The 72089-nt window shown below is 27.0% G+C and overlaps 1 protein-coding gene across 1 annotated transcript; it reads right to left on the reverse strand.

Moving 5' to 3' along the window:
- Window positions 1–1885: 1885 nt before the first annotated feature.
- Window positions 1886–35601, reverse strand: LOC100212659 (TBC1 domain family member 22B). The gene is made up of 14 exons (XM_065800777.1): window positions 35470–35601; window positions 34781–35012; window positions 31539–31580; window positions 19755–20068; window positions 16003–16170; window positions 15839–15909; window positions 15515–15643; window positions 9371–9436; window positions 8068–8182; window positions 5341–5447; window positions 5139–5214; window positions 2749–2876; window positions 2483–2578; window positions 1886–2166 (listed from the first exon to the last, which is right to left on the reverse strand). Exons 2-14 carry the CDS (start codon window positions 34972–34974, stop codon window positions 2035–2037), a joined length of 1638 nt encoding a protein of 545 aa, XP_065656849.1. The 5' UTR covers window positions 34975–35012; window positions 35470–35601; the 3' UTR covers window positions 1886–2034.
- Window positions 35602–72089: the final 36488 nt, after the last annotated feature.

Consider the following 72089-nt stretch of genomic DNA (forward strand, 5'->3'; position numbering starts at 1 on the left):
GCAGATATTAGGAATGTATTGTATTTAATAAGTAAGGCACTCACTCCTAGAACCCTTTCTAAAATAAATTCATAATTTAAATGCTTTAGTTTATTAAAAGTGACTTGAACATAAAAACGATTTTCAATTTCGAATTCATTTAATTCAAACTCTAGTAAGACATGGCGATCGAAAGGTAAACGAAATAAAACTTTTGGATCTTTTAATTTTGATATGACAATATTAAAGTCTGGCTTGATTGAACCACATGGATCAATTCGAGGTGTTTTTAAAAAAAAATTTCATTAAACTGGCCATTTATAAAAGTGAGATTCTAACTTATATGATTTTATACATTTTACTACTACTACTACTACTACTACTACTACTACTACTACTACTACTACTACTACTACTGCTACTACTACTACTACTACTACTAAGTTTCAGCTAGATAATAAATGCAATTTTACCCAAATAAAATAAATTTTGTCTTAAGACCAAATTTACTACTTAAGCATTATTTGAATTAATTCATAATTAGGCTGAAAAGCATATCGTTACTTAACAAAAACTTTCTCCAAATCTAAGAAGGTAATTTTTAAGAGAATTCGGGTTTTAGAGAAAGTGTAAGCATTAGATAGGTAACTCAACATCTGATAGCGTAATACCGATAAAACACGGCTAATGAAAAAAGATCTGACGTTTTTTGTCGACAAAATAGTTTGATGTGTATCCATCGTTCAATCGATGACTTAAAATACAATAACTTTTTATTTGTTTATTGCAAAAGATAGAACCAACAGAACTTGAACTTTGTCAATTTAAAAAAAATTTATCTCCACCTGTACGTGTCCGAACGAACGTTTCAGATTGAGGATGGAAAACAAACAAACATACTAGATCTTGTAATAACGGACGACAGTGAAAGTGATAAACATGGAAATCGGACCAACTCTAGAATCAAGCAATAAGACACAAAATGTCATTCATTGGAGTCTCATCACAAACGGCACCATTATATAAAGAATCTGCCACAACAAATAATACGACTACAGGAAAGATGATTATACAAGAATGCAGCATTAGAGCGATTGAAAAATCATAAATTTTGTGGTTTAAAAGTTACATAACTTTTCAACTAATAATATAACGATATTTTTAGCATTTTTTAAACATTAATATTTAGCTCCAACTTATAATATTTGTCTTGTTTTCATTTTACATTTAAAAAAAATGTTGAAGTGCCTCCATTAGAATAGTGCAAAATTCATCAAGCCGTGGGAAACTGGTGCTTACAAACTAAATTTGCGTTGTAGCTGAAAATATGTAGGGCTAAATGCATAGTACAGTTATGATGACATAGCAAAAAATAAACATAATGAAACTTATGCAAAAATTTGTATTTAAAAGTAAGTTACTGTATTAGTAACTTGTATTTAAAAAGTAACTAAAAAAGATAAAACGATATTTTAATACGAAACTTTAAAACAAAATTTAGAAATATATTTTTATTATAGTCATTTTTTGATAAAAATTCAAAAAAAAAAAATTTAACCAGACAATATTACATTATTATTATAATGGTTATTACGTTTTAGTTAGCGACAAAATGTTATTAAATCTGTCCAACACTTTAATTTTAATGTTTATATTTTCTTTAAAAACAATCTTATAATAAATTATTCAGCCGACAAACATAAAAACCGCATATATATATATATATATATATATATATATATATATATATATATATATATATATATATATATATATATATATATATATATATATATATATATATATATATATATATATATATATATATATAGTATTACATATTTACATCACCGGAAACCTATTCAAAAATATAAAACTTTTCAAGGGAAATATAAAAACCACGATGCATTATAAGAAAATTTTTTAGAATGGATAATTACAATGATGGAAACACGTTCAAGTCGATACCCACAGTTAATTTTATTGAAATAATTGGGGATTAAAAAATAGTTCCTTTGAGCTGCAGTTTGTTGTAGATAAAGGATTTAATAATATCTATTTTTTACTAAGATGTTTCGGCGCGTCCGCAAACATAAACTGAAGTCTAAAAGCTTCCGCTACTAGACAAGAAATATCATCGTCATTCCAGTCTTTGCAAGGAAGGTTTTGGAGTAGTATCATTACACCCTAGAACAATGTTTTTTATAGATATATTAACAAAGTTTTTTTTAAAGATAAGCTTATTTTTACTATATTATTTAAAATGTTATGAAAAAAAATTAAAATGATTTATATTAACTAAACAATGTAGCCGATAGCTTTGTATAACTAATAAAAATCGATGAAGGTGTATATATTACTTTATATAACCAATAAAAACCGATGACAGTGTATAAATTACTTTATACAAAAGTTTATAAAACCAAAATTTAAATCGATACGATGGCATTTTTAGATAACTAAATACTAAACTAAAATCGAATAACTTTTCAAACTTACAAACCTGAAATTCAGTCTTGCTTTTTATTTCACTTGAAAAACGTTTTAACATAGCAGCACAAACATACAAATGGAACATGGCAAACCCATCTTTCTCCGCCTGATCATAAAATAGTTGTCTGTTTTAATTAAATTTTGTTTACTTTTGTTTTTTTAACTTTACAACACAATCAGATTATAAAAAAAAAAAAGAAAAATGAAAATAAAAACAAACATATTTAATAAAAATATATATAACTTAATACAAATGATATAAGTAAATATAAATACCCAATAAGTATCCCATAAACGTATAGAAGCCTTAAGAGGCAACTCTCGCATAAGCAAGTTATTCATCCAACGGAAAGTGAATTGAAGATAATCAATGTTATGTGAAGATATATGTTGATTGAGGGGAGCTAAAAAAATATAAAAACACCCGTAATGTAATGCGGTTTTTGATAACTAAATACTTTTTAGATTTGATAGAAACAAAATAACTTAAAAGCATTTTACTTTCTTTTTTTACAATTTCTTGTAAAAAAAGTTTCTACGAGTACCCAAAAAACAAATTTGAATACCCAATAATTGGAAAAAAAAATTCTTTAAACTTTTACTAATTCCGACTAATTGTTCTTAATTATTTTAAATTTTAATTTAAAACATTTAATTGAAAGTTTTACAATTACATACTTATTAACTGTAATGCAAAAAGCATTAGTTATTTAATTTTTTGGTCGTCAAATGCTAGTCAAAGTAATAAAACGTCAATCGTGTAAAGATTGATTTCTTATATAAATAAAAATAGAGCTAATGTAAAGAAAAACCTATGCAAAAAATTGTTAACAAGATGTTGAGAGTAATTTTAATAACTATCTCGATAGAATTTTTAACATAAACACAATACTATAATGAAAAAATAGATTTACAAACACAATGTTTTTAGCAAAACAGAACTTAAAAAATACTTTAAAAAGAAAAAAGCAAAAAAAACTTTACAAAACTATAAATCTAATGTTTATAAGTTTATCAAACGGATAATAACTAGAAACAAAAAGTAAACGTAAACGTAAAAAAAGAACAAAAGACTTAAAAAAAACTATTAAAAGCGGTTTATATAAGAGCTTATAAAAAATAGGGTGCTTTAGAAAGGTTATAAAAACATGGTGTTTAATCAAAAAAAGTTTATAAAGAATGAGGGTAACGTTTTGTAGGCATGTCAAGTAGTATAGTTTATTTTAAGGATATAGGTCAATACTGGAGACAGGGGAGACTTTAAACACAGGGAGAGAATGGAAACTTGTACCTAGTAAACATTAGAACAATGTTGTCTATGGTCGATGATACGTTGGTAGACATACGCTTTTAGATTGAAAACAATTAAATTACAGTTTCTCACGATAGATTTTAATAGTGAAAAAGTGTTTTTTTGATTCTTTGATGTACATTTTTTGATACCAAGTGAACGAATCAGATTCTACTTATGAACTAGACATGACATTTTTTGTAGAACAAACGGTTGCTGCAGACGTTTGGTAAAGTAAACATTTATAATACTTAAATGAATTTTTAACAACTATTGTTTATTTTTAATATTATTTGTAGCAAAAATGACAAGTAGTACCATTGTCCAAAAAGGTGGACATGCACCTTTTGTGCTCTAAACCATCGATGTAACCTTGATGACAATCGATTCAATGAGAGAAATTCTTTTCATGTGCTAGAAAGAAGATTTATAACTGTACTATTTATATACGGATATAAAACAATCATGTCATAAGTATACAGCAAAAGTTGTTAAAAAAGTTAAAAAGGTTGCAAAGTGGAATTTAAAAATTCATTCCAATAGATTTATAAAAACTATTGAAGAATCAGCATTCGTCGCTTACACTGACACAGCAGCTGAGCATTAGCTCCTACCAAGAACAAGAGGTCTCATTTTGAAGACATGATATATTTTAAGAGCAATTTGGATGAGAACCAATTGTAATAATTAAAAAATTAAAAAAAAACCAAATATGATTGAAATTGCATGTATACTTACTTAATGTCCCTAATCCCCCTATAGATATTTCCAGTATTCTAAAAATGCTACTCAAGTATCCTAAGACATCAGATACTTGACTAAGATTTTCAAAATAGTTTTTAAACATTGAAAATTAAAAAATAAAAATAAAGTTAATATGTTAAAAGATACTTTAATAATTGTAGTTTAACTAAATGTTACTCTAAAAAAATGCAATAATTATCAAACACGCCCAATTAAAGTAAAAACTGTCTAAAGTCTCTTCGGTCTTCCTTATTAATACATTTTCATACTCAAAAATGTTACTTTGAATCAAAAAAAATAAAAAATTTTTTTTTTGTCTTTGCCATAATAAATGAATATATCATAGCATGCCAAATATATATATATATATATATATATATATATATATATATATATATATATATATATATATATATATATATATATATAGTATATATATATATATATATATATATATATATATATATATATATATGTATATATATATATATAAATGTATATGAATATAAATGTATACAATATAAATATATATATATATATATATATATATATATATATATATATATATATATATATATATATATATATATATATATATATATATATTAAATGTAACATATTAAAATAATACCATCTATTCTATTGACCAGATTTTTTAGAGCATTGACTTTCGTTTGTATTCCAGGTTGTGCAAAAGTATAGTTGTCCTTTACAAAAAATATTTTTTGAAATAACAAGTGACAATATATTAAAATATTCCTAACACATCATTAGCACAAGGTGGTAATGATGATTTTTCATTATCATAACCCAAACATTTATACTTTTCAAACCTGAATTCCATCAAGCAACTTTGAAAAACACCAAAATGTATCAGCTTCCACCATATCTAAAATTTCTTTTTTCACGTTGCTCACATTGTATGTTTGCACCTCTTTGTCTATATGTATGCATGTATATATATATATATATATATATATATATATATATATATATATATATATATATATATATATATATATATATATATATATATAAATATATATATATATAATATATATATACATATAATATATATATCTATAATACATATATATAATATACATTTATATATATATATAATATATAAATATATAATATATATAAACATAAATATATATATTATATATATATATATATATATATATATATATATATATATATATATATATATATATATATATATATATATATATATGTATATATATATATATATATATATAACAACAAATTCTTGTTTAGATAAGCTCTGTGATGTGGTACTGAAAAAGCCTGCAACCTGGGGCTTTAGTACATACATCAATTATCTTAAAGTCAGTGAAGGAGTGCCACTACATCAACATAGGATTTGGCATGGGGCAGCAACCTTTTCTTTCACTAATTTTCATTTTTTTCTGAAAAAGCCATATTTTATAAAGATAAACAAAACTAGTAGGCATATGCTTATCTAAACATATACATATATAAATATATATATATTTATTAATAAATAAATAATACATATATAAATATATTTATAAATAAATAAATATATACATATATACATATATATATATATATATATATATATATATATATATATATATATATAATATATATATATATATATATATATATATATATATATATATAAATGAAAAACAGTTTTATTCTTTTATAAATATTATTTAGAATTAAAGTTAATGATATTCGGACCAACTTGTCATCATGGAAGTTAAACTAAAATTGACTAGTATTAGTTGCTGAAATAATCTCACACTGAAAATATAACTTATAACTATGACAAGTTTTTCTGACATTAGGCTAGTCAGAAGCTAATGTTTGTCAAAGATAGATGCAGCCCTTCAAGATTCTTGCCTACATAAAGTTAGCATGAAAAATGATGTTGATATCAATAACATTTTATTGATATCAATAATATTTTGTTTGCGTCATTTTTAAATTAAATGGAAAAACTGAATTTAATCTGCAAATGGCATCCCATTTATTTATAAAGAAAGAAAATCTACTGGATATCTTCAGGGTATTAGCCATAGCACCATACCACACAATGGCAAATACCACAGAATTTCCAATCGGTTAAGTGTTAAATGTTAAGTGATTTATAATTACAGTTGAACTCTGGAACTTATGGAAGTTAAACTACTATAAATGGAAAACTCTTATAGTTTTAAAGACCAACCAAAGATACAAAATACACGAGTTCACTGAACTTCACCAATATTATTTGATTACCAAAAAATAACTTAAAACTTTGTTTAATAAGCAACAAAAATAATCTTAATCTAGTTTTTACAAAAAAAATTGCATCGCTTTAACAACGCCTTTTAATGAAAAAGATACAAAATGATTATTCAAATATAAAAAATAAAAAACAAAGAAAAAAATAAAGTTAATTAGGAACAATTGTCTTCTTTTTAGATGAAAAAAACAAAGTCATTAGTACAGCAAAGATATTCATTCAAAAGATAAAGAAAACTTTTCTTTAAGTATCATCACAAGTGTCATCATAAGTTCTTTAGTTTCAATTTTTCTGCCCCAAAATGATACTGTTATCAAATTGAAAATCTCTTTTCTATCAATTCTTATTTAAAACTATTTGTTTATATTTTACTGATATTAAAATATCCTATTAAATTGTCCTTAATTATGAATGCTAATTAGAACACATTAATTTAATGTTAAAAAATCTTCATATAACAATGTTATAGTTATAATATCTAAAAAAAATATTTGTGGAGGTAAATGTTGTACTTTAAAATAAGTTAACAAAATTATTTATTAAGGTATTTATTAATGATAATTAAAAAAAAAACATAAATAAAATTTATGTAGATCTTTTTAACTATATTACTTGTAAAATTACACAACTTGCCTACCAAATTTACTTGCCACCAAATTTATGCAACATACTACCACCCCTCTTCTAATTAATGTTGTTGAAATAAATGCTATTTTATTGAAATAATTCTAAAACAGCATTATGCAATGAAAGTTCTTAACTAACTTTCTATTCAATCAGAAATCTGTTGAATTGAAAAAAAAACTTGCATAAATGCATTGTATTTAATTTACTATACTATTCTACTATAATTCCATTCAACTAAAAGAAATTGATTTAGCAAGCTTGCTTTAATTGCAAAGCAAGACTTGCTTTTATTTTTTTTTAAAGTCAACTAAGCTCTGAATTTTTGTTGTTGTTAAATTTGTGATAATACCCTGACCATTTAACTCATAAAACAATACCGACTGACCAATAGTTCCTATTTCTAACTGCTAATTTTTTGAATTTTCATTATTTATGCACAAATTAGCATAATTAATTCTTTTTATGCTTTAAACATATTTATTATGAATTTACAGAAATTTTCATTGATCATATGATCAATAATTGATCATAAGATAATTAATCTATGGTATGTTTTCAAAATATTATTGAACTGAAAAGAATGTAATTAAATTAACCTAATATTTTGTCAAGTCACAAAATTGTCAAAAAAAACTAAAAGATAAAAATTTACCTGTGTGTTCTGCAAGAAATACCATAAAAAATGGAACAACAAGATCGTTAATCCCTTGTACATAACCACTAGCAGGATGGCGAATCGCCCAAATAAACAAAATACGTTCAAAGATCTTAAAATATATTGATTAAAAAAATTGGAGAAACATTCAAAAAGTAAACAAAATTTATAAATACAAAAAATATTTTCGTTCATAAATTACATCTTCAATTTTTGATCATTTTTTATTCATTTTTGATCCCCTCCCCTCTCATCACAACATTGTAATTCTTTAGTAACAAGTCCTGTACGTGTGCTCACAAAAATACTAACCCCTCCCCTTCTAAAGCATGACATAATTTATGGAAGACCCCTATAACATTTTTTTTTTGTTATTTGAAAGTTAAACTCAAACTATTTCTGAATTCTTGAAGCAAAACATTGTCTTTATTAACATTTTCATCAAAATTCACTAAAATTGAATCTTTGATTAATCCAAACATTTACCCAAACCCCTTAACTTAGCAATCCATTTATCATCTGTGATATCTCAAACTTCAGAGGAAAAACAATTTTTATTTAAAAAAAAAATTAAGTTGAAAATAATTCTTTAAAAAATGATATAAAGTTTCTTCAATTAGTAAATTTTATTTACAGGGAACATAAAACCTTTGCCATTATAAATGTTAAATTTTTTTGCAAGTAATTCACTTCAAGGTGATTTTAGTAAAAAATATATAATTTTTCCATAATATTTGCATCAGATTTTCTTATTTTTAAGATGAACTTAAAAAAAATCTTTTTTTTTATTTTCAACTTCTTTTTTATTATATATTTTTGTTCTCAACTTCAATGTGAGAAAAAAAATCTTTTCTTTTAACTTCTAAGTATTTATTTGTACTCTAGCTCTCATGTGTTTTATGTCCTTTAACTTGTACTTTATGGTGAAACTTCAACTGCAATGATGGTAAGCAGTTCATCTTATAATAAAATCCTTTTAATAATACTTGCAGCCAAATAAAATAACTTACACGTGAAGGTTTACTTACACTACAAAATATAAAAAGAACCGAACCACTAGCCACGGCACTGCACATATGTTAATGTAAAACTGATACAAAGTTACACAAGAAAATATTTTCAATATGATATATCTTATTTAACTTTCTACTTGAACAGAGAAGTTTTCTTACTTAAATTATTATCACTTGTCTGGAAAAATTTGAGCTAATCCCGCTTAATCATACTTAAAGTACACAATATAAATATATATCCTTCATATAAACTTCATCTATTGAACTAAAAGAACAAACTTAAATACCTCTTGCACAACTTTTTGCTGAAATATGGGTATTAAAGGATTTGTTCTTGGAATATCGATATGTATCTAAACAACAACAACAACAAAAAACTAAAAAAATTAAAACGATTGTTCAAGACTGGAAATGTGTTTAAATATTTTTTTCAGTCATTTGAAAAATTAAAACAAATATTCTATTTAAATAACCATATCTTTTAAGAAGTATCTTAAAGCAAATCCTGACAACTTGAATTTACAGTAACTCTTAAGTACATTTAAGTTCCTCTAGAACCCTCATTAATGTTTTTAATTTTTAACACAAAGATTTAACAACATAGAAACAAGATTTTTTTCATTGAACTGTTGTCAAAACATTGTGGATTTTGTGGCAATATCGTTAATTAAATTGTTATTGGTAGCTAAGAATGTTGGAAAATGATAAATCAGTCTGAATTATATGTGTGTAAGGAGGATTATGAAAATTGTTAGTTATGTTATCAATTAGAATAGAAGACTTATTTTTAACTATTTTTGATTTTTTTATATGTTTCAACCTTTAATACTGATATATACATATTTATACTATATAATATATATATATATATATATATATTCTATATATGCATATATATATTCTATATATGCGGTAATGGTGTAGTGGTAGAGCGCTTGCTTTATAAGCAAGAGGTACCGAGTTCAATTCCCACCATGTCCCTGGTAGTACCGTGCTCAACTTGTTTTTTTGCGCAGCGGCCTTATTCATCAAGGTTTGTGTTTGGAGTTATAAAGTTGGGAGAGAGTTATAACTACAAGTAGCCTCCTCATCTGCAGTGGCCTTCTTGGCCTTGGGGAGATGAATTAACAACAACAACAAAAAATTCAAAAACTCATTTCTTATTGTTACTATCAGGGAATATTTATTTTCTTTCAACTTTTTTTTATATTAAACTAAATTTAATAGTACATTTATAAAAAATGTTTGATATAAACAAATTTCTTTTTTTTTCTCGACATTTGTATTAATGAATTAAAATATGTTAAATTTTTAAATGATTTTTTATTGCGAGTAACAAATAAAAAATTTTTATTTTTTTATTTGTTACATAAAAAATAAATTTATTTTTAATAAAAAAGTTTATTATTTTATTAGCGATTTTGTTGCGAAAGCAAAGACTATTTTTCTAAACACCATTTATTAAAATTATATTGCTGTATATATAGGGTTGCCAGATGTCTGGCTCTATTGGAGGAGAATACAGTACCAAACCTGTAAAAATAAATTTTTATACGGTGTTCTCCTTTGAAAAAGCCAGACATGGCAACCCAATGTATATATCATTTATTAAAAAATAATCGCTGTGCTTTATAAAAAAAAATTTAACTTATGTTTTGTGCAAATTTTTGATGCAGCCTCGGAACACGTTTACAAGGGATTTAATTTTGAGTGAAAATAAAAAATATTTAGGAAGGAAAACAATTGAGCTAATTAAATAATAATTGAACTAAATAAGCAAATGAGCTAATAACTAATAAGCTAAGAATAAAGTCGCTTAATGGAATATGCTCAAACATTTCTAGGTCAGGAATTAGGTCGGCATTGCCAAATGTAAACCCTAATTCTGAGGATTTTATATATATATATATGCATGTGTGTATATATATATATATATATATATATATATATATATATATATATATATATATATATATATATATATATATATATGTATATATATATAAACATATATATATGTATATATATATATCAGACTGTTACAGGAAGTGCGTGTGGTCGCATGCCTTTGTTGTTTGTCGTGGACAAATGTCCACGCATAAAATAACTTTTTTAGTTTTCAAATTTTGACCCTAAAATGACTTTTTGAAAACACATTTGTTGAAAGCAAATCTTAAGATTCCGATTGTGATGGATAAATTCCGATTGTAACAGATAAATTCTTATTGTGACAGATAAACTTCGATTGTGACGGATAAATTTCGATTGTGACGGATAAGTTCATTATAAATAAAAGTATGAAAGCTACAGATATTTTTAACTAAGATGTAACCACGGTACCATTTCTAAGTTTAACTTTACTCTGAACAAGCTGTTTGATTTAGCCAAGTGCAAGTGTGTTATTTGCTTCTTGTGAGGAGGCAAATTGTAATTCTTGTGTTTTTAAAGCTCATATTTCTTGTCAATGCAAGAAACAAAACAAAATTCTTATAATAGAACTTCAGTTTATAAAATCTCAAAAAAAAAAAAAAGGAACAAAAGTAGTATGCATTGGGTGCTCAAGATTTTAAAGAGGCTAACAGGCAAGAAAAAAATAATAAAAAAGAAGGAACTGGAAAAAAGAAGTCACAAATATATACCTATCATATTTAATCCCCAAGAAAACAAAATCAAAGTACCAATTAATAATATTAAGAATACTGATGATGAAGATGATATTTGCGAAGATAATTCTGAGTACCAAAGCAAACAAGTTTCTAAAAAATTATTTAATATGGAAAAAGTTGTATTGGCATGATTAAGATCCATATCTTAAAAATATACCAATTGATAGAGCAATCGCTGCAATTATAACACTGATACTGAAATTAGTTAAAAAGGCAGCCTTCCTTAAAAAGAATGGGACTGACAGTGAAACAGTGACAGATTATAAGAAAATTGAACACCCTAAATTGGAGGTAATAAAACAACTAAAATCCGAAAACTATAATTTAAAAAAGATGGAGTTCAACATATAATGCTTGATAGGAGAAAGGATCAGACAAAATTTTCTTTGATTGGAAAAGATGGAAAATTTCACCACAGACTTCTTTACCATTTTACAAATAACATTTTTGCTAGCATCGGGAATTAACTGTAAATTAATAGGTATAGATAAGATACTTAAAAAAATTTATCTAGTGGTCAGAGTTAAAAATAAACATATGCTAAACAGTTTTAAAAAAATTAAAGTTGGTCCCTAAAATTATGTATCTGGTTATACTTGGCAAGTAGACTTTGCAGAGCATAGACTAAATGGAAAAAATGTTGAGAATTTAAACACCTTGTACAGTTATGTGTTGGTGCGTATCTGTATTATGGTTTGAAATAAAGGTATGAGATTTTTATATTTAGTTTGATTATCATTTTTATTTGTGGAAAATTTATTTTAAAAAATGTTCAGGTAAAACATAAATGACCAATGGCAGGCCTTGTTTTAAATAAAAAACAGCTTAGCTCATTTGCTCTTCGTGATTTTGACATAAAATTATCTTTATTTTTTTATTATTTAAGGACAACAATTTTTTAAAACTACCGCAATAAAATAGTTTACCGCAAAACAAGTTTATTTTACTAATTAAGGAAAACAAATTTTGTAAATGTATTTATTGTGGAATGTCTATTTTATTTTATTTTATTTTTTTTTAATTTTAAATAATTAAATTTACTTTTTTATTATCATTTAACATAAATTAATTTCTTTCTTTTCTTGTATAAATGAATTAAAATATTATGATTATAAAATGTTTTTTTTTCTTTTTCATTATTTCTTAAAATTGCAACTTTGCAAATAATGATTTTTTTACTTTTAAATTACGACAAAAAGTTAAATGTAAGCTTTATGAATATTTTAAAAACAGTGTTATAAGTTATAACATGTTTACAAGGAATTTAAATTTTTGGAAAAAATAGAAAAGAAGGAAGAAAAACTGAGAAAAAAAAAAAAATTTATAATTTAAATAACTTTTTTAATCAAAATTCTTTCTTAATTATAAGGAAATTTCTTTTTTGATATTGCAGAATCTGTTATTTAAATAAATCTGATGTAACTGTTATAAAATATTATATTTCTTAATTATTATATTTCGAAAAATTAATCTTAAAAATATGAATGAAGACATTGCAAGAGCTATATTGCTTCAAGCAAAAATTCATGCAAAAAAATTATAATAGAGTTATATCCATAAAAGAAATTGTTTTTTTTTTAATTATAAAAAAAATAAACTCTTTATAAGATGACATTTAAAGTTTGTAATAACTAATGTTTTTTCATTTTTTTGATAAATTGAAAAAACATTTTATTATAAAATCATTATAAAAAAACAAACAAACTAAATTTAAAATATCAAAAGTGGCCCTAATATAACAAAAATTGACACAAATGCTGAAAAGATTATGAAACTGATTCATTTGAGGATTCTATGTTTATTTGTTAAAATAGAAAACATGCTGGAAAAAGAAGTAGTTTAGCTATAGGACAATTTCCAAGTCAAAATTTTTATTTGGGCCAATCTGTTTATCGTTGATTGCACTGCGTTGAAATAATTTGCTTGCAAACAGAAATTTTAAAACTGTGCATTTAACTTCAAATAAGTGAGCTCAGAAAACAATGATAAATGTTAACATTATTAGGGGAGAGTGGGGAGAAGTAGGACACAAAATTTCTTTTTAGGTTAATTGCAATATCTTTTTTATTTGCTGTATGAACTGAACCAAACAAGTCTTAACAAATAAAGCAGTATTTAGGGCACCGATTTCACCCCCTTAGATTGATAGCATGTTTTAAAGTATGTACTTTTTTGGTTTTAGTGGACACCTGTTATTGGGGTAAAGTGTGGGTAAAGAGGGATTACAAACTATTGCAAGATTGGACTGCAATAATAATAACAGTCTAAACTCACATTTTTAATTATTGTTTGTTTAAACTCCAGGTAATTTAAGGATTAAGTTAAGTAAATACTTATAGGGAAAAAAAAAATTATTTAAGGTCCAAAAAATTTACGTGATAATTTAAAAATCAGCCAATAAAAAAAATTATGCTAATGCAATTTGCACATTGTATGAAACTTTAAAATCGATTTTTGTTTAGCGAATACTGGAGGAATTATTTATTCAAAAACTTAAATGTCCTAAATTTGAAATTAGTTAACTAGGAAATCTCAAAGAAATAATTTATTTAAGAATTTAAATGTTTTAAATTAGAAACTAGTTAATTAATAACAAAAAAAAAAAAAAAAAAAAAGATTTTAAAATAAGTTATTTTGTTTTGTTTTAAAATAACTATAAAAAGTTTAAATTAATTTTTATATATTTTTCTTTGTCTTTAATTTTTGTACACATATCTGCAAAAGAGTTGCAAGCATTTAATTTATTAGAAAATATTGATTAAGATTTAAATGAAATATAAAAGTATTTCATATTTTATTTCAGTTTCCTTTTATTTAAAATACTTGATCACTGCTGAATTCCTTTAGACTGTTGTGATTAGCAGTTGTTTTTTAATGATTACATAGTAATCATTAAAAAACAACTTTATCGTTCTAGTTTCATCTGATAATTTATAAAATGAATTAAAATATTAAAGTTTTAAACTTTTGATAATAATAAAAATAATAGTAGTAATATGGTTTTATATCACAATTCAAGATCAATACAAATATTTTTTATTAAATTACAGCTATTAAGTTTAGTGATAAAAACAGAGTTTATGGTTTTTAAAAAGATAAAAATTTAAAGACCAGAAGCATTTCCAGATATCACAATTCATTATCACTTAATTCGAGCCTGTAATATATTTTTGTAATATTTCTAATACTTTGTGACATATTACTTTATAATATAATAAAGCAACAAAGGTTTGATTTGCTATTTAGTTGATTGTCCGTCATTTACAACAGAGTAATAAAAAATTCACAAATCCACGGATTCTAATATTGCATAATAAAACAGGTTTTTACATGTTTACACCTCAAGACTAAAGCAAATATTCCACACTAAAAATAATTGATTACTTATGGGCAAAACCTAATATATATTTATACATGTAATAATACTATGCACAAAATTTATTTATATTATACTTTATCAATTACACTATGTAACACATTTTTATCTTTATTTTGTCTTTAAGTTTAAAGTTTGACAGAATGACAATTTAGAGTCAATAAAATTAATATCAGAACGTTGTTGTATAATTGTTGCAAAAAACTGTGTGTTGCTGAGCAACAATAGTCTAAAACTGTTACAAAGTTTGTTACAAAGTTATACCTTAAGATAAGATCTAATAACAGATATAAAATATTAAAGGATATAAGCTATTATAAGCAATTAAACAATTGTACATTCTATGTATAAACTACATAACATGTACACAATTTTTTATATACTTGTACCTGTCTGAATGTTTCTTCATGTAATTGGTCATGACGAGTTGGATAATATTGAAGCACAAAGTTGTGGTACTCGCTTTGCTTGCGCTTAAGTGTTTCTTGTCGACGATCAATATTTGGTGGCAAGTAACCCTAAAATAAATCTAAAAAAATACGTATATTGTCATTACATTTTTCTGAAGAAAGCTTATTTTCTTTGATTAAAGATTTTAAGATTTTCAAAAAAAAAAATTCTCAAACATTTGTTTTATTAAGTCAATGCAAAACACAATTTTATAAGTCTTCTCAATTTCAATTTCACAGTTTTAAATTCAATTTCACAGTTACCGATAACAATCTCCAAGTATTGCCACGCACAACATCAGGTATTCCATTCCAACTCAACTTGCGTAGTTGGTCTGAAAAAAATTATATATTAAAGTGTATATTGTACTAAAAAAAATTTAATAAAGCTTTATAATTATTATAGTTCATAATAGAAGTATATTTACCAATATCTGTTATTGGACCAGCAAGCATTTTGCCAAACTTTTCTAGACGTGAATTCTCTTGATCTTTCATGTCAGCAGAACTTTGGTGAATTGGAGATGGTGGTTGTGGGGGAAAGCTGTATGGAAGTTCATTTTCAGGAGACAAGTTTCTGCTTCCATGAACTTTAGCTGATTAATTAATAAAATTATATATATATATATATATATATATATATATATATATATATATATATATATATATATATATATATATATATATATATATATATTATATATATATATATATATATATATAATATATATATATCAGGGTCATTTCTAGGAATAAAATTTGGGCAGCGGTGTTACCTGTCCTGGTGAAGTTTAGCAGAAATATTGCTGAATATAGGCATTTTTTTGGGTGGCGTTCAAATTGGTAATAGAATTAAAAAAAAAAATGAGCTGGTGAGAATCAAAATGGTGTTAAAGTTAAACAGGTGCTAGTTTCTTTACATAAAATTTCATCACCAGTCTCAAATTAAAAACAATGATGCATTGTAACCATATTGACTTGACTCATTTTTTTTGCTTTGGTTTAAAGGTAACTAAAAGGTCACTGGCTTTAATTATTTTATGAAAAAGGTCACCCGGAATGTCCCTCGAATACACTCTGGGTCTCAGATGTAAGTAAAATTTCCTCCAAAAGTAACAACCTGGGTCTCAAATGAATCAGAATTTTATAGAGAATTAAAGCTTAAAAAGCTGTAATATGAATTTTTTTAAATTTTATTAAAAAAAAAATATAAATATATATTAAAAAAATATATAATAAAATGTAAAATGTAAAATTTATAATAAAAATCTGCCAAAATAACTGCCATTATGCCAGGGTTTTTTACTTCAAGTTTGCTGATATGTTTACCCAACGAATGTAAAATTATAGTCTATATGTATAAACTAAATTGTTGATTATTTCTCAATCTCCTTATTTTTTAACCAACACTGGCAATCTACCATTTTGTCTGTTTTATCACATTGTTATTTTAACACATTGAAGGATAGTGAGATGGTACTGTTTGTTAGTAAGATTTTATTATTAGATGACTAGATTTTAGATTTTATTATTTCATTTTATGATTGGATATTATCTTTAGAACAACAACAAGAAGATATTTATTTTCATTTTTTAAATCATTCAATAATATTATAATAATAATAAATATAATAATAATAATAAAAAACTTTTTTTTTCTTTTTCATAACTTGATTGTAGTAAGTAAAAATAAATGCCTAATAAAAAAATAATATACATATATATATATATATATATATATATATATATATACATATATACATATATATATATATATATATATACATATATATATATATATATATATATATATATATATATATATATATATATATATATATATATATATATATATATATATATATATATATATATATATCAATCTATCTATCTATCTATCTATCTATCTATCTATATATATATATATATATATATATATATATATATATATATATATATATATATATATATATATATATATATATATATATATATATATATATATATATATATATATACAACCCGTAGATGTTGTCCGAAAGTTTTTTCCATATTTTGTTGACAAAAAGTAAAAATTAAAATGCAAGACCGGAATTATTTTTTTGTTTATTATTTGATAGACTGCCTGCCCCAACCAAACCCTCAGTCAATGTAGCAACACTCCCTTGCGGGTCAGGTTAAAAGATAGTAGATGTAGCAGCACTCCCTTGCGGGTCAGGCTATTTGTCAGTTGATGTAGCAGCACTCCCTTTCGAGTCAGGCTATTTGTCAGTCGATGTAGCAGCACTCCCTTGCGAGTCAGGCTATAAGATAGTCGATGTAGCAACACTCGGCGCACGATTTACAGTAAAAAAAAATAAAAATAAAAACATTGTTTATATTGTTAAAAACATTCAGAATGTTTTTAAAACATTCTGGTAAATTAAATTTGCGTTTTTGTGTTTTTTTTTAAAAACTATTTATTTGTAATTAAATTAATGGTTTTTAATTTCGTCCAACACGCAAATGTTGGACGAAAGTCAAAAGTAATTAAAAAAGACGTATGTGTTGGCGTAAGAATCACTTTTTTCCTTCCGCTCTTCCCAAAGACAACAAACTATATATTTATATATATATATATATATATATATATATATATATATATATATATATATATATATATATATATATATATATATATAAGTAGAAAATCACTTAACAAAAACTCCCTCCATCCAACACCGTGTTTTATCAATTAAGACTTATCAGAAATTTCTGATGAGTCTTTATTGATGAAACACAGTGTCAAACGAAAAAAACCTCTGTTAAGTGATTTTCTACTAATATATAATTGCTCTGTTCTTTTAAGAACAATGAGCACTCTATTTTGTGGAATATATTTTAAAGTTGTTTATAAATATATATATAGTTCTATAGTTTGTTGTCTTTGGGAAGAGCGGAAGGAAAAAAGTGATTCTTACGCCAACACATACGTCACTTTTAATTACTTTTGACTTTCGTCCAACATTTTCATGTTGGACGAAAGTCAAAACCATTAATTTAATTACAAATTAATTGTTATATAAAAAAACCACAAAAACGTAAATTTAATTGACCAGAATGTTTTTAAAAACATTCTGAATGTTTTTAAAACATTCTGAATGTTTTTAACAATATAAACAATGTTTTTATTTTTATTTTTTTTAATAAAATGTTTTTATTTTTATTTTTTTTAATAAAATGTTTTTATTTTTATTTTTTTTTACTGTAAATCATGCGCGGAGTGTTGCTACATCAACTATCTTATAGCCTGACTCGCAAGGGAGTGCTGCTACATCGACTGATAAATAGCCTGACTCGCAAGGGAGTGCTGCTACATCGACTGACAAATAGCCTGACTTGCAAGGGAGTGCTGCTACATCGACTGACAAATAGCCTGAACCGCAAGGGAGTGCTGCTACATCGACTGAGGGTTTGGTTGGGGCAGGCAGTCTATCATTATTAAAAAAAAAAATTCCGGTCTTGCATTTTAATTTTTACTTTTTGTCAACAAAATATGGAAAAAACTTTCGGACAACATCTAAGGGTTCTATATATATCATTATATATATATATATATATATATATATATATATATATATATATATATATATATATATATATATATATATATATATATATATATATATATATTATAAGTATTTAATAATAATAACTAAATGATTGATAAGGATGGTGTCACTCAAACAGAATTCTGATCAAAGGAGTGACACCAGTTTTTAAATATAATATGATTAATAATAAGCATACACACATAGAACATACATAAACAAAGTAAACATTTAAAAATCATACTTGGATGATATTAATAAAAATTAAACAAACAAGAAGTTAATGATAATAGTTGCAGTAGTCATAATTTAAAAAAATAAGAGTATATTTTAAATATTTAGTGAAAATCATGTCAATAAGTTAAAATAAAATTGATTGGAAATTATTTTTAGAATGATTGGATATTATTTTTTGAATGATTGGATATTGTTTTTAGAATGATTAGAAGCAGAGTAGGTGGGGTTTTTAATGAAATCTCTTCAATAATTCCTAAAATCCTCTTCTTTATTCAGGTACAAACCTAATTCTGGTCCCAGCCTAATTTTGAAAACCGAAAATATATATTAAATTATTGAAATATGCATAATACCTAACTTTTCAGATATTTTGAGCTTCATTTGCTTTAAACTAGTTGTTTTAGAAACTCTTGATTCTTCCTGAATACCGCTACCTTGGATACCACTTGCTTGAGGTTGACGATCTTGAGAGTCATCACCGTTTACTCTTTCAAGGGCAGGTCTACAGATATCTTCACTTTGAGACTGCCTAAATGGAGAATTTGGTAGGTGTGATTCATCGTCACCTTCATCCCAAGCATCTAAAGTAGAACCTTCAAAGTCTTGAAATGAATTTCCATTTTTAAACTTCATTCGACTACCTTTAATATATGTTGCAAGATGAGCACTATAAAATAATAAAATTAAAAATTCAACAAATTCAAAATATTGCACTTCTAAAGATTATACATTTAAAGATCATTCAAGCAAATAACAAAGCAAATAAAATATAAATGCTTAAGAGTTATCATTTATATCTTATATATATATATATATATATATATATATATATATATATATATATATATATATATATATATATATATAAACAATTCTAAAATGTATTCTACAACATAGAGTGCTCGATGTTCTTGAAAGAACAGAGCAATTTAAAAGTAGTAGAAAATCACTTAACAAAATTTTTTTTCATTTAACACTGTTTTTCATCAATAAAGACTCATCAGAAAACTGATGAATCTTTATTGATAAAACACAGTGTAAAATGAAAAAAAAATTTGTTAAGTGATTTTTTACTACTATATATATATACATATATATATATATATATACATATATATATATATATATATATATATATATATATACATATATATATATATATATATATATATATATATATATATATATATATATATATATATATATATATATATATATATATATATATATATATATATATATATCCTAACAATATTCATTATCATATAACACTATTTTTAAAAACTTTAAAGAAATTGACTTTAAAAAACCATGCTCTAAATAAACCATGCTTTTTATGACAATGCAAATAAATACATCTTCAATTTTTACAACTTAAATTTAAAATTCTATTGTTTCCATCTATAAATATTGATTTTAAAATGTTGATTTTAAAAGCAAACAAAACTAAGATAGTTTTAAACAAATAGAAGTTGTAAAGATTGTGTTTTAAAAACATTAATAATAGTTCCAACAACAATAATAGTTCAAACAGTAACACCAAATGATATAAAAAATCAAAAAAATATTAAAAATATTAAAAAATATAAAAAATTAACAAAGAAGAACCATAGCCATTTATATTGTCTTATATTTTTAACAATTCAAAATATAAAATGGTGAATCACTGACAACATTTCCTTCATTAAGCGTGTTGTTTGAATAACAAATTTTAATGTCTTTAATCTGTCAATATAAAAGAGTAATAACAAGCTATAATATATATATTTTTTCGGTAATAAAAATGTCTTTTTTATATTATAATATTTTTTGGGAATTATTTTATTAATAATACCAAAGATATTTAAAATAATCTAAATACTTATATTAATAAGTATCTTATATATATACATATATATATATATATATATATATATATATATATATATATATATATATATATATATATATATATATATATATATATATATATATATATATATATAAACAACTTTAAAATGTATTCTACAAAACAGTGTGCTCGATGTTCTTAAAAGAACAGAGCAGTTATAAATTAGTAGAAAATCACTTAACAAATTTTTTTTTTCATTTTACACTGTGTTTCATCAATAAAGACTCATCAAAAAGCATTTCTGATGAGTCTATATTGATGAAATACAGTGTTAAATAAAAAAAAAAAAAAATTTGATAAGTGTTTTTCTACTCATTTATCTCTCTCTCTCTCTCTCTCTCTCTCTCTCTCTCTCTCTCTCTCTCTCTCTCTCTCTCTCTCTCTCTCTCTCTCTCTCTGTATATATATATATATATATATATATATATATATATATATATATATATATATATATATATATATATATATATATATATATATATATATATATATATATATATATATATATATATATATATACATACATACATACATATAAATCAAAGTTATTTAAAAAAATTTCAAGGGCTAATGAAACCCAAAAAGCTAGATTTGAATGCTCATGAATGTCCCAAAATATATGTATACATAATCACAAGTCAAGTAGACATAAACAATACTGTGAGTGGCATTAAATCAATAAGAAAAGTTAATACCGAGTATTAAGCTTAAAACCATTCATATTTCAAAAAAAATATTTGGAGTTTCTGATTTTTCTTAAATTTATCTATAGTTATAATTGTAGTTTTACTTGAATTTTGAAATCTTTTTTAAAATAAAATTTCAAAGAAACTTATTTTATTTTAGATTTTGGTAAAATATTTTATAAAGCTATGTTTTATCTATAATGGAAGCCTGAAAAACTTTATCAATAAAAGAAATTATCAATGAATTAAAAAAAAATTTTTTTTGGTGAATCAATATGCTCAACTAGCAACTTTAGCGACATAAAAGTGACTTGGAAAATATTGAAGTGACATATATAAAATATTGGACATATAAAATATTGAAGTGACATAAAGTATATTTTTAGCTTTAAGTAAAGCTATAGAAAAAAAAAAAAAATTATCATATAAATTATTTAAATAAATTATAATAATATTTCTTATTTTTCAGGATTTTTTTAATTTTTACTTTTTTAAATAAATATGGCACTATGACACATAGATGTATAATCATTTTTAATGATTCAAAACTGACTAAGTTCATAAATTTATTTTTTGTAAATTAGTAAACTATCTTTGTGGTAATCCTTTAGTTAAGCGGCGTAAATTAAAATTCTGCTTTTTTTGGGCCTGTTGCAATTACCTCTGAAACAATGCAATAAATTAAAAATGTAGATCAAGAGGGTAAGGAGATGAGGGTTATGATTAGGGTTAGATCCAGATTCTCAAATAAAAGTTGTTTGTGTTAATGTATACGTGTGAAAATATGTCTGATGTGCACCACATCAGACCTACTTATTAGAGATGAATCAAACCATGTTCAGACATATTTGAGACAAAAAAAGCAAACAAATATTTTTTTTGTAGCTAAACTGAAGGATTACCATCTTTGTAAAAAAAATATGATATATTATTTCAAAATAATGCTAAGCCAGTAAAGAATTTATGTTAGTATATCATCTACATTCAATTTTGGAAGCCATATAAATTGCAATCATACTAATATATAAAATCATAGAACAAAAGGAAATGAAAAGTAAGAATCTGATGATGCAAAATCAAAACCTACTCAAAATCAAGCAGGCCTAAAAATAAATTTAATATTTGAATTTTTTTTATTAGTGATACAGTATCTATGACTGCTGATAAACTTGAAGTATTCTATAGGTACAAAAATATTCATAAAATGGTTATTGGAAGAGCTAAAAAACAAAAAAGTATTCTTCAAAATCAACTTTAAGGACATATTGTATTTCTAAAAATGGATGGATGTACACTAAGTAGAATAAATTATTTTGCTATTTTTAATTCAATTCGTCAATGATAATAATGAAATAGTTACTACTGACAATGTATCTAACATGTTAAGCACTGTTGCAAATTTAAAAAACTCAAATAACCTGCTAGAGTCTGATAATAAAATGAATGATACAACATTAGAGAATGAAGAAATTGAGGCATCAACAAATTCATAGCCTCTTGTACTTGTTGAGTTTTTAGATACAGATTTTTATTCACAAACTTAGAAAAATTTATTGAAACAGCTTAAAGATTTAGTAGAATTCAGCACATGTGCTTTGTTATCAATATCCTACAAATAGCTTTTTATGATGGCATTTGCCAAATACATGCTTCTAATCTAATAGGCAAGATACTCCATATTATTGTAGCAGCAAGAACACCTAAAATAGAAGCTGTATTGAATCAACGGTCTTCTGGAAAAGTAGCTATTTTGGACCACATTATTAGATAACCCCTACATAATGATAGAGCAAATATTTACATTAAAAATTTTTCTAACAGATATGGGTTATCCTCAAGTTACTCTAGAAGAAACACAATGGGTTGAGGTAAATTAACTTTAAAACTTGCTACACCACCATAAATATATCAACAAATAACTGCAAGATAAAGATTTGACTCTAGGCAAATTTTATAAGTAATGGAAATCCCTATTGCATTAGTTAACACAAAGGGGAGATCTAATTGCTAAAGAGATAAAAAATTCTATTGAACAAAGAAAACATAATTTACCTAATAATGCATTATTTTGGCTGGCATATATGTCAATCCTCGATGCAATGCTGATACAGAAACATGTAATAATTTTTCATCTTCAAACTTATCTCCCTCTTCCAGATCAAATGATTTTGACTGAAAAACTTCTTGATAAACAGGAGCAAAGAAAACAATAAAAGTTAGTTGAACAGAGCAAACTTTTATTCTTTATAAAAGTAGATTTTTATAAAGAATTAGAAAAATTGGAAAAAATTGGTTGTTGTTGTAAGCTTGAAGTAAAGAAAGCAATATTAGGTATCCCACAATAATCCAAGATGCTGCCCAATCAGTAATTGCATTGCAACCAACACATGTGAGTGTTAAGAGGCTGCTCTATACTCTAAGAATTAATAAATCAGATTTGGGACTTCAATAAAATAAGATCTTATTGAACTATTTTTGAAATCATACAGGTCTTGCTAAGAAGCGTTACACTTGTATTTTATATACGTAATGGCAATTTGCAAACAAGTTTAGCAGTTTCACGTTCAGCAAAATTTTTCATTCAGAATATTAAATTATCTTTTAATATCGTTTGTGTAATGTTTGACGTAAAAAGCCAAATTTCCGACATCTATTTTAAAGTTAAACTTATTGTGATGTACTGAAGGGATAGGTACCTCAGACTAAATTTAAAGTAAACCAAAACATGAAGTTAAGTTACTTAACTAGTAAATATATTTAATATGCTTAAAGATACTTACTTGCAAAATTAAGTCATGTTTACATTTACATCTTATATGTTTTTACATTTACATCTTATATGTTTTTACATTTACATCTTATATGTTTTTACATTTACATCTTATATGTTTTTACATTTACATCTTATATGTTTTTACATTTACATCTTATATGTTTTTACATTTACATCTTTTATGTTTTTAACTCATAAAAAGCTTCTAACTAAAAATTATTTTAATAAGAAATATTGGATAGAATATGAAAAACACAATAATATTTTTTTTTAAACATATTTCTTTAAATATTTTATTGCATGTTTACTTTAAGTCTTCTAAAATTCACTAGTTCAAATAATCTTAAACATTTTGGAACAATCAGAATTACTTTTTTTACTAATTGTCATTTGTAGAGATAAATGTCATTTTGAAATTAATTTAAAAAAAGGATAAAAAAGTTTTTTATTAAGGTAATTAAAAATACTCTTGGTAAACTAAATTTGCTGGTAAAGCATTTTAGTGTAAAGCATTTTAATATTAATTTAGTTAATAAATCATTTGTGCTTATAAATGTTTTATTTGCGTAAAACATAAATAAAATTTGTTAAGTTAAATTTGCGTAAAACATAAAAAAAAATCATATTTACATAAATTTAAAGTTTTTTTTTTACAAATTTACAAATAAAAAAGTTTAATTAGCAAATAAAAGAGTTTAATTTACTAATACAAAAATCTAGTACAAAAATCTTTTCTTTTTTTTCATTAACACATACTTAAGTTACAACTTATAGAAATTTGTCGCTAATATTTACTTGTGCAATCAACAAATCTCCCCTGTGGTTGTTTATTAAATTTAATTCTAAAATACAATATAACAATAAAAGTTCTTTTAACTAACATTTTATTCAACCAAAATTCTATTTGATTAAAAAAAATTAAACAAAACTTTTTTGACGTTCTATTTACTAAAGCAACAAAAACTTTTTTAACTAACATTCTATTCAAACAAAATTCTATACTATTGAAAAAACGTTTTGCTACAAAGACCTTAATATTCTTGAATGACTTTGACGTTCTATTAATAATTTAGATTCAAGTCAATAAAATAAAAGCAAAAACAGCCTTCAAATAATGGAAAATATTATTTTAACCCAAAGAAACATCAAGTATGAAAAACAATAGTCATGTACATCAGTAGTAAGCGAAAATCCTCATCAGTCTACATCAATAGTAAGCAAAAGTCCTTATCAGCATACATCAGCAGCGAGTGAGAGCCCTAATCAGCCTATATCAGAAGTAAGCCTATATCAGAAGTAAAACAATGTACAAGCAGTTTCTTTAACTTCAGTTCTTTGAAAAAGAAAAGAAAAGAAAGTCAAACCATAAGAAATACCAATCATAAATGTAAATGACCTACAACTGAAAATAGCAGAAAAGTATGAGGTATTATTTCTAGATTTTTTTCTATTTGTCATCAAAACAAGGTTGGTTTTGTAAAGTTTGCATATCGTTTGCCCCGGGAAAAAATAGTAATTGTGCATTTATTGAAAACCCTGGTGAATTTACAGATCACACCTTGAAGCATGCTAATGATTCTTTAAATAGGCATACTAAGCTTAGAAAAATAAACAAGCTTTTGATGATATGTCTAAATAAAAAACTCGAATATCTGGAAAATGCTGCGTGAAAATAACCTTGCATAAAAAAAAACATTAATAACAAGTAACTCTTGCTTCGTTACTAAAACCTTCTTTTTGAGTCACTCATGAAAAACTGGGCACATACTCATAATTTTCCAGACATTTAACTTATTGCTGCATGTGGTTGTAAGGAAGTTAAGGCGCATATACATGCCATATACATGCCGCTTTTGAACACAAAATTTAAAGTGGCATCATAAAAAAACATTTCATAGGGATAGTTCCTTTAAATAAACTATGATGCTATTCAAGTCATAAACTTGCATTATGTTATAAATATATTTTGAAGGACTTTTTTACTATTTTGGAGGTAGACATCTTTTTACTTAACCTACGGAAGTTTTTAAGTACTGTACACTAGCCATGCATTTGCTGCAGGAATGCTCCAAAATCTACAGAGAACTAAAAACCATAGTTCCAGTGTGCCCAAGTGTAACTGGTTAGACTGCACACATTCGAGCTTGTTTAGCTGTCTTTAAAGGTTATAAACTGATTTTACAAGCTTTGTCAACATGCTATACCGAACAAAAAGAAGCAGAAGCACTCATACAAGCAAGTTCATACAAGCAAGTTCACAATGTAACATTGCAACAAAACTAATGCTCTTAGATGTGTTTGAAGCGATTTACCCACTTGTTCTAGCACTGCAAAGTTTGGAAGTGGGAATTAGTCTAACATTCCAACTTATATGAATCAAGCTAATCATTGTTTAGATGATTTAATTTTGGGTACTCTCTGAAAGTATTTCATGCAAAATAATTTTGTTGAAATGAAATCAGTGACAGATGAAATAACTTTTTAAATTGGCTCATGGCTGGTAAAGGAGTTACCAGCCATGAGCCAATTTAAAAAAATAATAACTTTGACCTAAGTGAGTTTGAGTTGAACAATTTTACATCTTTTGTTAAAAGTTTTCAAAATGAACTAAAAAACACTTTTGCGCAAATGGAATTTGGCAATCGCTTTCAATTTTGACCTAAGACGATTGCCTAAAACACACAGTCAACTGTCCAGTTATGGAAAAGAAAGTTTAGAGTAACTCATAACTCACTATGGCAGACCAAAAAGCAGCAACAAATTAAGAGCATTATACATACAAAATCCAGATATCTTAGAAACCGAGACCAAAAACGAATTTAAAAGTTTCAAAATCTTGTTATTTCTGAATGCTGAGAATGGGAAAACAGTTTTGATATTGGTATATCTAAAGAAAAAGATCAAGAAGTAGTCAATAATTAATATAAAGTCAAAAACAATTTCACCCCTCAAAAGTTATGGAAAGTGATTAATAATGACCCTGTGTTTATGCTAATTTTATGTTTTTAACTAAGTTACTCATTATATTTCCATAGGGAAACCAAAGATCAGTTAGAGTACTTTGTCGATGAGTTAAAACATAAAAATATAAGAATTACAAAGTAAATTGAAAATTTACAACGTAAATCTCATATTTTGATTTTTACATTTGAGACTGAAGACAATTGGTGAATACTCAATGTTTATAATTATTTTCACAGAATGTTTGCGGTGGTTTTTTTGTATTCCAGCCATGTTTCTACAGTTTTTGTTTGTAGCAGTTTACTGAATTTTTATTTGTATAAATAAAATAATCATTATCTTGTACATTAGACGACAAAACTTTCTTCATGATCATGTAGTTTTGTTATTGCTTTAAACCTAATAGTTGCCTAAATAAACAAGCTTATATGTTGAAAAACTCTCATAACAAATACTAATCATAAATGTAGATGACCTTCAACTGAAAATAGCAGAAAAGTATAAGGTATTATTTCTAGATTTTTTTTTATTCATCATCAAAACAAGATTGGTTTTGATAAGTTTGCACATCGTTTGCCCCGGGAAAAAAAAGTAATTGTGCATTTATTGAAAACCCTGGCAAATTTACAGATCACACCTTGAAGCGTGCTAACAATTCTTTAAATACGCATAGGCATATTTAAAACGTGCATTGCAAACCAAGCTCATCTGAAAGCTATTGAGCTTTTGGTTTAAATAATTTTTTTTCTTATCTCCAACAACATTTTAAGGCACATTATAAAACAATAAACATAATTAAAGTTTACAAAAAAAAATTATTTAATGATAAAAGTTATATTATGAAACAAGATATTAAAAATAAGAATATCTATGTAAATATAAAAAAATTAAAAAACATAAGTATTTTGAATAAATTATTAAAACTTTCCGTATAATATATGTCGTTTTTAAAGACAGCCGTCATTTAAAAAATAGTTTCTGCAATTGAAAAGGATATTAAAAGAATATTAAAATTGATAAAAAAGTTTTGTTTAAATATAATTCTTTCTTAATCATTTTCTTTTTTTATTATAAAATTTACATTTATAATAAAAAAAGAAAATGATTAAGAAAGAATTCTATATTTACAGCCATATATATTAACTGTTAACAATCATTTAAACTTTTTCAAAAAGTATAACAAAGCATCATTATCTTAAATACTACTTAAAATAATAATTACTTTAAATATTATTATTTAAAAGCAAATTACACAATAATAGTAGATCAAAATATCCAACTCATTTATTTGCAAATAATAAAAGATCATTCTTGTTTTCTCTCTACTGTGTAACGCAAAGAAAATAATGTAAAGCTTAAGAAGATTAATTAGAAAGAAACAAGTTAAAAAATTTTGTAATAACGTCAAACATCAATATAATTGGTTATTTCATTACCATAAGGGAAGCCTTAGACTGCTTGTATCAAATGAATTTACTAGTGGCGCGACAAGATTTGCTAGAAAATTAAGCAACCTAAACTCCCAGTATCATGAAAGCGCTGTATACATTTTTTTCCTAGCTAACATCATGGCATTGTACTGTATGGTTTTTTTTCCTTCTAGTTTCATCTGATGATTTATCAAATGAATTAAAATATTAAAGTTTAAATCATAACTTTTAATAATAATAATAACAATAATAATAAAAATAGTAATAATATAGTTTTATAATGAGATTTTATATCATAGTTTCAAGATCAATATAAAAATTTCTATAACTGTAAAATTAATTTTTTCTCAAATATTTATCTTTTTTACAACAGCATTTTAGCAACTTTTATAACTAAATTAAAAACCAATAAATAGATTTGTTTATTTCTTCAAGTTTTATTTGTTTAAGTCTGATATTAAATTGACATAATATATACTGATATTTATATTTATTCTTAATATTATGCATTGTTATTCAGATTATCAAAATTACAATGCTAATATCCTTTTAGGACAAGTATAGTACTATAAAATAACAAAGTATATAATGAATGTATTTCAATAGCAAAACATTACAAATAATATATTATTTGTAATGTTTTGCTATTGAAATACATTCATTATATATTTTGTTATTTTATGTATATTAATATACTTATGTATTATATTAATATTATATATACTCATGCATATTATTAATAGTATGACAGTATCAATAATATTAATAGTAATAATAGTATTAATAATATTGATAGTATTAATAGTATTATTAATACTCATGCAGTATATTAATATACTCATGCAGTATACTTAGATTTATAACTGACTTAAGCCTTGGCAGGAATGGTGAGGTATAGCTAAGGTATAACTTGTGCAAAAGTAAAAAAAAATTTCTTCATAAATAAAATTCATTTAAATTTTTAAAACTGCGGGTAATAAACTTAAGGAGATATAAAAAAAAAAATTTTCTTACTCCCTCAGTGTTTATACATTATAGTATTCATAAAATCTTTTTTATTGTGTCACTTGCCCTTTGCATAGATATTTAGGTATATCAAAAAACTTTATTAATTAAACTTTTAATGAGTTTGATAATTACAGAAATCCTGAATTAGACTAAACTAGGCCTTATTGGGCTAGAGCCGGCGCCAAACCACAGACCTCTGGGTTCTGAGTCAAAACTCTAACCACTGCGCTACGGGTGCTGAAATCCTGAATCATGTGTTTTTGAAAAAGTTTAAACTGATTACAACAAAAATATGTAGTATTAAGTACTTTCCTATTTGTATGTTTATATTATAAAGGTACACTGAAAAATCAAATTATATAAGCTTTATTTTGACAACAAATTATAATCTTTTTTAATGATTTCCATATTTCTCTAATAACTTTAAACAGCTTCGACAACATTTTAAATCACAGAAATTTTAAATATCTTTTATTTAAATGATCAGTTATTTAAAAAGTTCACTACTTTTTAAATAACTGATCATTTAAATAAAAGAGATTTTAAATAACTGAAATATCAAATAAAATTTTTTTTTAGAAATGATACTTTTAAAGTAAAATTTTAAAATTTTATTTTACATAGTTAAACTTTTTTATTTTTACAAACATTTGTAAAAATAAAAAAGTTTAACTATGTAAAATATACAAATGAAAACATGAATAAAATTCATGTTTTCATTTGTATATTTTAGTACAAAATTTTTATCATTAAAAAATTTCTATTATCAATTTATTATGACAAGTTTTAAACTAGTTTATTATGTTTTAAAACATGTTCAATAAATTTGTTATGACATCAAAAGTCATTGGCAATAAAAAAACAATAAATGATTAAAATTAATAGCTCCAGTAAAAACAAATGGCACAAAAAGCTACCTAGATAAGCGACTCCCTGAACTCGCCATGTCCATTTTATATGACTTTGTCTCAGCTCGTGCTTTTATATTATAAATTGGTATCATTACATGTAAATATGCTTATAATTTTATATTATAAATTGGTATTAATATATGTAATTATGCTTATAATTTTATATTATAAATTGGTATTAATACATATAATTATGCTTATAATTACTATATAACATTATTGGCTTTAATTTTAAACTCATTTTAACTTCTTATGATAATAACAAATGTGTTATTGTAATGTAAAAAAAAAAAATTATAAAAAAAGTTTATATCAAAGCAATTTCATCAAAAATATGTATTTTAAAAGAATATATAAAAAAGATAAAAGGCATAGTATCTTCGCCAAATTTTAAATTTCTTTTGGAAAAGATAAAAAAATGGAAATAAATTTTTTTGTGAATATTACCATAAAAAAAAACTAAAAAAAACAACTTACTCAACAGCTTGTAGAGGCGGGTGTTGAGCGCCGTACACAGGTCTGTAAATAAATAGTATGGTATTTGAACAAAAACCAAAAATACAACAATAAAAGAAAAACTAGATGTGCATAAAATGTACATTTAACTTTTCTTTCATATTTTGTGTTGTGTGTACATGGTTTTGTTTATAAGCATAATGCTTATAAGCAGAGCCGGCTTGCGGGCATTTCTTAGTGTGTGCAAAAAAAAAATTGCCGCCTAAATTCTTAATTAACCTTTTAAAAATATCAGAGAACAACAATTGACTTAAATGAATGAAATTTTCATCTTCATAGTGTTGATTGGGCAAAAGTTGCCCTAACAGCAGTTTATAACCTTTATACTTTTATATTTAAAATATTATCTAAAATGGTCTATTTAAGTAAGGCGAATAGAGTGTTATATTTATACAAAAAAGCGAAAGCAAAAATATACAAATACTCCTTCAAATCTCAATAAAGCGTCGCTCTAATCAAAGAAAAAATCATTGTTCTAAATTGAAAAAAAAATTAAACTCATATTAACTTCTGGTATTTATCATTAAATTCATACACTATTGACTACTTTTTTATACATATAAAAAATAAAATATAATCAAATTTTGAAGTTTGAAATAAAAGTATGGAAAATTCAAAAATTTATCGAAACCTAAATTATAATATTTTTTATTGTTTTGGAAGTGGCACTCTTCTGGATTTCATTTGAGCAAATTCAAGTCTCAGCTTTCTCATATTTAGTGACTTTGAGCAAATTCAAGTCTCAGCTCTCTCATATTTAGTGACTTTGTTGTTTTGCTCTCAATAGAAATAATCGAAAGTCCGTTTAGCTTATCTTGACTGATGTTTGATCGTAAATAGTTTTTGATCAACTTTAGTTTGGAAAAAGATCTTGATTTGCCTTGACAGACAGTGACTGGAACTGTTAGTAAGATTCTCAATGCAATACAAGTATTCGGGAATATTTCTTCAAGATCACGTGTAAGTATAAATGTTAGAACATCTAGTTGATTTTTTTAATCAGTTTTTCGTGACAACAAACAAAGTTCAGTCATAAATTCTTCACCAGAAATATCCTTTTGGTCTTTGTTGGTTAAAGTTTCTTCCAACAAACTATAATTATCTCTCAATATACCTTCTTTCATGTTTGAAATATTCGGAATTTCAAATAAGAACTGAAAAGGAGACATGGTTGTTCTAAAGTTTTCAAAACGCTCCTTCATAGATTTAATGGCACGACTGAAAAGTATATCAAAGAAATTTTTTTTGAATTTTGATCTGGAATCCAAAACAGGAACTTGGTTTGTTTCAACTTCGTCTAAAAACATTTTTTTCTTCCTGACTCTTTCATTTGACAGATCAGTAAATTCGAATGTTAGACCAGAAGTTGTTGCCAAAATTTTAGCTGTGGTAACGTACTCATCAAATTTAGTCTGATTGTAACTGGATTCCAAAAATGCTACAGTGGATTTTAATACTTCAATGGAAATTTTGACATTTGATGAACTTGACTGAATAATTTTGTTTGTGCAGTTTATTTTGTTCAACACATCATGCCAAATAACAATTACACATATGAATTCCAAAGTATCTATTTTAGCAGCAATAGATTCAGCTGATAATTTGGTGGTTCCATCACATTCACTTTTGGCAACTTCACGCAACGCTTCATAAATCTTTTGCATCTTTTTCTCGATCGCTTTTACAGCTCTGATGTGACTCTCCCATCTTGTATCACTTAAAGATTTAACTGTAAGTGATGGACACTTCGATTCTAAAATACTCCAACGTTTTGTGGAACCGGAAAAAAAGTTATAAAGGCTTTGAATAATTCCAAAAAATGTCACAATTTTTAATCCACCTTTTACAGAATCTATTCTGTTAAAGGTGGATTAGAAATTGTGACATTTTTTTAATTAAAATTTTAGGAAATTTCCATTGTTTTTTTCATACAGTTTATCAGATGATCCTCTAAATGCTATGTTTTGTGATGCCATCATAATGATTATGGAAACTATCCTTTTTAAAACATTATCCCATCAATCAATTTCATTCAAAAGTTGCTTTTCCGTTAAATTTTTCAACTCGATCCAATTGCCAAAGCTTTCAATATGATCAGGGCCCTTTATAACTATTTCTTAAATAGGGCCCTTTATAACTATTTCTTAAATATTATGGTTTGTTAGAGTCTGAGGCCAATCAGAAATTTCTTCCCATGTACAAAAAGGGAGCACGTCAATTAAATTCGCTCGATTCTCGAATCGAGTTTCACTCGAGAATCGAGTTTTGCTCAATTCTCTGTTTTGGTTCAATTTTTCACCTTCCATCTCGATTTCATTTCTGAATAAGCAAAAAAGAGTCCCAGAACTTTCTTTAGAGACATTTTTTGAAGTAAATTGTTTACAAAAATTAAATATTGAAATATTAAAGTAATTTTTTACATATATATTATAATAATTTTTATCAAAACAAAGTATTTTTTTGGCAAATTTTCATTTAATGTTGATCTTAAAATTTGCCACCCCTAAAAATTTGCCGCCTGCGTGCATTGCATACTTGGCACATGCCACCAGCCGGCCCTGCTTATAAGCACACCTAGAGTAAAATATAAAAAAATATAAAGCATATATATTGTTAAAACTTGATAATCTATTTAAATAGTTCAAAGTTTTTTAAATTAAAATATTCAGTTTCTTTTTAATTTAAACCATATAAATTAAAAAAATAAAATTTTATACAGGATTAGATTTTGCAAAGCAATAAATTCATGAACTTATGAAGTCATTGCGTATCAAAAAAACAATTCTATATTAGAACAGAAGAATGAACAGAAGAAAGCTTTTAAAAAATGTTTATAAAATAACTTTTTTTTTGAAAGTAGCATTTTGAAGTGTTAAATCTTTCTTTCTCTCTCTCTCTCTCTCTCTCTCTCTCTCTCTCTCTCTCTCTCTCTCTCTCTCTCTCTCTCTCTCTCTCTCTCTCTCTCTCTCTCTCTCTCTCACTCATACGCTCTTTCTATTTCTGTAGTCTAGTTGTAATAATAATATAGTTAAACTCTATCTACAAGGTTTTTTCTAACACAAAACAGTAATTATATACAATGTATTAGTCATATATAAAACCCCATTTAAAAACCATTTTTAAACATAAAAACATAAACTCTAATGTTACTTACAGAATATTAAAAATAATAAAGTACTAAATAAAATTTAAAAAAAACTAACCTTCCAGGCACTTTACTAGAATTTTTTTTCCAAAAAGATGCTTTATCTGTATTTGCTGTATTTGCAACAGATTGGTGAAGTATGGATGAGCTCATAGGTAACTGATTACTAATATTTTTTTTTGCATTTTCATGTTCATAAGTGGCAAACCTTGTTCCAAGGACTAACAATCGATCTTTTGCCACTTCTGACATAGACAGTTACATTAATTTTGATAAAAACTATCGATTTTCTGAAAGAAAAAAAAAGCTAAAATGTTATGTAAAATAATTTTAGTAAATAATACCATGAAAATAAATAAGGAAATTTTATTATTTGTTAGATTCTAACATTTTTTAAATAAACATTTAAGTTTAAAAGATGTAACTCAATATTACCAAACTTGATAGTCTAATTTATATAGATTATATACAAATATGGTTTTTAGTTTTTAATCGCAATAAAACTCAATTGAAAAGATTTAATTAATTCCTTTTAAATTCAATATTATTGATATAAAAATAAAAATAAACAACATGTGAAAACCACTATGAAATGCACTATAAAGTAAAAATAACTTATATTTAATTTTTAATTTTATTTTTAAAAAAAGTTAAACTTTAGGGCTTTAAGTAAAAGTTTTAATTAAATTATAAATTATTACAACTATTTTATTTATAATCAAATATAAACAACAAATTAGTACTTACTAATGATCATTTACCGCTTTGCATAAATACGTCATCTATTATTTCACCCAAGTTGGTAACTGTAAATAAATATTCTTATTTTTCGTTTAGATAGCCGCCATATTCTAGCGCAAAAGCTAATTATATATAACTATATAAAATAAGATAAATTATTTGTAACCACCAAATGCATAGGGCAACTGATGCAATTCGTTATTAAAGAGCATAAACATAAAGTTACTATTCCATTATGCAAAAATAAATTTTAGAACTTGGCGATGGCGATAAAAAAAATAAATTCAGCCCTTGGGGTGGCGATAGATATGCGGAAATCGCGTTTTACGGAACCGATTTTTAAAACGTTTTTTTAAAGCATTTTTTTTTTTTTTAGAAATATGTATAAGATATTTTTGAAAGAATTTTTAAGATCAAAACTACTATTGCATGATGAAGGTTTCAAATATTATTTTATTCATTTCGAGTTTACGTAATAAATGAACAGGACCGACGTTACGGGTTTCAAAGTGGAGCGGCACAGTCGTCAATTTCTTCTAAAATCATAAAAAGAAAGGCCGTTTAAAAAAAAGTGTAGGAGGACAGGGAAGGGGGCAACGCCCTCTTGGCCCGCCCGTGTCGCTGTGATGAAATCGTGTCAGAATTTTCTTAGCCTTCTTAAACATATGTATAAAGTATGTAGGATATATTAAACTGTTAAACTTTTCAGTAATACTTCTTGAAGGGAAAAACCCTCAAAAAATTATTTTCTAAAGTGAAGCATTAACGATGTGATTACATTTTCCAAATAAAAGTACAGTAAATGTTAAGAAGATCTATCATGAAAAATGGCACTCCGTTGCCATGGCAACATGGTAACTAAGAGAAAATATCAAATTAGTTTCTTCAAAGATTGTAAAGATTGTAGTCAATTAGAATGATACTTTCAGCTGATTTTTTTCCAACTTATTGTAAAAAGATTGATCTATGCAGTAAGCTCACAGTTTTTGCAAATAACTTTTCTGTCAGGTGGATGGCCTGTTTAATTTTAGCAAACATTTAAGCACAAAAATGATAAACGTTTTCTTTAATTTGTTTAGTTTAAAAATCGTTATAAAAAAATTGTCTGTTCATTGCATACATTTTTATGAGAGGAATACTTCCTGAAAGTTTCATTGGAACTGGTCAATATACTTCTGCCGGGAGATTAAAAACACGCGTTCGGAGAAAAATGCCAAATAAGTTGAAATTATGATGAGATATATTATAAAATAACAAAAAATACAAAAAATATAGTATAAAAAGAGCATATTGATAGTAATTTTTATTTATGAACACCAGCCTCAAACATATTTCCTTCTTTCTATTCAAATATGTCAGATTTTTTATGCTTGCGGCTTCTTAAAATCTTCTTTGTTTCTTGATGGTGTCTTGATTTTTATACTCCAACATCCTAACTATTCTCTGGTTTAAGTAATTGTATCCTGAAATAGTATGCTGTCCTGGTATCATATTAAGTCGCTCAAATATAAGGATAATAGACTTTAATCCTATATTAAAGGCACCAATATCATCATAGAGTCCAAACTTCATTTGTGGAAGCAATACATTTGTGGAAGCATACTTTGACTTAGGTATTCTGGACCATGTTATCGTATTGAATACTTTCATTTTGGTTCTGTGTTCTTTCATGAAGTAAACAAATTAAGTAAGCATCTGATGTTAGTTCTACATAAATAGGCTTTAACTTAAGTACAACTTCAATAGGAAGACCTAGTCCCGGTTTATACTCATTGGTTCTATTAGTTTTATCCCTTTTGTATTTACACCAACTGTCTTTACCTGTGGAACAATGCAGATAATGCCAATTGTTTTTGTTTGAAGGTGCTACATGAAATAAACTTGTTAAGGCTGAAGATCTCATACCTTCAAGGTTGCCGCAATTTTGCCTAATGCAAATACCAAAATAATTCTGCAATCGATCAATTGTAGAATTTGTTAAACGGCCTTTACATTTAAGCCCTTAACTTGTTTTATCAGTTGTCTCCAACAAGATCCAATGCGCTTTTGAAAATGTCCGATACAATCCAGTTTAATTACCCTTGTATGTGATTTTTTCAGTAGTGTAGCTTTTGCTATCACCATCACCCAAGTATTCTGTTTACTGTAAATTAAATTTCTGCAAAGAGTGGTTAAATATCTTTATTGCACCTTCCCATTCTTAATGAATAATGCTGTCACCCCATTTTGTGAACTATATCCCTTTTTTGCCATGTTCTATCAAAAGAAACTCCAATATCTACGATCTCATTAGGTAATTTGCCTTCCCTGAGTTCTTTTACACCTTCATTCTAGTTTCAATAGCAACAGTTTGTGCTGCGATTGTCAACTTTTGAACCATAACATTATGGCTTTTATTGCATAATCCTTTTGGGATATTCATAAGAGTGGTAAACCGGTGTAGACCAGCTTGGCCTTGACCAAGTGTTCTCATGGCATACACTAATATTATATTAATATCATACCCTGCTATATTTTTTGATGTGTCAAAGTCTAATTTAAAACCAGAAACACAGTTTAAAGATAAATTTGATGCATATCCTTTGCAAGACTTTTTTATTCTCGCTTAACGACAGCTGAGATGGTCGCAAACATTCTGGATACTTAAGTGTATCAAAAATGGAAGCAAGAATTTAGGTACGTGGAATTCCGCGTTTGATGGAACCGAATTTTGTGCTAAAAAACCGTGTCACGTTTTTTAGATATTTGTTTAGCTAGCGTAGTGAAGACGTGTTTAGTTGAAAAACGTTTTAGAATTTGATATGAACATAGATTATTTTTAGAAACTAGAAAGGTTAAACTTTATTACTGTTGGGTTTATTATTTTACTAGATGGCTTTTTTATTGAGTTTTTTGATGTCTAAAACTTTGTGGTACTTCGGGCATAAAGTTAATGTCGAAGATATGCTCTTTCTATTTTCTATACTATTCTTTCTATTAAGTTTTTTATTTATCTATGCACCTGCCAAATATTATTGAAAAATATTTTGTAGCAGAGTGTCTATTTATTATCGCATGTTGGTCGCGGGAGACAAATCGGTTAATTAAACATTTTTTATATTTGATTTAGATTAAATAAAATTTAATTAAAAATGGAAAATAATGATAAAAGTAAAGGTTTTCAATATTGTTTTCTATTTATTAAAATGTTGAAAATAAATTTGTTTGCCTTACTTTAATGTAAAGTTATTATTAAAGTAAATGAATTTTAATGTTTCCTTACTTTTAAGTTGAATTTTTAAAAAATATAACTCACATAATAGTAATATAATATTACTAATATTATTAATATAATATTAGTAATATTATTACATATTTTCTTACAGTTTAAGTCTCTCCAATAAGATTCGAAGTATGCAACTGTTTGTTGTTGTATCATGCATCTTTTGCTAAAAAAGGGTTTATTTTTCATCCACTCGCCCAAAAACGTTCTTTACCTAAAAATCTGCCACAAATTTATATTGATCAAGTTAAAATAAAAGGAGATTTAGGTACAAAATTCTTAGGTGTATTCCTTAACGAGAATATAACATGGAAACGACATATTCGTTAAATTTGTACAAAAATGTTTCTAAAAGTATTGGAATCTTATATAAAGCCAGAATAATTTTAAATAAAATTTTTTTAACCTAACCCTCATTTGTTCACAGTTACATAAGTTATGCAATTACTGTATGAGGAAGCACAAGCAAAAGTAAGTTACAATGTCTTTACCGCCGTTAGAAACACGCTAGTTAGTTAACCGGTTAGTTAATTTGCAGATCGGTTTTCACATTCTAGAATATATTTTAGGCGATAGCGAATCTAGACATTTTTTATCAAATTTTTTACCCTACATCTGCATCATCCATTCTTTGTTCATGGCAACTGCAAACGCATAGTTTATTACATTTTTAAACATTTTTTAGCAGTTAGAATGGTATAGAATATTTAGAGAATAGCATCAGGGGCACCAAGAGCCCTCATGCCATCTATTACAATAAAACAGTAAATGACCTTTTTTTGAAAAAAAAACTACCATATTTTCATCAAGTATCCTTTGCCCCCCGGGAAAAACTGTTCTTTTGATCATGCACTATTAAGTCCACAAAGTTATGCGGTGTAATTGATGATCTTTTGTGCAATTCAAATTCATCCCCAGTTCTTGATCAGCTAAAAAATAAATTACTCTAAAGCTTGGTTTCCAAATGTGGTGCAATAGTTGTGCGTTTTTGCAGTACAACAATTATTGCCGAAATTGGTTTGATTTTATTTCCGCAACCTTTGTTTTACAACATAAATTTTGTTGTACAACCGAAGTTAAGTTGTGGAACTTACGCAAGAAAACTTTTCCATTATAAAGCATTCTTGTTGTACAACTGTTGTACGACATTTCTACAACTATTGAAAACCAAGCTTTAGTAAAAATGTGTTTATATTATAGAACTTACCATGTCAAACTCCTCAGCATCATTTCTCACCGAACTTTATCATTGTCATCATTTTATTTATGATAATATGATAACTTAAAACAACTTTTAATGATTATATAAAATGTGTTTATTTGAAGTTAAAACAAACAAAAAAAAAACAACTGGAACTACTCTATAGCAACAATTTCATTTTCGCTTATTACTTTCTTCGAATTTCATATTTTGCATTATAATTAAAAAAAAAATGCCAGTTTTAACTTTATAATTCAATTTGAATTTGTGATCAGTTTGAACTTTTGAAAAGTTTAAATTAACAGCCCTAAATATTTCAATCGATTTTGGAAAAAGGTTTTTTTTCAAACTTTTTCACTTTTTTTTAACTAAAAAATAAAGGGTACAAATAAAGGACAAACCTGTTTATTTATTTTTTCTCCCTCCGCATTTTATTATGAAAAAAACTTTTTATTTAACAAAAAAAGAATATAATATTGCTCAAATTTTTTAATGTAATTTATAAAATAAAAAAGATAATAGAAAATACAAAATAGTTTAAATCTGCCGACAGTTGAAGAAATTCTTGTTTTTTCTTATTTGACATTGGAACTAAAAAATTCCACGTCTCTTTGTTTTATCTTGCTTTGTAAAATTAGAACTCTTTCTACCGTTATAAAGTTAAATAAGTGGTAGGCTCTCTTGTCAAACTCCTAGAACAGCCCTGCCACAGTGGATAGTGTTCTGGCTCAGAACCCAGAGATCCGAGGTTCGACGCCGGCTCTAGCCCAATAAACAAGATTTACTGGGAGCACCATAATAACTACAGAAAAAAATAAAAATAAATAACTCCGACTTTGAACGTTCTTCGCGACTGCTAACTCGTATTTACACGGAATTGGCAAACTAAAATATATGGGGAAAAGTGCAGCGGAGTGTACTTATATCAATTAACTTAAAAAGGAATAGCTCAGGTTGTGTATATAAATCGACTAAAGGTTTAGTTTTGGGCAGGTAGTCTAGCAAGAAAGATTTTCTGTTTTTTGACTTAAAGGAAACCATCGGAATAGGAGTTCGACAGGAGAGCCTACCTAAAGAAGTAGCCAATGAATAAGTAGACAAAATGTAATGCCAACACATGCGTTAGTTTACAGATACTTATTTAACGCCTATAGGCATTGCCGTAGCTACTAAATCTGAGGTCTCCTTTAAAACCTGCAGTAAGGGCCCCAAAATAGTAAAATTTTTTCTCATTTGGTATTACTAAAAAAAACAAAAAATAGTTCTTTATATTTGCAAAAGCGCCCTTAAATTTTCAAGCCCCCTAAATTTGCTGGCCTTCCCCCTAATTGAGGGGTATAGGGATGCTTTGCCACGGCTCTTCCTATAGGCGTTAAATTAATATCTGTAAACTAACGCATGTTTTATCTAAAAAAAGGTTTCGCTTGTTTCTTTATAGTATTTGCTTTTCTTTAATTTTAACGAAAAAAACTTTTTTGGTTAAAGCATTGGCCTATGATTGCTTTCTCTGTTTAAAAATAGAAAACCGAATTGATATTTATTATAGAGTTGGAAGGAATTTTAAGGGAGGCTACCGAATTTTAATGGGGGGTAAGATTGACTCAAGGAGGCAGCCTGCGCCCGTTAAACCTCGTGCTCTACGCCTTTGCAAAGGATTAAAATAGAAAAAAAACTTGCGTTTGTTGTTATGGTTTAACTGAGAACTGTGATGGAAAAGAATAGAAAAAACGATAAACAAAAAATAATGACATTTAAAACTAAAAAATAGTTAACATTAAAAGCGTTAAGCGAGAGCAAGCTTGCAATTGCTATTTTCAATTTAGAAAAATAACCATCATTTAAGTATCTCTAGCTATATATATATATTAGGGAGTTTAGGCAATATTTATAGCGAATGTAAATATTTTTTATATTAAATGCATTATATTCCTTATTATATTTCATTTTCAAAATGGTTTCAACCACCTCTGTGGCTTATTTAGTTCCAAAGATATACGTGTTTAAATATTTTCAATTTATAGACTTTTTATGAAATATTTTCTTAGTATCTCGTTAAATTTTTGGCACCCAAAAAAAAAAACGTTTCTATCTTTTTTTTTTTCTTGCATAAAAAGTTGCGTTAACTAACTTATAACAAAATTTTATTAGAAATTAAATTGTAAATCCAAATTATTTGAACAATTCATAAATAGAATTTTTTGGAGGGTTAACGCAGACGTACCTTAAAATAGTCAATTAACAGTATAATATGTTTGAAGATGTTTTAAATTTTTTTGTACAAAATAAATTTTTAAATGTTTTAATTTATAATACGTTAAGCGTAACAAAACTTTGATGATAAATATTAACTTAAATTATTTTTATTAAAATAAATTAATTTTATTTTTCTTTAATAAATTATCAATTGAACAACGTGGACCCAAATAAAACAGGCCGAAAACGTCAAAATACGTACAAAATAAACATAAATCTAAAATTTATTTTTACACAAACAAAAAAGATTTTAGTCAACGACTTGTTAATAATTTCAGTATTAATATAAATTCAAAAAGAGATTTAACCGCTTATAGTTTACTGTTTCGACAAATTTATTGTTTTCAGCACCTACGATAATATTTTATCGATAAATTTATCGTAGATAAAAGATGTACGATAAATTTCTATTTTTTAATGGGGTTAGGGCTTTTAACTTTTTTGAAAATTTTGAAAACAATGAATGAAAAGCGTTGAATTGTTCTATTTTATTGTGTTTGGCTTTATTTGATTGTGTACTTTCGAGTCCATAATTGAAAGGGGGGAGGGCGCTTAATAATTTTTGAGAAACTTTGCCACCCACCCTAAGCTTATTAAGACCCCCCTCCGGTTTATTAATTTTTACTTGTTATTAAGAAAAAAATGATATCTAAAAACTAAAAAAAAAAGTCAGTGAAAATTAGCTTTAAAAATTAAAAAATATATACTAGTTACTGATAAGTAATAAAACTTTCAGTGTAAATTCTGACCCCCCCCCCCCCCGTTTATTAAATCTTGACTAAACTCCCCACCCCCACCCACACTTTTATTACCCCCTTCAATCTTTTATTAGGAAATTGAGAGTACATAGATTAACAGATATGGAATTAACATAGATTAACAGTCATGGAAATAAACAGTCATAATAACATAGATTAACAGTCATGGAAATACTTATACGGATTATCTTACCTATCTATTTGTCTTTTTAAAGATGTCTTAAATCGTTTTTTCTTCGAAATAAATTATCGCACTATTAATGTACCCAAGTTTGACTATATGTTGCAAATTATTTGAATACAGAAATTTCAATTTTCAAAATTCATTCAAAACTTTGCAGACATCATATCTGTAAATTTATGCAATTTTATACATAATTTGCCTTGGCTATTCCGTTCATAAATTAGACAAAATTGTCTAACTTACTTAACAAAGTGCACCAACGAGAAGGTAAGCCATAGGACTTTGCACTCCATCAGTGAGTTGTCATGTTGCCTAAGGTTAGCCCTCCATTTCTGGATTCTTTCCTTTACTTGATAGGTAGTTCATGTAAAAGTAATAGTAAATTAGCCTAAGGTTAGCCCTCCATTTCTGGATTCTTTCCTTTACTTGATAGACAGTTCATGTAAAAGTAATAGTATTTTTGCAAAGCTTTTTTTTTTAAAATAATAATGTGCAGTTAAGCTGCAAATAAACAACAACAAATAAACAAAATTGGTACAGATAAACATCAGATATGATTCATACTATTTATAAAGATAAAAACCACTGAACTCAAATGCAGTAAAAACACTTTATTGGAACATAACAATAAAATAAACAAGATTAATATATACTATAACATTATTCTAAATTTACATTAAATAAAATTACCTTGCAATTCTAGCTACAAAGAATAAGATTACCTTTTTCAAAATCAATTAATGAAGGAAATGACCATACTTCATCAGGTTCGTTATCATACTTAACAAGGTATGTAGTTCGTCTACCGTTTAATTGATCAATTTGAACCACTTGCGCACATTCCCAAGATACTTCATGAGCATCTTCTTCTCTAACACGATGTTGTATAGAAAAACCTACAAAATCAGATGGATTGTTAATAAATTTTGATAAGGAGTGCTTTTTTTGTTGCTCTATTAATTTGTTTAGTCTTGCATCTTGAATTTTTCCCATTAATTCTTTTTTTTTGTTTTCAACTTTTTGTTTTCAACAGCTGCATCATGTATTTTACGAGGCTTTAAATTATTACTTATATTAGTTAAAGATTTTTTGTTTGGTGTTAAATTTGCTTGAATAACAATAAGAAGATTTTGATATAATTCCTCTGAAGACAAGTTTATTCTTTTGCTTCCTTCTACCTTTGTTTTACAAAAAAGTTTTTTGTCACAATTGACATCTAAGATTATGCGATAAAAATTAAGTTGAGCAAGGAGTACTTTTGATTTCAATGGCTCTTCTATATTAGAAACTGTTTCCTCTGCTTCCTTTAACGATATCCATGCCCTTACATTTAAATTTATCAAATCATTACAAGCTGCAACCTTTTTATGGTGTAGTTTAATTTCTTCTTGATTTTTTTCTTCTTGCTTTCCTAGAAGGTGCATAGCTTTATCTTTTTTAAGAGCTTCTTTTCTTTCATCATATTTGCTTTTCATTAATGTTACTTTAGTTCTTGAATATTCAAGCAATTGTTTTCTTTCTTCATCTGATTTACTATTAAGCCATTCTAATGTTTGGTTCTGAGACCACATTGTCAAAGCCTGGATAGTTTGAACATTTGCATTGGGTTTTGTGCGAACCATTAAATCCAAAATGGCAAAGTCGCTCTCTGATGCTTTATTAGTGACAGGGACATTAGAAGCAGCTTCAGAAACAGAATTAGATGGATTCCAATATTTACCACCTGGTAATTGATCAGCACACTGACGTTCCAAAATAACAAGAATTGAGTGGAAAATAATTTCAAGTGATTGAACAGTTAAAGAATCAAACTCATCATTTTGAGTGCATTCAAACAGCTTAGTGTAAACCACGTCTTGATGAAGAAGATTGGTATCCTCAAAAATTTTTCCATTAGCAAACAATAAAGAAGATGCATCGATACAAAGAGATGAAAGTCTAACTTTCAAGCGAAGTAGGTAGGGGTTTAAAAATAATATATACTATCAAGTGATTCGATAATTCTCTACATTGGACCAGTAAGTAGTTTGTCAATAATACCTAATGCACGGACTTCAGCAATGAATACAAGATTTGTGATATCTTCCTTAATTGCTTTTAATAAATTATTAGGGTTAGGCCAAGCATTAAGAAATTCTGTTATAGAATCCTTATGATAGTATAGGGCAGCTGCATTGTAATATAAAATATTAAAACGATTTCCAATAAATGGAACAAAAAAAGATTTATCATTACGAGAAGAAAGAAAAGAATTAAACCATGATGCAACACCAGCTTCCTCACTACCCCTAGAATGAAATGCCTTACATGTGGTACGAACTAACCTTACAGCACCACATTCTTTACCACTAAAAGCAAAAACATTTTTAAAATCATTTTGAAGCAGAATTTTTTCAAAAGAATTCAAAATCTTATCAGTTTCAGATGCAAAATTAGCAAGCAAATGAAGTTTACAGAAAAAATTACTCATGTCCTTTATATTGTTTTTGACATCTAAAGAAAGCAAATGCCAGTTATTAATTGCAATCGGCAAAAGTTATTTTCCTAATGTTTTTAACTGTGAGTTAAAAAGAGGATTAACTGAAAATAGATCAGACATTGTTGATTTAATTGATGTTATTAACTTAGCAAAATTAATTTCTTTTTCAGTGGCTGAGTTGCTAACAACGTCACAAATGTCATCTATTATATTAGTAAAGTTTTGCAAGACAGTTGCCGCATCTTTTCCAACCACTTCTGATAAACCAAAACAGTTTCCCACTGGTTGTAGTAATTTGAAAATTTTGATAATGCTTAAGGTAATACTGAGTACCATCACCATGCAAACAATTGCCTATATTAGAGTTTTCAAGCATTGCTTCAGCAACTTGAAATTGACCTAAAATTGAAGCTTCCTGCATTAACCTACATTTTACAGCGTCTGATGGTAGCCTAGATATGTTCTTTTTTGCTAGTTTGTTTAATACAAATGTTATTACTTCCTCGTCATCTAGCAAAGAAACCAATTTTTGAAGTTCTTGATTCTCCTCATTTAAAATGTTTGTCTTATTACATAACGAAACAACTTCATCCTCTAAACTTATAACATCTTTCATATTGCAGTCATTAATATAGTTGGTTTTATTTTGCAAAATAATTTTTAAATGACTCACTTTTTTTTGCAGCTTTATTTTCTCGTTTAATTCAGAAATGTTTATATCGGAATTTTCAAGAACTGAAGTAATATCTTCTATTTTTTTTTTTTTAATTGCGATATTTTATATTTTGTTTCATTTTTTAATGAATTTATTTCTTTTTTTTTTATTTCCAGTTGAGTATTACGATATTTTATTTTTTTATTCAAATTTCAAACATTAAATGATTTATTTTTGGACTTTAATAGTTCTAATTTGTTTTCAATAATATTGAGCTTTTCTTCTTTTCACAATAAAGTTTTTTAACATTGTCTAGTTCACTTTCAATTAAAGAGTTTTTTGAAATAAGTATTTGCAGATTGCTTGACATATTTTCAAAATCCTTTAGATGCCTAAAATAATCAAATTCTAAATCCATCATCGATTCAAGTTTCTTTTTTAAATTTTTATTTTATTTTTTGAGCATTTTGTTTTCACTGATAAGGATTGTTTTTTTACAAACTTCAGAACTAATAGAAGTATTATTAGGAATATTTGTCACAGGTGGAATAAAGGCTTCACTTAATAACAAATCCAACTTCTTATTTTTGCGTTGTTTCTTTAATTTTCTGATATTATTAACTAATCTATTTATCTTTGTAGCTAATTGTTTTTCATAGCAGAGGAGCTGAACATTAAAATCACTGCAAAATTTACAATATAATGCATTGTTAGAACTATCTTTTAACGTTAAATACCATTTTATAAATTTCTTCATTAAACATTTTATCTAAACTATTTTTTCATAAATCAAGTCAAGAAAATATATAAATTTAAATCAATCTAAACATCATACCTAAATTGATATCCAAGAATTTAACGAACTGAAAGGTTATTTATTTATCAAAACAATCATTGTTTTGATAAATAAATAACCTTATAGTTAATTAAATTTATTGATATTAATTTAGGTATGATGTTAAGATTCACTGATACAATGAAAGTGAGTTTTAAATAATATAGACAATGTTATATATAAAACTTACCGGTTAGTTATAATAATAAAAAACTTAATGATAAATATACAGATGATTTAATTAACAACACTTTAAAACTTTTTATCTACTTATCAGTAAATAAATAGTTTTATTTATTTACTGACTACAAATTTTTACCTAAATATAAAATTAGAGACAAATTACTTCACTGAAGTAATTTGTTTCTAATTTTATATTTAGTTTATATTTACTGAAGTCTTTAGTAAATGATTTAATAAACCTTGTTTTGAAAGTTAATAATAAATACTTATCAAAAAAGTTCAGCTAGATATATCAATCAAAATCATACTATATCAATATCAGCATTAATGCACAAAAATGTATGTATAATAATGTTCAATAAAAATAACAGATTTCTTTTTCCATATGGAAGATTGAATGGTAGAGTAACTAAGAAATCCGCAGAAAGTTATCACTTAGTTAAGCGCAGTGCGCTTAATAAAACCATAGTCTATAGAAATATACCGATATATTTATATATATTTCTATACCTATATATTTATATATATTTCTATAGACTATGATAAAACGGGGGTATTTCTAAAAATCACTTTAAAGAAAACAAAAAACCCACTCTATATAAATTTTTTTTTTTTAATGAAAAAGTTATGTACATAACAAATAAATAGCTGCAGAACTTATTTTTCACGTGATTCCAGATGAACTATTTTAATTTACTGGTATTTACACAAAATTGAAGCATTTAATTATTTAGAGATTAACTTTTTCAGTTCAAGAGAAAACTGTCGGCATCACATAAATAAATGTTCTACGTTCTTTTCTGAAAAATAATACATCAATATATATATATGTATATAATTAATTTTCATGGGTGGGTTTTTATTCTTCGACACCTTCATAAAATCATTTCCTTCGTATTTTGGACGAAGTTTTTCAATATCAAACCAAAAGTTTTTTTTCCGTGATAAAAAATCACGTGACTAAACTCCCTATATATATATATATATATATATATATATATATATATATATATATATATATATATATATATATATATATATATATATATATATATATATATATATATATATATATATATATATATATATATATATATATATATATATATATATATACATATATATATATATATATATATATATATATATATATATATATATATATATACAAATATATATATATATATATATATATATATATATATATATATATATATATATATATATATATATATATATATATATATATATATTTTATGAGCGCATCACTGTTGATTTAATACTGCTGAGCAGTGAATAAGTGACAATCTAGAATTCATGAGGGATTTAGTGTATATTATTAGACACCGTCAATTAAAAGAAAAGATCTATTTTTGATTTTTAAAGACGTATTTCTTTGTTTCAATATACGGCTCGAGAACTGTCGAAGACAATGTTACAATGGAGCTGCTATGTCTTTTGACATAGCTGCCTTGCAAAAACTTTAACAAGAAAACAGAATCCTTTATGCTTATTGCAGAGTTCAAAACTTAAACTTGGTTGTTTAAGATAAAATAGGAAACATCTCTGATATTGAAAATATTAAGTCATTTGTTCAAAAATTCATTGCTTTTACCATAGGCTCTCCAAAGAGGTTCGCTTAGTTTTTGATATCAATTTGACCAAAATAAAAACGAAGACGGACACCAAATCGAAACATCTTTTAGACCTTTTTACCCAACCAGATTAATAATGCCTAAACCATCACTGGTATCTATTACCAGTGATTATCAATGGCTTCTGGTTTGGTTGGAAGACCTTACCACCAACTTTGACTTTACCAAATGCCAATTGGGAGCAATGGTTTTTTTGCCTTCTTTCCAGTTTTTCGATACCTTTTTAAAATTTGAATTTTTTTAAAACATCTTTACTATCCTAGAAGATTCAAGCATCCAACTTTAAGGAAGTCAACTCAACTTTATTAAGGCTAATTCATCATTCAGACCCTGAAACAAATTTACGTATCTTTGCGTACGGAGTCGCGTTTCAAAACACTTTTAGATGCGGCAACTGAATCTTCTAAAACGACGAATTTAGACAAACCAGCTAGGAAGAACAAACCTGTCTAGGAAGAAATACCTGCAAGATTTGAAGTTGAATCCAGGGATACTTATTACCAGCCAAAAGACCTAAATAAGATCCAGAAGCAGTTATACTACTATAATAAGTTTATCAAGTTATCTAGAAATTACCTTATGCGACAAAATCGAAACTAAGAAACAAGTTTAAATGCGAGGCTTCCAAAACAATTACTGAAATTTCAGATAAAAACCCCATTGAAGCTGCTAAGAAATATTCATTTGAAGAAGCCTTAGCATTAACTATAGATGGTGGTATATCAAAATTAACATAGTAGTTTCTAAGAAATGGTACTGAAGAAAATGACTGTCTTATATATCCCAAGAACATTCATTTAAATGGCTAAATAGTACACAAACCGCTAAAAGACCTTCTAAACACTCTTAAATGGCTGTATGATGTAAAAGCTCATGTGCTAATCACAATGTTTAAAAAACTAACAAAACTGACGTTTAGATGCAAAGCTGGATTAAATGGTTCTGAAAGGCAAAGTGTTTACAAACAAGTAAATCAAAATGAAAAAAAGTCTTTGGATGAAGAGTGCTTGTTTATTACTTGCGTAGTTTAATAATTGCGTACCTTTAGAACTCAGTGAACTTTATGATAATAAAAATGTTGTAATATTTTCATCCAAAATGTGCGGCTAATAGATTAAAAGTATAAAAAATACATTATTATATATAGAGACAATAATTAATCTACATATTTAAAACGTGGTGGCCATCTGATGATTCACTAGAGTTTCTAATCTAGCGATAAATTTTCATTTTTTCTTAAGAAAGTGTGCAATATTTTTTAAAAGTTTATTTCGCCAGATGAGTGGTAATGACGTTGAGTTGCTCTATTACTTTTGTTTACCGTGATATTTTTGGCATCACGTCACGTTGGTTTGACATGGTTCTAACAGACATTTTTTTCAAAATTGAGATTACAACTTTATTTGAATATTTTTATCATGATAAACAAAATAAACTAAAGTAAACTGCAATCTAGCGTAAATAAGCGAACTACCAATGTGTCAAAGTTCTATCTGCAGGATTAGTTAACTAAAATTTAGTTTGACAAGGTTCCAACTAACAGGTTAGGGTAAACCCTAACTGCAAAGTCTTCCAAATTTTTTCAGTTAGATATATTATGATAGAGAATTTCATGCTCATCAAAATTATATAAAAACATTGGTCTCAATATCAACATATAGTGTTCTAGTTTGATGTTGATGTAACAAACAAATAAATATCACAAAAGCGCTAATATTCGCTATTTTTTATAAATCTTTTTTTATAACGTTACATTGCACAACAAAATGTACTGGTTTCTATCAGCGTTGAAATAACTATTAAAAACAAAAATAAATGGCTTTTAAAAAAAAAAAATTTAAATTTAATAATGACAAATCAGTCTTCCCACACACTTACCGTTAGTCGATGTAAGTACATTTTGCCGCGCATACTGTCAGTCAATGTAAGGGCATTGAACTGTGTCTTGACCCAACGGTCAGTCATGTATGTTAATTACTCATCGCTTATCTCTAAAGGTCAGATAATAAATGTATAATTTAGAATATAGTTGATGAACAAAAAAATGTAACTTTTATTACTACATTGTATACATTAGTAACATTAAAAAAATTAAACAATTTGTAATAAAATGTTTATTAACAATGTTAAAATGCAGGCTCTGTTATAAATAAAAAAGATTTTTAAAATGATTTAAAAAGACTTTTAAAAGTACCCTAAATTAAGGCAGTAATGTTGGAAATAAAGTTATTTTTTATAAGAGAAAGTAAAGTGCGATTAACAGCATATTATATAAAATCAAACAACCATACTAAGCATAATGGACTGAATCAATGGTGGACAATACCGGCAAGCATTTTTCTAGTGCTTTTTGCAAGATATTGGATGTTGCGGCAGAGGAAAAGTGACTTGAGCAACTTAGTTATTTGGTCTGACTGCTGCGTCCTCCAAAATTGGAACAGTATAATATCAAATAGTGTGTAACATTTCAAAATACTTACTTCCTAGTCATTTATGTTGCTACAAACATTTATGTTGCTATAAAATACTTCCCTCCTAGTCATTTATGTGTCCGGAAAGTGGTCATGCGCATAATTAAATTGAAAAGCTCACAAGGATAGCTGATTTTTAAAGTCCACTTGGATTGATAAGGACCCTCAAACAAGTTAACGGAAAAAATCCTTATCATTATTAATATGTTGTTTAAATACATCCACACGACTTTAAGGACTGTTGTTTAACAGTAAAGCTAAATACAAGTTAGTTCATTTTTCTAACATTGCTAAAATTATCCATGATTGAAATAAACCTATAACTTGAACTAATGTCAAATTGAATGTAAAAACCTAACAGAAAAAATGCCGGCACTAGCCCATTAACTTCTAAAGGTTTGAATGTTAAACCAAAGATTTAAACTTGCACAATTTAAGGTTGTATTTGTTTTGTGCTTCTCCAGGACCGAGATTACTAACAAATGTTTCTTCACTTATAAGATGACAGGACGCGATGAAAAGCTATTAAGCCATAATGTAACGATTACTAAATATAATATAACGTTAGATCTAATTCTTACTTTATTACTATGTATTTCCAAACTATTTTAATATTTTGTGTGAATAAAAGAGATTAGAGTCATCTGCAAATAGAATAAAATTTATAAGATTTGATGATAATTAATATTTATCATCAAATCTTTCTACTGTACATAAATAAAGATTATTTATCTACAGTAGAAACAACAACGGCCTAACAATTGATACTAATAAGTTTTTATGGTAAGAACATAACATTTTTTGCCATAGATTTACTCAAAACTACTCACGAATCACTTGAAACCTTCTCAAACCAACGCGACGATCAGTTTAAACATAGAATTTAGCTTCACGATCTAAACTCTTCTAAGAAGTTAACTAATACAGTAATACAATGAGAACAACTTATTAAAAAACTTTAGTACAGCTTAGCAGTTCGTACTTAATACCACTGAAATACAGTTTGAACGGCAACTTATAGCGAGTCACAAAACTAAAGACTTTCTCAAAGTTTATAAATACAATATCCACAATCTTTTTGTTATTGCCATCTGTAGTTCTCTCGTTAAATGTTGTCAACATCTGTGTACAGGTGGATCTACGCTTTAAAAAACCGCATTTAGAAACAGAAATAAATTTATTAACTAGTAAGTAATTTGTAAGATATTTCGCAATATTGACTCAATATATATACCAAAAATCACTTCATAAAAACAATTTTATGGTTTGTGATTAAAAATAGGTGTCTTTTCTTAAAGATGGGGCATACAATAGCGGTTTTCCACATAGCAGGTGACATTTTTTGACATTGATAACTCAAACAGAATGGGAAATGAAATAGCAAAAGTATCTGTTATTGATTTTTTTATTGGTGCAACAGAATTCCAGCATTCAGATGTTGCTTTTGCAAAAAAAAAAACTAGCAATAAGGACTTTATCGACTAAATCTTTTTTTCTCAAAGAATACAAATTTATTTTTTTCTGCATTATATAAACAAGAACAAACCTCGTACTTGACATGGGTAGATGCATTACCGGTCCTATTGTAATCTCCATAGAGAATACGTTTTTTGAAAGCTAATGTGCAATTAGCTAAAGATTGGATATTGCTTTTTCTATTGTAAAGTACTGGAACGTGTAATAAAAAAGATGAGTTCAAACAACAACATTTGTCAGAATGATTTAACAATTTTATTTTGTTTGACTAGCATATACCAATTTACATTTAGTAAGACAGTGTGTATTGCGTTGTAATCAGCTTTTTACTGAATTCAGAGTTTTCCAAACAGCAATTGAAAAGAATCATTCAGTGGTCATAAGTGATTGTGAATGGACATATGTCATGTAGTTGTTGGTTAGTTATATTGGTAATTTATTGTAGTCGTGTGTTATCAGACACAAGCTGGTATTAAAGCATTTGCAGAGCACGTTTCTACAAATAGATTATGAGAAGAATCTCCAAAACTAATTAGGATTGACTAGGTTATGAGTGGCAGATTATAGTTGCGTACTAATGTACATCTAGAATGTTGACGTACATCTAGCATGTTGACGTAATCCTATTAATTACCTTACATAATGGGTCTTTTATAAAGTACGCTGGTATGGAAGGAGGGGGCTTACCCAAAAACGTACGAATGCGTACAAAGGAGGTGAAAGTGGGTTTGAAACAGCGAGTACGTACGCAGAAATCTCTCTTAACTCTTTCGTGGCTGAGTTAAAAACAGTTATATGACTGCGCGTAAAATAATGAACTAGGATCATAATCAATTAAAAGAGTATAAAATAAAAACTACTAGTCAGAATTTTACAAATAAGACCTTGTTTTTTTGTCAAAGAATTGGCATTCAGAAAATTTAAAAACTTAAAGTTTTTTATTATTATCTTAGTAACGTGATTAAAATATACCATTTTGAAATTAACAAAAATATATTGTTTCTTTATTAACCTTAAACAAATAAAAAAGAAATACACAAACATATTGTCTTTGATATTAAATAAATGAGGCATTTATAGTGGTAATTAAACAAAAAAAAACCTTCACCACTATCATTCAAAAAAATATCTCATTTAAAAAAGGATCTTATTTATGACATAATAATTTAATCTACTTTTAGTCATTTTTAAAATTAATTTTTGAGCGATCTACAAACGGTTTGAAGCATTATCTTAAGAAATTATTTACATTTCAAGGATAAGTTTAAGGTTTTCCCCTAATTATTATAGATGCTTTGAAACACTTAAAATTGTTTATGAACCCCCAAGCGGGTCACTAGTCATTTAAAACCAAATTTTATGAATCGCCATACGGGTCACTCGTCACAAAAGGGTTAAAACTTGATTTCTTTTTCTTTTTAACAAAAGTGTTAAATTTTAAAAATGTAAAAAATCAGTACTATGTTTTTTTTTCTAACTTCGGTTAAAACTGTTTTTTATACTTGCCTATAAATAATTAAGAAAAAAAAAGAGAAAAATTTTGCTTTCTTACGCTTTGAAAAATTTTCGCGTTAGGAAAGAGGTTAATTTTTGTATTGCGCATTTACGCAGAAGGAGGGGGGAATTGAAGGCATACAAGAGCGTACAAGGGGGAGGGTTCTAAATCAGTTATGTTACTGCGTACGTACTATATAGATGCCCGCTTAAGGCTTTGATTTTTAAAGTACAGGTGGATGCACATGGTTGGTGGTTTATGCACAAATTATCTTTCTTACCTTTTGTTCCTTGGAGGAGAAAAACAGATCAATATATAATTTCCGTATTTGTGCGCAATAATATCCAGTCAGTGCAAAGGAACTTTGTACTGACTGGATATTATTGCGCACAAATATGAGAGCGTCACCACCTTTGCCATTACGGTAATGTCAAAATATTTTAAAAATATTGTCATTAAACAATAAGCAGATGTTTTTTATTCAACCAAGTTTCTGTTATAAGAACAATGTCAAGATTGCAATTTTGAAACAGATATTGTAGGTGGTATAACTTGCTATTTATTGATCTAGGGTTAAAGTAAGGACTATTATTATTTCTAAAGGGAAATTGATTTGTGCTATGATTTGGTGGATTTACTGTTGTTGATATTGAGTTCGTTGCTATATGTTAGGTTATTTTTGGTTTTGGTTTAAAAGGATACACTTTTTTGATCTTGTTTCCTCAGACCTGAATTAAATTAAAAACTTTAACCTGAATTGAAAAGTTTTTCAACTAATTAGTGGCCACTAAATAGATTTTTAGTGGTCAATATTAAAATTTTTTCTTGTTGAGATCAGCCAAATATTATCAAACTTTTTTCTCTGCCTAATATATTTTTAACAATATCAGTGGTAGTGTTTGAAATGTCATGAAAATGAACTAGAGTAAAAAAAAAATCACTCTAGTTTAGTGATCGACCTAAACAGAAACAAAGCCGAAACCGAAAGAAACCGAAATTTCGCGAACTCAAATTTGGTGCCGAAACAGAAACCGAGCTTTCGGAAATTATTTTACCGAAACCGATACCGAAATTTCGGCTAGTCAAAATTTATTTTATTAGAAAAATTTATTTAAAAATGTAATTTTACACTTTTTATTTTTTTATACTCGTATTATGTAATTAATTATTATATATAATAATTATTTATATAAATATTATCGAAAATTAATTACACGTGTATCCCAAATTGAGATTTATTACATAAGTCGGCAATATAAGTTAACAGCGAAATTTAACAACTGGCAGGTTTTTTCCGCAAAACAAGATTTTTTCAAGGTATTTTGTGAAAATTCTCAATACATTTGTAAAAATTTTCAAAATATTTTGTAAAAATTCTAAAAAATAACTGTTTTTCTAAATTAGATAAATATCGGTTTTCGGTATGTTTTTTAACCGAAATTTCGGTTTTTACCGAATTTATAAAAAGTACCGAAACCAAAAATTCGGTATCGGTTCAATTTGAAATTTCGGCCAAAACCGATACCGAAACAGATTTCGGTCAATCGCTACTCCAGTTCATTTTTTGTTTCACTATTATAACTTATTTGATTAGATTTATTTCTTAGGATTTTCATTTTCTTTTTCTAAATTTTCAACTCTAATAGTTAACAATTAAGCAGCTTTTTTTAGTAAAACAAATTCATTTTCGTTTGCTTTTTTTTCGCAGAAAGGCCCAGGTGCTCCTGGGCCTTTAAGTTGTATGATCTCAAAAAAACCAAACCAACCAGCAAGTTTTTCAATTTTTTTAATTTAACTGGTAGTTACTAAAAAACCGGACTTATTTCCAAGGGCAATTACTTCCATAGTTTTTGAGGTAGAGAAATAAAAATATCGTTTTATGATATTTAGCAATAAAAGATTTATTAAACTTTTAGCTTTTTAAATATTAAATCTAAAATATTAAAAATAATTCATTTAAAAACATATTTAATTATTAAAATTATGCATTAAATTTTATTATTTTATATTTATTGTTTTTATTTTATTATAAACTTTTTATTAAAATCTTTTTTGTGTTTTAAGGTTCTTTAATTCATTGAGGTTATAAAAATATTTTCTACGGTACTTGATCTTGAAAAAAAATTGTAACTAGAGTGTACCACAAACCCCTTTAGAAAAAGCTGAATAACTTTTTTTTAATTCAGTATTTTTAAGATTTTTTTTCTGCTCGAATTTTTAAACTTCAAGTTTTAATCGATAACAAAAATTTATTTTTTTAACAAATGTTCGCTTTTAGGAAAGTTGCCCTTGAAAGGGAACAGTTGCATATTATATGAATATGCAATATATATAAATTTCGTGAAAAAAGAACTCTTTGCCTTTTAAATATCTTTTTGGGAGACAGGGTTCACAGAGCCACAAACCGCAACTTGATTTTTCACAAGTTTTTAATATAACTTTCATAAAACAATCTTTAGGTACTTTTTGACTTTTTTTCAGAAGAATTTTCTTTTTCTGCTACAATTTCAGCATGTGTTCTGTTTTAAAATTTTGCGTCTTCTTTTAACTGATTTAACAATGCCTCTTCTCTAAAAGCCTGACCAACCAATGTTCTGATATTTCTAGCTTTTTTTGCTGAAAGTTTGTGAGCATTTTAAAGGAAATAAAATTGCTACAAGAAAGCTCTTTCAAGACCGATTTTCACAAGAGATGCCAATTTTTCTTAAAAAGTTAAATTCATAGTTCGAAGTGAAAGTTGGGGTTGCAGGTGGAATTGAGGCTGGCGTTGCAGATGGAATATAGGATAGTGTTTGTTTAGCAGTTTGAGTTTACTTAGGTTTACATTTTTACCAAAGAAACAGCTGAAGCAGTTGACGCTTTTCTTTTTCTTTTAGGTCAACTGACATTGCTAGTAGATGAGTCAAAATCATTGTCAGTCCCTCTTTCACTGTTAATAGAGTCAGAGTCAGTGATTTCTATTTGTTGCATGGATTTGCCCACAACAGTTACTTTATTTTTGATACATTTAGATGGATGAGTTGGAACAAGTAACATATACTATTTTTCCATTACTTTCAACTAGCACTTTGTAAAACTTTTTTATTTTCAATACTCAGCCATACACCTTTTTTGTTTTTAACATTAAACAACATTTCATTATAATAACTGATACTGATTATCTGTGCCTTCTTATCTCTGTAGTATTTCTTCACAAATTTTCAACTTTTCTTGAAACTGATTTTTCTGTTATCGCTGGAAAATTCAGTTTGGTCCATAATGAAATTAATTCACAGGCGATAACTTTGCACCTTCCAAAACAGATTTCTCTAAAGAGGCCAAATAAGTGAACCTCCCTAAAACAACAAGTGCATTTGGAATTCTAATTAACTTGTCAAGTAGTTCTTCAATTTTATTGATTTCTGTTCTTTTTACCTTTCTCAAAAAAATTTTCAAAATGAACTAAATTGTTTTGCGAAGTTTTCTTGTTTTTGTTTATGATATCATTGCTTATTTTATTCATCCCACAGTTTGTAGATTTTTGACCTAACCCCAACGAAAAAACCCGGAAAAATCCTTTTGAGGGATGATAGTACATACCAATAGGAGTTCATAGCATCTTAAAATCAGGGATTACCGTCCGTGGGACTTTTTTGCGTTTAAAGTTCTAAATTAGAGTGAAAGTTAGTTTTCTTTATTTTCCGAACTCAATAATTAGTTTTACAAAAAACTTTATAAAACAAAAAATGTTCTACATAAAATTCTAAACAACTCTTAACTTATTCATATTTTCCAAAATTTGATTAGTTTTCCTTGAAAAAACATTTTTCTATAAGTTCGAATATTCTTCTTCAACTTCATTGGGTTTGGCTCGTTCTCACTTGATGCTTTGGCATTTTTGTTCTTTTTTGTTACCTTTCCTTTAGTTCTAGAGGAAACTGAAAAAAAAGCTTTGGATTATTCTTTGAAATCATTTTTTATCTGGGTTTTCCCCCAAATTTACGTTTTTTTTTAAGATGCAACTTAGCAATCTGTAGCTATAACTTACCATTGACTTGCTGAGACTAGATTTTTTTGCTATTGTATTCAATGACACAAGAGAGGAGATGCTTGGAATTATCAGGATTCTCTGGATTTCTTTTGTATCTGTCCCAGAAGAGCTTGAAATTTGAGTGAAGAGCCTTAGTTGCTTGTTCGCTGAAAAGTCCTAGTCCCATATTTTTTCTCTTGATGAACTGAGGAACATGATGAAAGACAGCATGTACTTTGGGAGTAATAGAGACTGGAAGATTAATGTAGCTCTGTTTAAAGCTTTCAATTTTTGCTTCAAAATCAGGATCCAAAGTGATTCCAAAACAAGATGTAACAACATCTTTGAACAGAGACAAAGTTTGATTAAATCCATCGGCCTGTTTGAAGTGCTTTTGCTCTGCAATTTGCTTCAGGCAATCTAATCCTCTCAGCAGCTTAAGGCAATCATTTCCATTAAAATGGCCCCCATGGAATGGTTGAATAGAAAGGTGCAGTGTGGTTGGCCATCTTTGCATCTGGCCAAAGATCGCAGAGGTTTTTGAAGAGATGGTTGACCACACCAAGAAGTAGATGAAGCTCCATAGGTGGGATGGCTTCCAGCACAAGCATGTCATCATGAAAATCAAGCAAGGGCAGATGAACAACATTTTTGAAATCTCTCGACTTGCGAATGTCACCGCCTGATTTCATGAACTCTGCGAATTGCTTCCGAATTTGACCGAAGGTTCTTGGATGGCCACATCTGATGAGGTTTGTGTTCTCTGCCTTACACCAGCAGCAAGGGTGTTTGCTACTATGTGATTGAATTCCACAGAGAATGTTAGCAAGCTTCAAATTACAGGAAATAACCAAAGAATCTAGCAAAGACTTCTCATGGACTTTGATAAGACCAAAAATCTGCTTGACATTCTGGTAAGTTTCAGTTGTGTCTTGAGAGAGAGCAACAAGCATTTGCTGCTTGACACTTGTTGCTTTAGCTGAAAGTGGAGAAGTTAGTTTCATGTTTTTTTGAACAGGACTTTATAACTCTAACTCATTCTTTTCCAGTTCAATGAGAGTGAAACTGACCTTCAAAAATGATCCACCTCCATCTATTCCCAGCTTCAAGATGACTGAATCTCCCAAGTTTCTTGAAACTTGTACGTTGACACAGAGGTCAATGAGACTATGGCAGTGCACAACCTCCATGGTCTGGTTGTCTTCTGACAGGTTCATGCTGCTAATTGTAAAGTGGTCTGCTACTTTTTGTCCGGCCTGAGCAAATTTCAGTTGAAAGTTGGGTTCTACCAACCGTAAGGGACTGATTTGATTCAAAGTGGAGCCAATCTTTCGCATACCATTATTGGAGAGTCCAGTGTTTTGCTGAATGTGAACCATATCCTGAGTAGAAAGCGGGGTTTTGAACAGCTGTTGTGCTACTGATGCCCCTCTTTGCAGTGGAATGGCTTTGCCTCCAGCTTGTTGAGTTAGACGAATTGTTCCATTAGGAGATGAATCTTTTGAAACAATAACTGCTAAAGCTACTAGCTCTGCGCCCTTTCCATCAGCTTCAGCAATTTTTTTCAAATTTTCATGGCGAGTCCCCGGTGTGCAGTTGTGAGGGAGTCCAAAAGTTCAAAAGACAGTTCGTACGCAATTGACCAAAATGAACATTAAGTACCGTACACGTGAAAAAAACACCCAAATACAATGATGGACAGCGTCTAAGGGCACAAAAAAGAAGCTGAAAACTCGTAAATTACCTCTATAAAGAACATAATGTTTTAATTTTAGAGGACGAATAATACTTTTGTTTCGGCGGCGATGAAATTTCTGGAATAGCCGTTCAGTTAATGTTCTTTTTGCGGGAAAAGAAAAATTTCCATAAAAACTTCTTGTTTGGATAGCACTATCTAAGCGCGGAATGTCGAAACCACTCATTCGGTCAATAAAATCAAAGAATGCTTAGAGGAACGACTTATACCATTCATCGATAAGTATCATTAAGACTTAAATTACGCTTTTTGGCCAGATTTAGCTTGTGCTCATAGGTCTAAAGAGGCCATTTCCTGGATGGATGAAAATATCAATTTCGTGCCTGTCGATACGAACCCTCCTAATGTCCCCAAAGACCAACCAACCGAAGACTTTTGGGGAGTATTGGCTCAGAATGGGCATGAAGATGAATAGCAGGCCAAAAGTTCACAACAATTGATTGGGTGTATCCCTAAAAATAAAAGTAAAACAAAGTTGTTGTATGTTATTACGACAACTTTGTTTTACTTTTATTTTTTGATTCTCTTTATTAAATTCTATTTACAACTTTTATACAGAAACAAAAATTCTCGAGGGCGTAATTATATACAAAAATAGCTTATGACTTGACTAATAAATTACATCAATTAACTTAAATAATATTCTGACAAGAATTTTATAAACGTAACAATAAAGTTTTATAACAATCAGCTATTATCACATCACCCCAAGAACTGAAGTTCTTAAGTAACATAGTCATTTAAATATGTTGGCTTTCTCCTTTCTCTGGTTGATCGTCTGATCGCTGGTAATAAATTATCGACGATTTCTCTGCCGTTAGCTTCCTCCTCAACGTCAACAACTGTTTCTTCAGTTGCTTCCTCTCGTGCAACAAAAATGTCTAAATTTTCTAAATTACTTTCATCACTGTCAACCTCTTCACTGATAACAATTTTACTTGAAGCGTTTGAAAAATTTGAGGCAGGAGCTATTCTCACGTCTCGTACATGTCTTGGTACACCATCAATTTCAATACTTGTGTTTGTGAGTATGTCAGTTACGGTACCAATTTTCCAAACTGAAGTGCACTTTGCATCAGAGGGGCAAACATAAACTTTTTCACCAATTCTTTAAGTTTTCATAACTTGTCGTGATCTTTCCTGAATTTCAGTATTTTTCTCCTCTTGAATTGGTAGTCGCCAAACGTACTTATTTTTTTGAGAAGCAGGTGCAGATTCCTCGTTTGTTCCCACCGTTGGTGTTGGATTGTACCAAAATACCGCTACTAACGGACATACTTGTGCCGTTGAATTAGCTTGATCTCCGATTAGATCATCCCAAGCATTTCCTTGACTATAACGTTTTATAAAACTGCAGGCAATTCTTAGCCACCCTCCAACAGGATAGTGACCTAATAAGTGTCCACATATTGAAAAATGTTTCCGTCGTGTTACTTTTTCAGTTTTAATATCTTGTAACTTTGGAATGATATTTCCACGTTTCCAACAAAGCTCCTTTTTTTCATTTCTAAACAGTTGCAAACCCAACACTCATGCAGTATCACATTGCACCGGCTCTTTTGTTACCAATCCAAAACACGCTAAATGATTTACAAGCTTTTCAACTGATGTCTTTTCCAAATTAACAATTATGTCGTCAATGTAGTGGTCAGTTGCTTCACTAATACCTACATTGAGATTCAACACTCTGCCTAAGACTGAAGACATTATTTTTGGGGCAGAATTTAACCCAAAACCAAGACGTGTAAGATAGTATTTTTCTTCTTTGTAGACTACCTTCTGATGCTCCCACAAACTCTGATCGATATGTATTTGCATATAGGCGCATCTAAGATCAAGCGTTGCTAATTTGTCACCAACAGTTCTCCATTTTCTAACTTTTTCATCACATGCGTCACTTGAGGCATTATGTGAATTAACATACTGATTCAATTCGCGAAAATCCAGAACAGGTCGTATCTTTCCTTTATCTTCCTGCTCAACAGCCATTAACGGGACAATCCCTTTTGTACTTTTTTCTTCATTCTTGCATGGTTTCAACCAGCCGTTTTTTACCCATAAGTCCATCTCGTCGTTAAGTTGATGTAACAACTGGGGTTTTAACTTGTACTGCGCGACAGAATTTCTTAGTTGTGGTTGACCTTGTTTCCATTTATATTTAGCAGTCCACTTTGTACCATCAAAATAAGCGTCAAAATCCTTGTCCTTTATACCAACAGCTTGTTTCTCTGCATGAATTGAAACAAAACCAAATTCAATTTTTCCATTGTACAAATGCGATTAATGACATCCATACCAATAATAGCATCAATACCGTTGACAACACTTTTCAGAATCATTACTGATGTTTTAAGCTTTTCCCCTTCAATAATCAATGTTACTGTAGCTTCTCCCTCCGTTTTCACAAATTCTCCATTAACAGCCAACACCATTAGTTCATTTCTTTTGATACGAACACCGGCTTTCTGAGCCATGTTGTTTGAAATAATAGTTCGAGTACATCCGCTGTCAATCAGTGCTTTTCCAGCAAAGGTGTTAACTTGCACAGTGCATATTGGAAGCGCCGTTAGTTGTTTAGGGAAACAGCTGGCGCTCGCGATTCCCCATTTGAGTTTCCCTGATACAACGAACAAAATCTTGCAATGTGTCCAGATTCTCCACATCTAAAGCATTTTATTCCATCAATAACAATTTGTTTCTTCGAAAAACAGATTCGGGCAACATGTCCAGGCTTGCCATACCTGTAGCAGTTAAAATCAGTAGCGGATGGTTTTTTAACATGTTTATAGAAACCAGAAATTGTTGTTGAAACATACTTTTCTTTTTTTTTTCCGTCATGAGTGCTCGTGCATGGTTTAATGCATCCTGTAACCTGATCCCAAATATTTTCACTTGTTGCACACAGCTGCTTTGAAATTTCACCCGGCAATCCGGTTATGAACGCTCTTAACAATAATTCTTCGCTTTCAATGTTGGCCAAACCCATAAGTTGACGTAAACTGGCCAAATACTTATCAACAGATTCACTGTCATTCCATCTCCGATCTCTGAACTGCTCGTAAGCTTGAAAACCATCGATTGCAAATGCACCTAGTAGAGCTTTTTCAATGTCCGCAGCGGTGGTTTTTTGGCTCTCCCCAAGTTGGTCATATAATGCGAACGCACTGCCTTCGAGAAACAGCGGAATGATCAATGAAAGATCGCCCATATTTTGCAGCTCTCCCACCAGTTTGATCTTTTTCAGCCACACTACAACATCTTAAGATCCATCAAATTTTCGAATTATTTTTGCCATAGATGCCATACTGCCGAAATAGCTTGTTATTACAACAACTTTGTTTTACTTTTATTTTTTGACTCCCTTTATTAAATTCTATTTACAACTTTTATACAGAAACAAAAATTCTCGAGGGCGTAATTATATACAAAAATAGCTTATGACTTGATTAATAAATTACATCAATTAACTTTAATAATATTCTGACAAGAATTTTATAAACGTAACAATAAAGTTTTATAACGGGTGAGGAGAAGTTAGTTACACAAAAATCAAAGCCTTGTATTATTAAAGAAATACAAACAAAAAATTTTTTAATATTTTTTTTTAATTAATACAATATTTATTTTAACAAAATTGAGATTAATAGCCGACAAGGGAGTGCAATCGGTTTATAAAAAATAATTTTGTTAAAATAAATATTGTATTAATTAAAAAAAAATATTAAAAAATTTTTTGTTTGTATTTCTTTAATAATACAAGGCTTTGATTTTTGTGTAACTAACTTCTCCTCACCCGTTATATATATATATATATATATATATATATATATATATATATATATATATATATATATATATATATATATATATATATATATATATATATATATATATATGTATATATATATATATATATATATATATATATATATATATATATATATATATATATATATATATATATGTATATATATGTATATATATATATATATATATATATATATATATATATATATATATACATATATATATATATATATATATATATATATATATATATATATATATATATATATATATATATATATATATATATATATATATATATATATGTTATATATATATATATATGTTATATATAACCTAACCCTAAACCTTACATGAAATTATTAAATTCATCAAATTCTAAGTTGTTATATATCATTAAAAAGAACTTCATTTCAATACTCCAAAAGTGAAAATATTTTCAAAATCGAACTACCCTAGAAAAAGTTATGACGTTTTAAGTACCGATTTTTTGATATTAGGATTGAAGAAACTGTGGTCAAAATAAAGTTTTTATAAACTAAAACTATTATAACTTAATCAATTCTTATCCAAAAGTTTATATCTTGATATCAAAAGATAGATACAAGAGTTATCTACAAATTTATAAAGGTTTCTAGATTAGAGGCGCATCCGGAGGCAAGAGGGGGCACAAAACCACCATCCATACCAGCAATAAAGACGAACTTTATTATATATATAAAAGTGTTTTTTTAATGAAAATGTAAATTTTTATCTACAAGAAGTTTTGTAATCAGACCACAGTCAAATATAGAAGTTTCATCATTGTCTTTGCGTGGATGTAAGGGTGATGGTTTCAAACAGCCTATTATCAAAAATGACTCTTTTTTTTTTTTTTATAAATGATTATCTTTATAATTAAAAAGAAATCTAGTATCAAATCAAAAATTATATTTTACTACTTTACAACATCACAAGCAGCGCACCCTTTGTTTCAAGTGGTGATGATGGGAAAGGGGGGTGTCATCACCCTCCCCCCCCCCCTCTCCTCTTTTACAACCTAAAAAAAATATATTTTTAATGAGATTCGAAAAAATATTTAAATGTAATTAAAATAATAAACTTTAATATAATAACATTTTTTACCAAAATTCAAAATACATCACACAATGCTTAGTTTTAGTTATAATTAGTTCCCCCTCTGACCTGATTAAAAATTTTAAAAACAAAAAATGTTTTATAATATTATTTTAATTAGTTTACATCTTGGCTTTTAGTTAATGATTAAGGTATTAAACTCCTTTAATGAAACTATTTATTTTTCATTGTTAACAATAGACACAACGTGAAAAAATTGCAAGTTCCACTACTCGCTTTATATTTTTGCAAGTTCCACTACTCGCTGTAATTTTTTTTTTTGCAAGTTCCACTACTCGCTGTACATTTTTTTTTGCAAGTTCCACTACTCGCTGTACATATTTTTTGCAAGTTCCACAACTCGCTGTAAATTTTTTTTGCAAGTTCACTACTCGCTGTACTTGCTGCACATTATATATATATATATATATATATATATATATATATATATATATATATATATATATATATATATATATATATATATATATATATATATATATATATACATATATATATATATATATATATATAAATAAAAGAGTAAGATGAAAAAACAACTTTTTTACGGTACTTAAAGTTTCATGCCGTTTGCGGCACTCATCAGCCATATATTTAAATCAAGAAAAAACCGTTCAAAAATACAATTAAAAAACCGTTACAAAATTAAAAAAAACAATGGAATGAGTTCTGACGTCAAATAATAATAATAGTAATAATAATAATAATAAATATAATGATAATATGGAAAAACATCTTTTTTAATCTCCAGTGTCATATTGGGAAAGAAGGAATCTGTTTCTATGTCTACACTTAGAAACAATCTCACTCCTTTTATTCAATAAATTAGTATTTTTATAATATAGAATTTCATATTTTTCGGTGAGACATAATTTGCAAGATTTGGATGTTGGATTATATGCTTTACATCGCCTGAGAATTTTCCACTTAACTATAGGGACTAAATTAGCTTCTTTTAACTTCCATACATGGTTTGAGAGTTCAGTATCATTTTTGTATTTAGAGATGTTAAATGATTTAACGTGATTAGCGTATCTTAATTTAAAAGGAGTCTCACTTATCCCAATGTAGGATTTTTCATTAGAAGATGAATCAAGATTATCTGTTGTTACAGTTGCTTGATATACAATGTTGCTTGTTAAACATTTATTAAACAACGGACAGAGATTTTTATTATAGCAGTTACAGTCCTGTTGATTAAGGTTTGTATTGTTGCATAAAATGTATTTGTTGTGCGAATTTATAATAGATTTTACACTTGGCATACAACTGTAGCTAACTTTGACTGTGTTCCTGTTAAAGATTTTATGCAGTTTATTATTATTAGGAAAATGTTTGTCAATAAGTTTCAAGAAATATTTTTCCACGTTGGTGCTAACGTTTTTACTAAATGGAGGGTTAAACCAAATGATGTTGCGGGCTCTGTTCCGTTTTGGACTTGATATTTTTATTGGATTATATGTTAGACTACATTTATAACCAGACTTTAATAAAGCTTCATTATATAGAGGAACAGTATTTTGAAATATTTCTTTGTTAGATGAATTTGTAGACAATCTAAGTTTAATCGAACGTGGTATTTGTTTTAATATACTCGGCGGGTGATTTGAATCAGCATGGATGTAATTTAATTTATTATCAGGTTTGAAATAAGGTTTAAAAGTGCAGTCACTAAGATTTAGAGTCACGTCAAGGTAGTTAACAATTTTCATGTTGCATTTCTATACAATGCAACATGAAAATTGTTAACTACCTTGTTAAATATAAATATATATATATATATATATATATATATATATATATATATATATATATATAATATATATATATATATATATATATATATATATCAATCAATCAATATATATTCTGAATTACATGATTTTACAATTCAAGGATGTTTACAAATAGTATAATTACTAATGATGCGTAAACACCTAATAATAATGAATATAATAATAAAGAACATAAGAATAAAATAATAACAACTCTAAAAATCATAACGTTAACAATAATAATAACATTAATAATAACTATAATAATAAAAATGGTATTAATAACCATAAAAATAATTGTATTGATAAAAATAATGATATTAATAAAAATAAAGGTAATAATAATAATAACAATGGTATATTTAAATATGTCTATACTTATCTACATACGCACATACATAAATATACATACACATTCACACACATATTAACACACAACACACATACATATACATATACACACATTTGCACACATACATATACTCACACACGCATACATATACCCACACAGGCATACGCACATACACAAGAGAGTATTTAGGTATACGCACATACAAAATATACAAGAGAGAGTATTTTTAATAAGACTATTAACAGTGATATATTGATTTTATTGATGCTATTATTCTAGTAGCTATCCAAATAGTGTTTTTTTAATTTATTGAGAAAATTATATCGAGAAATTGAGTTTTCAGTTTTAAAAGAATGAGGGAGATTGTTCCAAGCATTGGTGCACTGATGTTTAATTGATTCGCTGCCAAATTTTACTGTTCTAGTATGTTCTACAAAGATATTGTTGCATGAAGAGGATCTTAGGAAGTGAGAATGTTTGTTACATATTTGAAGGAAAAAGTTCTTGAAAGAAATTGGAAGTTTATCATGAAGATAATCCCATACAAATAAACAATTTAAATAAGTAATATTTTCGTTAAGCCGAAGAATTTTAGACAATTTATACAGTAGAGAAACATTGTCAAATAGGAAATTTTGAAAGTGAATAATTTTAAGGGCTTTGTTTTGAAGTGAAACTAGCTGGTTTAACGGACCTTTTTTTTTACCCCAAATCTGACACGCATACCTAAGGTGCGATCCAAATATGGCATGATAAATACTCATAAGTGTTTCAAAATTTACGAAATGTCTGATCTTGGCTAACATTCCAACTGATCGGCTTAGCTTAGTCTGTAAGTAAGTTTGATGGTACTTTAAAGAAAGACTCTCATCCAGACAAACTCCAAGGTACTTCACAGTTTTTGACAAAGTTAATATTTTTCCATTAATGTTAAAAGTGCATTGTTCCTTGTTTTTTTGGGTTTTGGTTTTAAAGATAACTATTTTAGTTTTTGTAGCATTTAGTGAAATTTTATTTGCTCTGAGCCAATTAATAACAGAAAATATGGCCTCATTAGTTTTTAACTGCATTTTTTTAAGCGAATCTTCAACAATTAACAGGTTAGTGTCATCGGCGAAATGGTATGTTAAAACATTATTAATGCAGGTGTTTAGTTCGTTGATATATACAAGGAAAAGCAGAGGCCCCAATATTGACCCTTGTGGGACTCCCGAAATTATAGTTTTGGTTATTGAGCATGTTTCCTTAACTGTAACGTATTGTCTGTTATTTAAGTAGGATTTAAACCATTTAAGTCTGTTATTTAAGTAGGATTTAAACCATTTAAGTGGAATTCCACGTACACCATAGTATTGTAATTTAGCAAGAAGAACATCGTGATTTACTGTGTCGAATGCTTTTTGCAGGTCAAGGAAAACACCACAAACAAACTTATTTTTATCAAGGGCGTTTCTTAAAGTTTCTGTAAAATCAATTAGCGCAAGTGTAGTAGAATGATTACGTCTAAATCCGTATTGTAATTTATGAAAGCAATTAAAGGTATCAAAAAAGCTGTACATAGTTTTTCCAAATATTTTTCCGATGTTGGATAACAAAGAAATAGGTCTGTAATTAGATGGTTCAAGCTTTGACCCATTTTTGTGAATTGGAATAATGTTAGCAATCTTAAAAACGTCAGGAAAAATTCCTTTTTTAAATGAGTTATTAACCATTTTAGAGATTGGTTCAGATATAATTTTTGAAGATAGTTTAAGAATTGAAGTGGGAAGACTATTAGGGCCAATACTTTTCCTATCATTCATCACGGAAATAATTGCTTCAATTTCTTCTTTTGTAACAGGTGAAAGGAAAAATGAGTTAAAATATTAGATTTTAAGAAAATCGTTAAATTTATTAATTGAAGGTTCAATTTTTTCAGAAATATTCACTGATATATTTAAAAAATAATCATTAAATGAATTAGCAATAGTTTTATTATCGATAATTAAGTTGTTGTTAATCATAAGATTAATAGACTGTTTTTTTGTGAAACTGTTGTTAATATTAATTTCTCTAAGTCCTTTCCATGTATTTTTCATATTGTGTAAATTGTTTTGAAAGAAATTTAAATAAAAGTTTTTTTTACTTATTTTTAATAAACTACTGATTTTATTTCTGTATGCTTTAAATTAATTAAATGTTCTTTCCTTTATTATAGTTGACGAATGATTGAGAAATTTTCTGTACAGTTTATCTTTTATTTTAATTGACTTCAAAATGCCTTGAGTTATCCACGGCTTACTTTTAGATTTAATTTGTCTTTTAGTAAGAGGTTTTAATGGCGCATGTATATTAAGAATATTTTCAAAATTTTGCATGAATAATTTAACAGATTGATTTGGGTCGTCTTCTTCTTTTATTAATTGGGACCAAGGAAAACTCTTAACATTATCTAGAAAAGCATCATTGTTGAACCTTCGAAAACACCTTCTGTATATCTTTTCTGTTGTATATTTGGAGTGAAAACTTGGGATTTGAAAAAATTGTGCTAAATGATCTGAGATTATTAGGAAATTATTAGGTTACCTGATATAATGTTGTTAGAGTGAAAATTAATGAAAATATTATCAATTAGAGTTTTTGAATTTACATTGACTCTCGTTGGCAATGAAATGTAAGGAAAAAAAGCATTTGAACACATATTATTAATGAAAAATGATATTTCAGGCGAGTTTTCATAATTAAGAAGATTAATGTTGAAGTCACCCATAAGCATAACATTTTAATTTTCTTTTGTAAGTTTTTCCAATAAATTAAGAAGAAAATTTTTATTAAAATCATGAATTGACATGCAAGGGTGACGGTAGATACAACCAACGATTGTATTTTTTCCTTTAGGATCTATTATTTCTATAAAAACTGATTCAAGTTCATGTGCTTTGTACAATAAAAAGTCATCTCTCTTATTATATATAGAAGCAGAACTAATGTAAAGTAGGGCATATATATATATATATATATATATATATATATATATATATATATATATATATATATATATATATATATATATATATATATATATATATATATATATATATATATTTATTGATAAATTTTGTATAATGCTGGAAATACAACTCTCGTCTGTTTAAGAGTGATCGATATTTTTTTGAAAAAAATAGATCAAATAATATTAAAATATTTTAAATGAAAAAATACAACTTTATAATGGAACTTGAAGTTTCATGCCATTAGGCAATCATCAGCCATATTATTCAAATATAAAATAAAAACCGTTATAAAAATACAAATTTAGCGTTGCAACGGCATCTGACGTCAAGTGTACGTGATCCGATATTTGCTAATCGCCGGAATCAAAGTTAAAAAGTAAAAATTTGTTCCTATGCCTACAAACAGAAACCAATTCACTTTTTTTATTAAGTAGTAAATCACTATCAAAACTCATAATAAAATATTTTTCACTGATGCAATGGTTACACTTTTTTGTAGATGGATTATAAGATTGGCATCTTTTAATTATGTTCCACTTAATTATAGGCATGTTACCTGCGTCTTTGTGTTTCCAGATTTCCTTGGAAAGTTCTGTATCATTTCTATACCTGGTTGCATTAAATGATTTAAGGTGGTATCAAATCTGAGCTTGAATGCGTTTTCACTGATACCGATGTAAGATTTTTCCGTAAGACTGGGATTAGGTGTATTTTTTAAAATTGTATTTTTTATAACGGATTTTATTTTATATTTGAATAATATGGCTGATGATTGCCAAATGGCATGAAACTTCAAGTTCCATTATGAAGTTGTATTTTTTCATTTAAAATATTGTAATATATTATATATATATATACATATATATATATATATATATATATATATATATATATATATATATATATATATATATATATATATATATATATAAATTAGTAAAAAACACTTATCTAACTTTTATCTTCGACTTGAAGTTTCACCATTGCTGGATCATCAGGAAGAGTTACTAAATCTCAAAAAAAATTCATTTTATAGAAAAAAATATTTTACAGGAAGTTATAAATTATTATAAAAATTTTTAATTACTATATTTTTTTGTTAACGGGAAGTTACAGAAAGTAATTATGAAATAATTTTCTTTGGAATGGGGATAGTTTAATTTGGTCATTTGTTTTTATAATTTTTTAAGAGGTATTTATTTTATATAGTGCCTACATTTAGAAATTAATTCAGATTTTTTATTTAATAAATTTTCTTGATTTAAATGAGTAATTATTTCAAATTTTTCTTGCAAACATAGCATACATTTTTTGGAAGTGTTATTATAGGCAGGGGCAGATTTTAGAATAGACCATTGTAAATTAAAATTTTTATTTTTTTCTTTTAAATCCCAAATATATTTTGACAGCATAGTCTCTTTTGAATATTTTTTGTGTTTAAACGATTGTTTGTGGTTGGCATAACGTTTTTTCCATTCCCCCTCGGTTAAGCCAATATATTGTTTATCAGGGTTGTTTTGTGAGGAAACAATGCACTTGTAAATTACATTTTTCGAAAGGCATTTTCCATTTAGAGGGCAATCTATTTTTTGTTTACAATTACAATAATCAGTGTTTTTTTCTTTTATATGTTCATTTTTATTAATTAACGAGTAGTTGTGGCCTTTTATAATTCTTTCTAAATTTTTATAAATATATATATATATATATATATATATATATATATATATATATATATATATATATATATATATATATATATATATATATATATATATATATACTTACATATATTATATATACTTACATATATTATATATATAATATATATATATATATATACCAAATCTATCATTCCCACACTAAGAAAAACAATACGCAACGCATATC

Source organism: Hydra vulgaris, chromosome 07, assembly GCF_038396675.1.
Source record: "Hydra vulgaris chromosome 07, alternate assembly HydraT2T_AEP".
Classification (NCBI taxonomy): Eukaryota; Metazoa; Cnidaria; class Hydrozoa; order Anthoathecata; family Hydridae; genus Hydra; species Hydra vulgaris.

Excerpts from the sequence above, each read along its gene's own strand:
- LOC100212659 (XM_065800777.1), bottom strand. The coding sequence starts at position 34,974 with ATGTCAGAAGTGGCAAAAGATCGATTGTTAGTCCTTGGAACAAGGTTT. Across the intron at positions 20,069-31,538 it reads CCGCCTCTACAAGCTGTTGA|TGCTCATCTTGCAACATATA; the intron begins GTAAGTTGTTTT and ends ATTATTTTATAG. Across the intron at positions 5,215-5,340 it reads AGTTGCTTGATGGAATTCAG|GACAACTATACTTTTGCACA; the intron begins GTTTGAAAAGTA and ends TTTTTTGTAAAG.